Genomic DNA, 60,725 nt, shown 5'->3' with positions numbered 1-60,725 from the left:
GCCATATCTGTCTCTTGAATTAGTAAACAAACCATTTCCAAGAGATGTTTGCTAAATTAATTATTAGACCCCCCCAGAACAAACCTTCCATGAGCCATGTGTGAGTCCTGGCCCAGTCTTTGGGAATTCCTGCTATAAGGTAATTCAAAGCTCTCACTGTCATCATTGGAGGAAGGTGACTCGTGTAATAATCCTGAACTCATGTGGCGTCGGAATAATTTGGATAATGAGTTCCCAAATGGGAAAAATCATGTGAACGTTGCCTCAAGTAGGAACAGTCTGCAATGTTTGGTACACAAGTTACCGGGTTGTGATGTCATACCCACAGAACCATGGCAGGAGCAGGAGAACAGGGGCGTTGCAACATGGCAGACAAGAGACCTGCCTAAGACCAGATGATTAACCAAAGGCCCAACAAATGCCAAACAAAAGGTTTAAACACATTCTTTCAGCGTGTGCAAGTCCACATTTATGCCCCAAACTCTGAAAATGGCAACATTAATAATAATCCAGGCTCATGGATTACATTACCAGCAGACTGAATGTGTTTACTTGCTGTCAGGGACTCTCACAGCTAATAAATTCATGGGTTTATGTCAAGTTCAAAGGATTAGTTAAACATTTTAGGAAATACCCGCTCGCTTTTGTGCATGGAGACAGTAGAGGACAGAAGTAAACTGTTCCTGGCTGTGTTCAAAGGTCACAGTCACAATAGTCTTACATCTGTGGTGCTTTTCTTGACTATTTTTCCATGGAGCGAGTCGTCTCTCGACTGTAAGGTTGTGGGTTTGATTCCTGTGTGAGTGAATGAGTGAAGGGCAAAAACTGTCGCGTAAAGCGGCTTTAAATGGTCGTTTTAAACGGGCTGCTGGCACAAGTTTCATATTTAGTTTGTAGATGTGAGTCATATAATATCCCCAGCTCATCTAAAAAAGAAAGCATCAAGAAAGGGAATAAGTCAAGTGAAGCCAACAATTGTTTTAAGACTTGGAGAGCACTCATTATCTCATTATCAGAGATGGATGTGTGCGGATAAAATCCCCACGCTACTTTTCAGAACTCACACATGCACATTGTTGCTTCTTTGTTGTTGTTGTTGTTTTTTTCTTGTGACTGTGTTCATGGAAATAAAATTGAGCTGATTTCCCTGGCGTTACTTTCTGCCTGACTAAACCCCTGCTTCCCTCCCTCCTCTCTTCCCCGAGTTTGCCCTTTTTAGGCGGTTCCTTTTTTTTTCTCCTCTGAAAAGGGGGATAGTATGACAGCTTTTCCTGCTTCATGTGGATTGGAGCCGGGAGGGAGAAAACTCTGTTACTCACTCCGTCTCCAACTTTGAGAGGAAGTTACCACCTCTTCCCCAGACACTGCACACACACACTTCCACACAGTGAGGCAGACACACACTCTCTGTAGGACTTGACCACAGCAGCAACACTGAATCAACAGACACAGTCAGGACTGCTTGTAACGCTGTGTTTTTTCAAATGTGGAGGGAAAGAAGACTGAGATATTCTCTCTGTGTGGACTGAACAGTTGTAGAAGAACGCTGTTTTCTTATCACTCACCGGTGAGTTTGACAGTTCATTTCTGAGTGTGTGTGTGTGTGTGTGTGTGTGTGCGCATCCACAGCTTCTCTGTCCATCTACTCTCACAGTGGATGGCATTTTCCTGTAGTAAGGAGAGTCTAGAATGTTTACTGCATCTTATGTGAATTAAAATGTTGGCAGGCTCGTTCAGAGGGGCGTGTGTTTGGGAAAACTTCCATGTGCTGTAAAGTTTGATATCTGGTTTCCATCACGGCAGCACCAGTACGCTTTAACAACAACAGAGTTGTAGTGAGCGTTGTATTGAGAGAATCACCGACAGTAAGCCCCTTTAATATTTTTTTGTCACTGTGTTTTATTGGCATCACAGTGTTGTCCTGTTAAATGTGTGTGTTCTGCACCAGAGGAGCTGATGCTGCACTTACAGTGGAGTCAGGGCAGGAGAGCCTGGGTACGGCTTTCCTGTGCAGCTGCACATTATTGACTAACCTTGTGATGATTAATTAGTCGCTACAATATAAGCAAATATCCTGTCACTTTTCATATTTCTTTTTTTTTTTTTTATGCCAGAAAAAGCAAACGTCAGGTGACAGCCAGGCGTTGACACATGATGCATGTGGTTTTATTGCTTTCTCAGCTGTTTTTAAAACATGTCCGCTGAAAAAAACATGAATGCAACAGCAGTTAAGCGTGTGTTTCAGCTCTCGTGGTTCTCTCATGTGGACTAGCACCTCTTATCAAGGGCAGAGTGAGGTGAAGGGTGGAGGCTGGATTGGTCTGGGTTACTCTCAGGCGTCTTGTTTAATTTATCTGAAAAGGCAGGCAGCACTTATGCCGTGGCCCCTCCAGTCCATCAGATAACCTTCCACAGTGTGAATGCTCGCTGCAGTAACCCCTTCAAGGCTGCACGGCTGGGAAGAGTTGACTCCTGTGTGACCCCCTGCTGCAAGCAGACTTTCCTTTTTCCAAAACCCCACTGACTCACTTATCAGCTAAGCCTGTCTTATCTGTCCTGAGGAAGGTTGTTAACCTATTGTTTTTACCCTCAGGTCAGAGTTCAGACTCACATTTGAACGGTCTAAACTCCCTAGGTACCAATCTGTTTGCGGGGGAGATACAGGAAGATTTAGGCCACACAGTGTCAGGATGAATAAAGACGGCGTTACATTACACAGTGACAGGAAATAAACACAGTTGTTGTTTTTAATATCTTGCCCACTTCCAAATCCAGCATCTTAACATAACAGTCAATTAGACGTGTGACAAATAAATAAAACTTACTGTTACAATAATCTACATCAAGATAATTGTGTGTTGCAAATGTAAATGTAAAATAATAACCTCAAATAATTAAGTTCAAACTTTCAACATTCAAAGAGTTTTGCTTCATATATTATTATTATATTTATATTTCAAAAATAACTAATATTACTAATGTTACAACACACGACACAAACTGTTGCAATGTTACAAGAACATGTTGCTAAGGAAACGTGTTCAATAATAATTGAATACATAATGGTGGGGTCATCTGGAATGACTGCAAGCTCCCAAATGTGGCCCTTCAAAATAAATCACTAGCACTGTATGTTCTATTTTCCCCATTCGCCTTTATCCCAATAATGAAGATTTTACACAATCAACTTATTGTGAGAGCACTTTATTGCAACATACAACAATATAATGTCATTTGCACAGTTCCACTCTTCCACTCACTTATCCAGCAACTTCTTTCATTTTCAATTTCTCATTCAGGTGTGGGGAGGGCAAAACTGTGTCAATGCAATGACAGGAAATCATTAGTCTCTGTAGTGTCGCATTTTGTCAACAGCTAGTGCACACAAGGGCGTATTTGAAAAGAACACACCACATTAATGCAATTATGATTTTTAAAATGCTGTTGTGGTTGATTTCTGTTGCTCTTTTTTGTTTCACTTTTCAAATCCATTTGGTATTCTCAGGAAATGTGCATATCGAACAGAAACACATTGTGAAGAATACTTTTATTAAGACTTGAAATGTGGAGTGCATTTCATGGCGCATATTTAGGTAATGACAAACATTCATAAGTGTCAGGCAGATCAACTGATCATCAGCTGATGTCTTTGAAGACCACGACTATAAAACCCTCTTCCACCAACACAATGGTCCATTCAAACATGCAACTGTTGCTGCTGGTGATTTGTCTCCACTCTAATAAACTGGTATCTTCTTCGCTCAGTAAATGGAATATAATGCAAACTCAAATGCATGATTAATTAACTATTAGATAAGCCTTAAAACTGTTTCTCCACTTCTATTGACAATTAAAACACAGTTTTGATTGACACAGCTCAGATTATTGCATCATCAGGCAGTTGCAGTCCACACTTCTCACATTTCATGCATAATATAGAGTGTAAATAAACATTTACATCATTTTTGCGATTGACAATTGCAAACTTGATATCATGTGCCACTGTAAAAAGACCTAAAACTAATAATTGAGACAAGCTACTCCTCAGAAAAGTGTGTGCCGTCATTGGGAATCATTTCCCCATAGACGTCCATCCAGTGGCGTCGCCCCCTGGTGGCTAAGTGCTACTTTCATCCTACTTCACTTTTCAAACTGGAAACATCCAATCCATTCTTCTAGAGCTGAAGGATCGCTGTGTGCATGTACGCTACATGACATGCTGTCTTGTAATGGAGAGTCTTTCCACTTGCTGTGAGTTCACACTTCATTAGTGACCGTGCAGAGACGCGGGGTCACAGACGATACCACCTTTCACCAGGAGGAGCCATCGACTCAGCATGAAAAGACACGTGGACTGACAGTAAAGTCTAGAAGAGTAAACCCCGATCTGGCTTGCGTTTCCTCCGCTGGATGGATCTCAACACGACACAGTGTAGCCTGCCGTTCAAAGAAGACGAATATCACACACTGAACACTGTTCTACCAATTTGTTCTCTCTCTCTGTCATAATTCGCAGTGTATCTAAAACTGGCCCGTTGTGTGTTTTTCACATTCCATTCCCATTGTTGTCTGACAATTCTCTGTTGACCAATTAACAGACTGGAGTGTGTTTAGCTCCACTCTTGTGTTTGTGGGGTGCCAAAAAGTGACAATCCTTCATTCATTCATTCATTCATTCGTTCGTTGTCTACCGCTTTATCCTCCCCATCGCGGGGGAGCAGGAGCCAGTTCCAGCTGACATAGGCCGAAAGGCGGGGCTCGCACCCTGGACACGTTGCCAGTCCATCACGGGGCCACATGGAGACAAACGACCATGCACTCTCACACTCACACTTACAGTCACTTTAGGAGTGTCCAATTAACCTCTGCATGTTTGTGGACTGTGGAAGGCAACGAGAGAACCAGGAAAAAACCCATGCACACGTGAGGAGAACATGCAAACTCCATGTAGAATGACCCTTTTCGGACTGGGTTAAAAGTGTGACGGACACTGCTCATTTATTTTGGAAAATTTCCCAACTTCCTTAGTTGGAACCTTGTTGGAAAGGGAGCCTATAAACATGGTTAACGATGTGGTGAATAGCTTTTTATTGTAGCAGTGTCTTCCTCTCTCTGATGAACCCATGTCATCTTCCTGTTCCGCTTTCAGCCGGTCTCTGATTGGCTCGTGGGGGCTTGAGTTGTTGCAGACTACAATCAATCTGCCAGTATGCTGTGAATGAGATCGGGGATTATGATGCATTGGTAAGTCTTCACGGGCCACGTCTTTGAATACTTGACACTAAGCCACTGCTGATTAGGAGTGATTAGCCAAAGCCAGCCTTTCAAAACTTGGCAGCAACTGGAATACTGGCCTGGAAACCGTATAGCATGAACCTGTTTTTCCTCACTTATTTTCAAAAATGCAAAAGTATTGCTGTCATCTCACGGGGGAAAGGTACTATGGAACACTGCACCTTTAACTGGGCTTCTCCTTATCGGAGCTGATACACCAACTTACACAAACACAGTCACTGTCACAAGATCTCCAACCCCCCCAAATCTCATGGACCACATCATGCTTATGAGCAAGGTCCACCGACCCAATCATGTAAAGAGCAAACACGTGTTTTGTGTCATGGTGTAATCCGTATGGTAATTGATACAGTGTGTCGTGTTGGCGTGCATCTGGATCGTGGCCCAGATCAATGGAGAGGGTGAGATCATTGCAATACTTTTGGATTTGGGTGATCCAAAATCCACTGTGATTAAAACATAGAGGAATGTTCATGGGAATCAATTTCAACATACAGGAGCAATCACAGACGAGCAGAAACCGTCAACACGCAGACACACGGTGCACACACATGGCTCCATGTGGCTCCCTCCTTCCATGAGCTCTCGCTTGCTTTGGTGCTGTGATAACATCAGAAAGAAGATGGTACACAGGATAGCTCCTCTTCATTTACATGGTATAGCGATACTCGGACTCGGACTCACATCAGGAACACATCTGGCTGCTATTAACCACTTGCCATAACCCTTTAGCTCACTGCCATATCTCCATTACCCTCCGAATACCTGTTGCCATCGTCTTCACAGGGAAAAAGTAGAGCGGGGTGTTTTACTTTTAATGTCACAGGGACACGCGGAGAGTTTTTTTTCCAGGCAAAGTTTACACTTACCAAGCTGGTGCCATGTTGGCTGATATCTGATACTGATATTGGATATTGGTCTGATCTTAACTGGATCAGATAATAATCAAGTCAGTCTCTGGGGCTGATCTAGCCAGTTGTATTCTATGGTTAGAATATCTGTATTTGTGCTTGCGGGTCATCACGCGTCAACCAGTTGATTTGATGTACCAATCCAATGCCAGTGTCTAATTTCATTGTGTGGAGCCAATTATCCATAGACCCTGGTACTGGTACTGAGTTGCCAGTTTTGCCAATTTATTTGCCTTGAGTTATTGTCATTATTTATATTATTAATGGAAGTCCATTTTGTCCATTTCCTTTAAAACCGCTATTTACAATCCGACAAAAGTAACCCAAGTTGTTTTTGAGAGTGCAGCTCAATTCTAAATTGGGATCAAGTTCTGCTCATTTGCTGCCTGACATAAATGAGACCAGTCTGATTAAAGTTTCCTGGCAATGACTTTACCCACAAGTCTAATCAGTGTTGTCATTTTCACTGCATTCTGGTTTGATTGGATGGATAGATGGTATGACATGAGACTGTGAAGAATGTGTTTAAACCACACGGCCACCAGTCGAACCCAAACATTCTTGCTGGTTTTCATTACCGACTGGGAAACGTGACTATGCTCTTTGTTCTTACTGTTAAATGCAATGTTCTATTTTCTGTAGCATGTTTATCTCTTCAAATACTTTACAGTCTCGGCTTATTTTAAAGATGCCGTACTTCCTGGCCTGCCTTTGATTGCAGCCACTTTAACTTGTCTCTTTTGATGTGGTGCACGAGGAACAGTCAGACTCTCAGACTTTAAAAAAGCCATCTGGGGACTTTGAGGTCATCAGATCACACTGTAACAAACTGTATCTCACGGATTTGGCACAGAGTGAGCATGAAACCGTCTCGGAAAGTGTTGGTAAATCCTTTCTGACAGGTCATCCTCACCTGATGCTCCATGTCTCTGTCCTGATGGCAACCAGATTCCTATTCCGTTTCCAAATGCAGCAGGCTTCCTCACAGTTGGAAACTGGCAGCCTTTGACAGGAGGGAAGCAGCATTAACAGTTAACACAGCTTGAATCCCAAGATCTTCATGTCAAATGGAACCGGGAAAGAAATCCACGTTTACTTTCCTTTGCAACCTTTTTTGGATGCAGAGAAATTTCCCTGTGGCTTCCACGAGAAACCTGCCATCACCCCACGGAGTTTCATGAATGCTTTCACAGACTGTAAAAGGAGATCTGGACAATATTCCTGTTTACTGAGTGGAAAGTAGGGGATGCTTGGAGACTTGGCGCGCAGTCTCTCGCTTGATTACAGGTGTGTGATGAATGGCTTGTGGAGAAACCCAGCAGATATTTTTGTGATACAGTTTCAGAATCTTTGGCAGTTTGTAGGTAGAGCTTAACTTTTAATCGCTGACCGGGGGATTGGTCTTCTTGAGTGAGAGAACAACTCAGCCAAGCTCAGGATCTGCACATTTATTTAAGGGGACCACTCACTCTTTCAAAATGTGCTCACTTAATTACTCGGATTGGTTTCTGTGATGTTGTGCATCATTACTCCTGGACTTTCCGTTGTGGAATCAGTTATATTTGAATGGACCTAAACTAGAGTAAACACACCATCTAAGACGTTATGAATTCTTCTGACAGCATCTGTCACTACAAAGAAAATTCAAATGTGGCTATATGTGGCCGCCCCAGGTGAACCACAGAAACTCTGCCCATTGTGCTTGTAATTGTTGTGGCTGCAGACAAATACGAGGTATTAAGAATATTTCTGTCTCCCGCTGTGGCTCGGCGTGTGTCATGACAATGAAGAAATAACACTGACACTTGCTCCCCTTGTGTGATTTGACCTTTTTATCCGTCTGCATGTAAATCAAACGTGGCTCGACTCCCTGCATGAATTCCACTGAAGGGTAACGACTTTGAGTCCTTCATTGTGGAGGAAGTGGAGGAGGCGCTGTGGCTGTATGGTTTATAAAGCGAGTAATACTGGTGAAGTGTCTGGGGAAAACTGCTTCTATTCTGTGACAACAGACCTTTACTTTGGAGGTCTGCACCTTGTATAGACAAGCCAGATAAATCAGGAGCTGACGTCTGTGTACAGCAGACACTTGGGCTTATCTCAGACAATGGCAATGATGCGGAGGAAAGGCTTTGACCTGGATGTTGACCCCGTGGAAAGAGACAAACCCTGTGGGAAGGAAAGAGCCATTGTGGTTGTCTCCGAGTGTACGGAAACCAAAAATATCACACGACATGATAGTTTGGAGATTTTCCCTCTGCTCAGCTCCTGCACCCAAACCAAAGCAAACAACGCTAAGTTAGAAATAGCGCTTGACCTACGCTCAGGCCACAACTGCTCACCATTGCTGTGTTTATGCTGGCGTTCAGAGCACAGTGTCTTGCACAAACAGCTCATCGTTGACTGACAGATTTTAGGGGCGGGGGGTGGGGAACGGAGTTGGTCATAAGCTTGTGATGGTGTTTTTAATTTATGTTGCGTGTGAGAGACGTGCAGTACATGTTCCACATGATATAGAAACCACTTGTGGATTGTTTGATTTCTTAATCAGCGGCATGCTAAGAACTTTGTTTGACCTCACGTCCAGGAGAGAGCTTTGTACAGAGCTAAACATTAATTTTACAGGTGATAAGGTGCGGCACAAAGAAACGTGCTGCAGCAGGTTTGGCCAGATTATTGGAAAACTTAATTAATTTAGCTTTTCATCTTTTCTATCATGCATTTGATTCACAAACTCTGATTATCATCTGTGAGGCTCGAGTTCAAGTTCTTCTCCATAACTCCATTTTGGGGCATAAACGTATAATATTATGCCTTATATTGCTGTCCACACAAAGTCCAATGTTTGTTTTCATTTCTTTGCCAGTGACAAGATTTAGAGAATAAGTAGGTGAGAGGGGAAACCAAGAATGGACAAGAAGGTGGCAGAGGCAGAAGCAGCTACATTTAGTTTACGCCTTACTCTGCTGCCCCTGGGACCAGCTGACCTGTATCTGTTTTATCAGTGATGGTGGCGTCATCCATGCTGAGGAGAGATGTCAAGATGTGACCTTTCCTCTGCAAAGGTAGAGTGAAGCCTGAAAAGCAGCAGTGAAGTTAAAGAAGGCTATGTGCTGTGACTTTTTTCTGGGTGAGGCAGACAACCTTTTGGAAATACCCTTAAATAAATAATGCAAGTTGGAGGCAAAGGCCAAGACGTGACCAATGCTAACATACTGCATAGTAATTGCCTTGAAAGATTTTTTGTATAGAGGAAACACACAGCAAAACAATGGTGTTCTCTTTCTTGAGATGTTGTCACTTCTTCTTAGTTGCAAAACTTTGTTTATTTATTAGATTTATTAGATTATTCTTCCATCGTGCATAGCCTGGTGATACTTGATATTAGGCATTAGATGCTGTTGTTTGATGAAGGCTGAAGAGCAACATCTTACATTAGAGAAGCGCCTGGAGAAAATGACTGTAAGTTGAGTCATGGATAGAGCAGAGCTATGGGAAGAGACGGTCTGTTAATAATTTCTTGGGGTAAAACAAAAACACAGGACGACAACACTGCAGGATAATTAGTGTTTAGCTGGGCTTTAAACAGCTCCCCTGTTGTCGTTAACCACCGGTAACAGATGCCTGAGTCCTGATGAAGCTCAGGTTTGAAGAAGAGGCCAGTTACTGCACATACTGTAGGTGTCCATGCATCGTCTTTGACCTCGGTTTGAAGAGCAACTGCAGTCACATAATTAACCTCGAGGACAAACAAAATAGCTCATCGAGAGCTTGTGTTCTGCAGCTTTATTTGGATACTGATGAATAGATTCTGTTCTGGGGATTCTGGGGAGACTCCGTGGGAGGGAGGAGATGAACTTGTTCATAATTGAAGAGAAAGGAAGGAAACTCGACGGGAAGACACTGGCGAGGTCCATCCCTACGGTGTTGAGCAGAAACAAAAGGTCCATCGTCCGGCTCCTGTGGGGAACGGGGGTGGGGGGTGGGAGAGGGTGGAGTGAACGTTCTGTCACTTAGCCCCCCGCCCGGGCGCTCTGTCAGTCAGGCGCTGTGCAGTGTACACAGGGTCTGCCAAGAGTCAGCGAGATCAAAATCTGTCCTGAAACAGCAGAGGCTCTGCTAAACCAACTGCAGCTGGCAGAGGAACTTTGTCCTCAACATGGCAACGAGAAAAAACGACCTGGCACAGCGTTTTTCACAGACCTCATCATCAACCTGCCTGGCATGTAAAGCACTGTGTGCTTGTTTTTTTGTTTTTAATAGGACATCTGGTAGAATATTGAGGCTTTTTATTCGAGAAACATAAAGAGATTTGGGTGTAAAATGAAACACATTAAAGTAAACCCCATATTCTGCATTGTAGCGAGAGATTGCTGTTTTTTGTTACCAGGTACCAGATTTTCTTCTATGGCAGTTTACAAACTTCAGTTTTCAGGTGGAAAATACTGGTTAAAAATATGTTTTTCCTTGTGTCCCTGCTGGCAGTGGTCATTATGTTATGATAATTAGGAAAATCAAATAATAATGATGATGATAATAATACATTTTATTTGTGAAGAGCTTTAAAAGTTCCTCAGAGACGTTTTCCAGAAGTCAATAAAACACACACACACAAACCAAACAACGGACCAGTTAAAACTAACTGCATTGTAAAATAGAAAACCGTGATTTAACAATAGCAATAAATGACAATAGACACATTTAAAGGGTGTGTTTTAAGGGCAGTTTTAAAAGAGGACAATTAGAGAATAACTTTGTATTTGTTGGTGGAGAGGGAGGGGGGCAGTCCACCGACGCTGTGTCAGTTCCACACAAAAACACCTGAACTATCCCTTTAATACACCCCAGTCACTGAAAATGTTGGTTTAAATCAGGCACAAAGAATTTCCTTTTTTTAGTTAAGATTATTTATAAAGATTAATCATAAAGACAACCTAGACGTTGCTGTGATTTGCAGTTTCTGTACATGTTACCCTGTGAAGGCCCACGTTCAGCTGCTAAGCCTCTGCTGGAGAGTGTACACTGCAGCAGGCTTGTCGCTGTTTGCTTTGCAGACACCTCAGTGAGTTTGGTTCTAATGTAGCCTGACGTCTCTCCCTCTCTCTCTCTCTCTCTCTCTCTGTGTGTGTGTGTGTGTGTGTGTGTGTGTGTGTGTTTGCTCTTGTCTCAGCTTTGCCAAATGAACTGTTTAGCCTGAGGACCAAAGATCACAGGCCCTGATCCAACAGCAAAGGAGAGACAGAGACATCATTTTGCATCTGACTTCTCCTTGCACCATGAGCTGGGACTGAGGGTGAGCTCCAAAGTTTCATTTTGTGGTAAGTTTTCATTCTCTATCTGTGCCCCACTTTGTATTTACTTCTGCATTTACAGGATGTTTGTTGTGTTTTAAAGACTGTTAGCGGGCCACGCTACATGTGCTTTACATGTGTGGTTGGATTTTTATGAAAGCTAAATCAACAAATAAGCACAAACGCAACATAAATCAGTGAGGTATTTGCATCGGGATGGGGCTCAGGCACCGGGGTTATCAGTGGGTGTAATTTGGAGGTAAATGCAAACACAAACATGTGGTTTGTGCAATTTGAGGGCCTCCATATGATCAGTGTGAAGGCAGAGTGACATATGGTTCGACTTAGAGAGCATTGCACACAGGTTAGAGTTGGGTGGCTTCAGAGTTCATCGTCATCTCACATGAACAGTGTTCTGGGTTTTTAAAGGACATGTTAAAGGGGAACATTAACAGGAAAGATGAAAGGCACGCTCTTTTATTTTGAAGTGGTCTCTCCACTGATGCCATCCATGTTACCATTGTCAGCAGGAAAGAGACGACAGAGAGGAGCGAAGGCAGGTTGACAGAGAGAATACAGAGAAACCCAACAGCACTACACAACACTGTGTTTCACACAGCTAAATGTAATAAATATCCTGTTTCACATAGTAAACACATTTGTCTCCTCTGAAGACAAAAGCTACCAAGTGGGGAAATAACATGAAAGTAACATGGAGGGCTGGAAACAACAAAATCCAGACTGGAGCAGAATAAACATGAGCCGCTGTCGTATCTCATTTCGTGACTGACTCCACTGGCTTTACTTAAACAGAGATTTCCTTGGGTGCATTAAGTCACGGCTGCACACAGGAACAGTCAAAAAACACAATAGGTCTCCTCAGACTAACAGGATGCCGGGGGACAGGCGGCTTAAATGTCACGGACACGGTGTCAAAACACTACAAATAAGTGCACAACACTCTGGCCTTTTCCTCCAGGCATCACAAAATGATCTGGGAGTTCTATCAGGCAGGAGAATGTCCTTTGCGGCTACTTGGAAAATTGACTTTTGACCCCTTTTATAGAGGGCTGTTATGATCCAGAGAGAATGGCAGAGGCAGAATGCCATGTGCCAAATGCATTATGATGATCCCAGATGAAGCCGGTACTCACAGAGAACACAGAAGAGCTTTTGTTTGACACTTGGAGGCCACGTCCCACCCCGACACACAAGAAGCGCCGCGGTCAGTGGGATTGACGTCCAAGAGCTGCACAGAGTGCGACGCTGGAGCAAGGCTCGCTGATTTAAAAGCCCCTGGAAGAGCATTAATGCGGTGTCTGTTTGAATTATACGCCGTAGCAAAATTTCATGCGGCGTCCAATGTGTGCTGTTTTTCAGGTGTAAAGAGAATAAAGTGAAGATCATCATGGATGTGAAGAAGAAAGAGATGGACCTCCTGAGCAACAGCATAGCTGCTTATGCACATATCAAAGGTATGTTACGCTCTTTTTTTTTTTTTTATTGAAAACATACAGCTTTATGACTTTCTCAGTGTGTACTCTGCCTACAGTGTCAGGTTAAGTCTGTATTTTCATTTAAAAATGTGCAAATTCCGCTCTGGATTTACCTCCAGTCTACATTAACTGAGTGTTGTTTTAGTCTGAAGATACCAGCATTGACTTTTCCTGACCAGTTCTTATGGCCACAACTTATGACCGGTGTTAACAATTGTCCCGAGCGATGTGATCATCCACATACAAGTGGATCACTGAGGACGGATGTTAACATCAGGTCTGAATGAGGCCTAGCTCTCAGTTTAAAGGCCTGTACATTCTCAACAAAGAACCAGAGAATGTGTTCTCTCTCCCAGGGCTGCGAGAAAAGAATGGCGTCATTCTTTTCTTGCAGTCCTCGTTTGGGAGTTCTTGCAGCTTGTCCTTGACACGTTATGTGGACAGAACTTGTGGATAGAATGTGTGATTGGCCAGAAATGTGAAGTGGTTAATGAGGAAATAATTGTCATTCTCAATGAGGACTTCCCAGCACTTGAGTTTCTTGTGAAGTATGAAATGTCCTGGCCAGAACTAACTTTGTTCCTGACTCCAGTATACACAGGCATACACATTCCTTTTGCACCTGAAAGGTAACGTGGTATGAGTTTGTAGGTGTGTTATTATCCTGATCTGCCATCAGCCGAGGTGTTAAAACGCCTGATGGTCGTAGGACCAGACAATCTTCTGTGTTGTAGGTTTGCCTCCCACCGCAGCTGTTTCTCTGGTCAGGCAGGATGTTATAGAGAGGGTGACGATAGATGGACGGATTCAACTTTATCTCATTATCTGTTCATTTGTATCCTTTCCGTAGCAAACCCAGAAAGCTTTGGCCTTTACTTTGTGCTGGGCGTGTGTTTTGGCCTGGTGCTGACGCTCTGCCTCCTGGTCATCCGCATCTCCTGCAAGCCACGGACCAACGTGGCCCCCTCCACGCCGCCAGAGAAGAAACAGTTAAAGGACATCAGCGAGGAGGAGGAGGAGAGTGAGGACGATGAAGATGAAGAAGTGGACGATGTGGAGGCACAGGTCCCTTTGACCAGCACGGAAATCCCTGTGGGTAATCACAACAGCCACTCAGATGGGACGCTGAGTGTCAACGTGTTTACTTCGGCTGAAGAGCTGGAGCGGGCACAGCGACTGGAGGAGAGGGAGCGCATCATACGTGAGATCTGGAGGAATGGTCAACCCGATATCCTGGGGACAGGGACCGGGACGATTGGAAGAGTGCATTACTACTAAGAGGCTACAGGAGAAACACTAAATGCAATCTCTGCTCGGGATTGACAAAGACCTTTGAGTGGGCCTGGTGTCCCTGAAGCCTGCATGACTTGAGAACCTGTGTAAGACACACAATGACACAAGGAACAGAGCTTGAACAGTGACGGTGCCGCATTTGATATACTTGGCTCTGACGGAGCTGAACTTTGAGATATTGCACTTCTTTATTAAGCAATGTTATTTTTAAAACGGACTACGTGACCTTATACCAGGAGATGTCTTAACGACTGATGAAACCACATGGAAAAGAGGCAGTGTGAATGTGGGAGCTGATGGACACTTGAAGTTATCAGTCTGTTTAAATGTATGACGCTTTAAGATGTAGTTCAGGTTTTTTTTTGAAGTGTGGTTATTATGAGGTGGTGCGCTGCTAGCATGGTGCTGTCATTGCGACCCAGGCTGAAACACGGATGCTTGCCCCCTAAGAATATGTTTTCCCACATTAATTCACCTTGAATCTTTATAAACCGCTTACTCTCCCACAGCAAAGTCCATAGAGAAAATCTGCGTCTTTAGCTCAAGGGGACACAGGAGCTCCTGGATGCCAAATCCTAAAATCACATTTAAATTTACTGGTAGAGGTAACAGTGGAACAACAACTCTTGTGTGTCATGATGAAAAACTGATGATTTTCCATATGGACTTTGGTGTATTTATAGATATGAGCTTCCTTTGGTCCCCACAGACAAGCACTGTGTCTCAGACTGGTTACTTGTGATGGCAGTGTGGTAGTGGCATACACCGAAAGGTCAACACTGAGGACGTGTCAGTACATCATACAACCACCCTTGAAAAACACAGGAACTATCCCTCTAAGGACATAAATGCACAAAGGTTTTATGTAGGCTATGTAATAATTGAAAAGGACATCATACATAAAGATGAGTATATGTGTATGTTGGAATGAAGAATATGTGTTGGCAGTTAATAGCACATATCAGTGAGTTGTGGAGTCAGATGATGATGAGACTTTATTTTGAGAATTTAAAAGTATCCATCTGTGTCTTCAGGGGGTGCTTCCACCAGAGGAAATGACAGAATTAAAGTATTAAGCTGAAATAATTTGTTTCTCTCCATAATGCTTAAATGTCATCACAAACATACAACAGAGATTTTCTTTTCCATACCTTCGGGCCATGAATTTTTAAATAAAACCGTTAAAATCCAAAAGTCTATTTTTACTTCTGCCAAGGAGGTTATGTTTTTTACGTTATGTTTGCTGAGTCTGAACAACATAACTTACAACTTTAACAGCAGATTTGAATGCATTTTTTATGCTCTATTACATTTTGGTGGTGATCCAGTGGTGGATTCAAGATTTTCTTTCACAAAGATGTTTAAACTTGCAAGATAATGGGAGTTTTTGATTCAGCTTAAAATGTTGGCATTGCTTGCAAAAACCTACTTATTTAACAGTTTATTTGTCAAGGACAACGTGAAAATGTCAAATCAAAGTAGTATGAAACATATGTCTTGCATATCGGATTTCTAGCCAAGGCTTATTTGCAATCCCTGTCCTTGGTTAAACTTTTCTAAAATGTAAAACAGAACATACAGTAAATGACAATGATACACAACAGTGACAATCCTAATTACTTTATTTTTAGTTAACCTTTATTTTGCTAGGAAGTCCCTTCAGATTAAATGTCTTTTTCGAGGGAGACCTGCATGGCTGAGAGGCACATGGGTACAAGAAAAGAGCAAACGGAATGAAAACATACATATACTTAAGACGTCATAAAAACCTAAGAGTGTAAGATAGTCCCAAGAGAAGTCACTAAAAACATGAACGAGATACATTAGCTAAATATACTGTATTTACAACATTAACATTCTCAAAAATATAACTATGTAATAGTACCTCCTATTGGTCTCTATTGGTGTGTGTCAAAATCTGGATCAAGATTCAGATTTGAAGCATGAATAACATGTTAAAAATATCGGGAAGGGGTTCAGACAGCAGTCTCTGCCAAGGTTTCTGTCTCTGGATCAACCACCAAAATCTAATCATTTCTTCTATGAGGCATAACCTGCTGCACATCCACACAAAATATCATCAAATCTTTTTAAATGGTGCTGCACACAATGCAGCTAATTACTCATTTTTGAAAACTGTGTCTATTTCCAATTGAAGGAACAGCTTGAAAAAAATGTTTTATTTTCTAATAATATAATATAATAAGCATCAGTCAACCAACATTTGTGTGATTCCTTCACCAATGACTCACATAAACAGGAAGGATGAGTGTGTGACACTAGGGAACACTGAGCTGTCATCTCCAGGACTCACAAATGTGTATTTGGGGATATTTTTCTCGTCACCAAATAGATTTTCATTTAAGTTTAATTAAAGAACACATACACAAATCAAAGTTTTGATCCATTTACCAAACATATATCTCATATAGAAATGGCTGTTTTGCCAATTCAAAAATAATAAAATGTGTCACAGAAATGGCCATAAAAATGTTTGATTGCTGCTTCAGTTTACATTATGAACTGGGTTGTGATAGTTTGTAATTATTTAAAAGAAAATAAAAATATATATATTGATTAATATGAAATTAGGGTAATTCTTTGTCATTTGCTGTGTCTCTGTCTTAAATTATATCATAACTGCCCTGCTCCAATTGTAGCAGGAATGTAAATATTGTGTTTTAGTACAACAGAGATGCAGACAGACAAATAAACAAACATAATAACTTGAAAAGTGATTTCCTGAAGCAGACTTCCGGTGCTTCCGGTACCAAATCAAACGCCACCAATGTGGAAAGGCGCTCCATGTAATTAGTCCGCACCTGCTCACTTTTTTGCTGCTTCCACTCGTGTTCCTCCGCTATTTTACCTTGTTTTATCAGCCACCTTCATTCATTAGTATTAATAGTAATTAGTCTCTGGTGGTGTGTTTACGTCGCCGCTTAATTGGGATGTTGATCAACAACAACGGTCCTCAAACGCCACTTCAAGCCGGAAGTCAGCGTTTCCGCCTCCCCTGACAGCGCGAGACCACGTTACACAGGTAAGTTCTCGATGTTTCTGCGAACATGGAGCGAAAAAGATTCACCAGTTATGATAATGTGCTCTGTGCAACAATGGCTTTAGCCACATTAGCAGTGAGCTGTTGTTGGTTGTTGTTTACCGTGTTTTGTGCTTGACTGTTGTCAATCAATCAATGAAGCATGGCCTCTCCTGTTCACACAAGCACGTCTGTACAAACAATACAAAACAAGTAAACAAAGTGTAGGAATAAATGAAAATAAATATGTTAAATAAATGCACCATAACAAAATTATGATTAAAAATTAGTGACTGATAAAAAATGTTAATTCCTTTGAGTAAATCGGGCTAAAATGCAAATAAAGTGACATAAGTTCAATTGAAATCTCTAGTTTAAAAACAGGAGATTGCTTATTTGTTTGACTGATTAATACAGATGCGTGTACAGGTTGTTGAGACCTAACATTGACATCATGGTGTAGTGTGAAATCTAAACACACATTTGTAAAGGCATTCATGGTTCACAGATGAGATGATGTGTCCCAGAAAGTAAAGTTCACAAACAAGCTTTTTGTTGGATCTTCCTGAACTTTATACATCAATTGGATGAACTTTTAGTTGAATTTTTAAAACCAAAACACAGTTCATATGAAATATTAATGGGAAACATAAACTAAGACGGTGAAAATGTGATGGCTGCTTTCTTGTGCTTTCACACTGCTGATGTTTTGTTTGCTCTGGTTGAATTTGTTATTATGCTGATAATGATGTATGCGCTCGCCATTTTCTGCTCCTTTCCTGGTTGATTTGATGCTGATTGTTCATTTCTTCAGCGTTCTGTGCTGCTGATTATTTGCTCTCACGCTGCAACACTTTACTGATTTTTTTCCACTCCTTCGCTGTTCTGATGCTGGCTCCTAAATTCTGCTCTCTTTTGTTTTCTGCACTGCTGATTATTTGTGTGCTGGCTGAATTTGCTCATGTTGCAACACAAACTGTTTTCCCTGCTCTATGCTGTTGATATGATGCTGGCTGCTGATTTCTTTTCTGTGTGATGTCTTGTATTAACTCTCATGTTGCAACACTACATTTTTCTGCTCCTAATTTTTACTTTTTTGCTGATCTCTGCTGTCATTCTGCTAATGTACAGCAGGTGTCTGATTGATAGTAATTGTCCATAATTGTGACATCATGATTGTGGCTGTTTGGCATTAACAGTGTGATTGTGACATGTGATTCTCATATTTTGGATGTTGTTCATTGGGCTCAATCTGTTTATGAAGTTTCCTGATGACACACTTGTGTCTGGAGTCATTCACTGGCTTTATAAACTGTTTGAATGTTACTTATTGTAATATTGTTTTCACTGGGGAACATAAAAGCACTAAGTTGATAAGCATGAGGAGAAGATATCACGTTACAGTTATCTGACCAAGAGAATTGCAATTTTGTAAAAAATGACTCTCAAACACATTGAAATAACTTCACTAGGGCTGCAATTAATGATTATTTTCATAATCAATGATTCTGTCAATTTTCTTGATTAATCACATACTTGTTTTGTTCTGTAAAACGCCAGAAAATCTCAGTGTTCACCAAACCTTGAAATGATGATCTTCTCAAGTGTCTTGTTTTGAGCAAAGAAACCAGAGAAATTCACATTTTCGAAGCTGAAAGAGCTTGTTCATCAAACAGATGAATTGATTATCAAAATAGTTGACAATTAATTTAGTAAGTGATTGATTAATCGAATTTTCATGGATAAATGTATATATTTTCACACCACAGATAGGGTACATATTGTTATGTGAACGCCTTAAAGTGAAAAACAAGGATCTTACGTAAGATCATTATAAATCATGAGGTTTTGGGATGACTGGAAAAATGCAGGTTTCACCTTTTGTGGCACTGAAGACATAAATTACTAGGACTGTGCTTTTTATTGCAATGTCACATTGTATATCATCCCATTGCTCCACATTCATACTGTAGAGAAACACTTATTTTTTTATATTCAGTTCAATAACTGCTCGCTTTAGTGTTTTTCTTTTAAATGTGCACCGCTGCTGCTCTGGTGTTGACTCTACTGTTTCCATCTTATTTCTGTGATATTTGGCTCAGTTTGCTCATTAATGTGTTGAAGGGAAAGGTTTTGTCTTGGCCTGGCAATATAATGCCCACCCCACAGAAAGAACAGGCTCAGTAAATAATATGTTCTTTCGTTCCCTTCAGTCTCTAGAGGAGTTGCCCACACATAGTACATTCCACATAATAGTCGGTGTCAGGCCCTGTTTCTCATGTGGTTTTGAAGGAGGAGGAAACGCTGCCGTTCCGACACTGGTGCATGCTCGTGGGGAGCGACGGGGTCGGAGCATAGATGGCTAACACCAACTCTGTATTCACATTATAAATTTGTTCCAGCGAGTTCAATTACTGGAATATTGTTTGGCTGCCAATAAAGACTTTAGAGAACATTGATTAATGGCCCGAACCGGATGAATGTTTGCGGTGCACATTATCACATGTCAATCTCCAGTAGTTTGGCGATTTAAACGTTGTGAAACGATGAATTCTTGGCTTATTAATAAAAGGAAAGTGTACTAAATTCTCATCAGGGTAATGGCAAGGGTCCACATTCTTTCTGCCGGCCAACGTGAAGCAAGAAACTTTAGTCCTTTGTCCGCGTGCTGTGTGGCTGGTGTAGTGTTGCATGGCGGGACCTCTTGCTTGGAGAGGAAATGAAGCCAAAAACTTGTACAATAGTCATATTAAAGTTCACACTGTGCTGTAGGAGCAGACAGGGTTCAGGTTTGCCTTGGGGCTCACTCTGTTTTCAGTGGGAGACCACACTGAAGTCCTCTCTGCTAGTGTCTTGGAAAGGCCCCTCATGTGGTCAAAGGCCTTTCACAAATCGGTGGCGTCGATGGCGTCGACTCTTTGAAGGAGCTGTGTATAATTATATTTATATAAACCTCAAAATCATAGGACTCAAAATATGTTTTACTAGACCCATGATTGACTTTTTAGCAGGATGTAATTAGAAACATGTTTCAGAACTGTGACAATTATGAAACAATACATCCGTGCATGAGGAAAATCCACCCTGGGGCAAATCTGACCCACTTCACAGCGTGGGAAAGAGCTCCACAATGATGACAATAATAGAAAATATAAGGCTGTCATCTGTGGTGCTTTGGCTAATTCTAGAAAACAACCCTTAATAACATATAGCTGTATCCTTGCTATTTAACCATTCCTTAAAATAGATAAATTCTTTCTTTTTAATTACAATGATCAAGTTGAAGCAGTTTTGGAGTTGCAGATGCATCAGAGAGAATATAGTTATTAAAATGGAGTCACTGTGTTGCAGATTTATCACCATTTCCCCTGAGGTTGTCTTTGAATCAGTCAATCCATTTTCTTTAGACAGAGGACAACCGCTCTCTCAGTTCAGCTCCTCTTTCTAATTTTATCACAAAATGTTTGACCTCTAAACTCAGAAATTCTTTGGTTTTCAACAAACACTCTCCCAGCAGCAGTTCCCCCCCATTTGTCTTAAATGTCTCCAAAATGAATTGTGCACTGTGAGTTGTTGTCATCTCTGACCCACAGCACAAAGTTTCTTCCAGGAAAGTCCTACAATAGTTATATTATAATAACTAATAGAAATGCCCTATAGTCTCCGCCATCATCACTGAGATAAATGTAGCTTTTAAAAGTCCCTCAGTGGAAGAAATAAAACCTTCATTTGCAGGGCTTTAAGAAAAGACATTCATTGTTTTATATCTTTTATAAAAAGTCAATTCTTCCACTATCATTTGACCGTGTTTGTTTACACTCATGTAAACAAAAGGGAACGTGAATGTGTCCTTGATGACCATTCTTCAAAACAGTTTTTAAAAATAGTACGTTCCCATGGCATTTTCAGAAGCACCCGGTCACTGATGAGCTCCAGATGTTTCCCAGATGTGCGGCTACACTCCATACTACGCTAAGACAGGAACACACCACCACCACAACTACCACCACTCGGAGCCAAAATCCAAACCTATGTGCCTTTATTGTGATGACGCCGTGATCCAAATGTGGTCAAGTGAAATAGCTCTCTCTATGGTGGATGCAAATAATTCCACATTTATCTTCTCCATGTTCACACTCATCACAATGAGTCACTGTTTTCAGAGCTTTCGCAGTGACTCAGTTCTTCTGAGTGGCAGTGGATCACAGACTCTTCATGAATTCTGTGGCATTTTGAGATGTTGTCTTTAAATAAAAAGCAATGTTTACGCTCACTCTTAATGTATTTATTTCTTTTCTAAGGTAAATTTACTTCCACCAGTGCATCCCCAGTCATCCGGCATTCACCGACAACACTTCTGAACGGTCATATAGTGCCCCCCAGTGGATTAATACAGCAGTACATTCACATGTAGCGATTCACCTGCATGTCAGTCCGTTTGCTTTGACAGTTGAGGTGCTAACATTCACATAACAGTGCTCCTTTTGATGATATAAATGTATCTTTTAAATCTTTCACTTCTTTGCAAAAGACATTACACTATTTCCTCCTATTTACATTTGCATATATTACACATTCTGCTGAGTCATAATGTAAATGTTAGTAAAAAAAAAAAGGAGACAAAAACTACCTGAAGGCTGTCAGATAAAATAACACAGTGTAAAACATTAATTTGCTACTAAGCATAAACCAGTATTTGTCATTTCCAGCATTCAGATATGCTGAAAAACAGTTAAACAGTGCTGTACATCGTTTTCAAAGGCTCTCAGATTGTCCAGCCCAGTGCAAGAGGAGTCGTTTGATCTTAACTTCAACTGTACTTTGTGATGTAACCGTGGTTTGTGTGTCTGTCCACTCGTCCTCTTCCTCTCCACTCTGTGGCACAACGAATGTCTGAATCTGCAGTTTGAGGGCCTGCAGTGTCCACACAGTGTCAGACAGCCTCCTCAGTCACAGTGTGTGTGTTGATTATTGCTTCATCCTCAAACTGTGCACTTCCTCCTGGAACAGACATAAAAAAAGGAATAGTTCAGGTTTTTTTGAAGTGTGGTTGTCTGAGGTGTTGACACATAGTCAGCACTGGCTGCAGTGTGAGTTCCCCGTCTCACCCCACGCTTGTTCTCGCTAATATCTTGATTATGTTTGATGTTTTATCTCCCTATTAGACAACCTTTTCCAACAGGAAAATTAAGTTTTTGTCCCATTGTAAATCACTTATGGTCCATTGCCAGAATCCATAGAGAGAATCAGTGATTTATCATCATGGCCTACAGGAGTTGTTGATCCCCTGCTGCCTCCACCACTAAGTCCATCTGTGTTGTTTTATGACATCTGTGTTTGAAATCCTTTTTCCAGATTTACCTAAGTGACTCAAACTGACCAAATGAGACAGCAACAGCCCAGCAGCTACCATGTCCATGTGAGTTAAAATCAGTTTTTCTTTGTTTTACCACTGGCAGCCATGTTGTGTTGTATACAGGGAATTGTTTATACTGTGTGCAAGTACCTCACACAGCCATGCTTCAAACAAACTACAATCACTTAAACAACAAGAGACCTTTTTACAATCAATTCTGCTACTTAAGGGATCACCGTTAAGTGATTTGTGTATTTGACAATGGGCAGCACACACGCAGTTTGACTGCATGCAAATCTCAAGACACGCTTCACTTACCTGCAGTGCCAGTTGCTTGTTTCTCTCTCTCTGCAGTTCCTGTTTCACTTCCTGTATGTCGTGCCTGATCAAAAGAGACGGAGGCAAAAAGAGGAGACTGTAGACATGAATATGTCTAAATAGGTCAACTGCGCTTTGTGCTGGCACTTCAGTCAAATAACATAAATGGTGCAAGTGGATTTGAAAGTCATTTTTAGTAGATTTGCTGATTAAAACAAAGGACTTTGATTTCGCACATAGTCAACAACACACGGCGCGATTGTGCAGGGAATGTAATTAATTCTATTTTTAAATGCTTTACTATGTGCTTGTATCTAAGCTGTAAGAAGAACATGGTCGAATCTGTCACGATGTTGATTATAGTGTGAGAAAAGTCAGTAAAGATGATGCTTTCTGGACCAGTTGGAGCCTCCGACATCCACTTTGACAATCGCATGGTGCCGGCGCCACATTGCACTATATTAAACAATACTACATAATATAAGCATTAATGTTACGAGTCCCTGGAAAACAAAAAGATTGCCTGAACAGTCTGTTCAAAGTCTGATATGAGGCTCTGTCCTACACAGTTCAGTGCACAGTACTTTCCAAATGACGCAGATGTTATTTGCACACCCAGCACCCACATTGTGTGGGTATCAAATGCATTTGTGTTCATCTTAGAAAGAGTTGTGGTTGGGCACAGTGTTGGTGCATTGCCATCATGAGGCAGCAGAAAACCACTGCATCATTGACCAACATAAACCTGGTGGTCTAAAGTCAATGGTGGGGTTTTTGGTTGTTCAAACTCTGCTTGTTACACACCCGGACAACTCCTCCTCTTCCTCATCCTCATATGCAGGTTATATGCATGTACATCAGTACAGTACTCATATATGCTGCTGTACCTCATCATGATAAACTCTTTACTAACTCTGATTTAGCTGAGAATCGAAGCGCGTCTCAGTGTTCATCGTCTTAAATGTAAAACAACTATTTATGTCATAATGTCACATCATGTGAGTCTGTGCTAAGATATCATAAGTTATTTGGGGGTTATTTGTCATTTGCACATCTGGTTTTAGTTTCAAAAATCAAAGCCATTAAACTGTTTCACTTTCAATTCAGGTTCAGCATCACCACACTTACTGCACTCTAAATTTAAAAAAACAAAACAACTGCTTTTGTGTAAATAACACAACTATAATGGATGCAACTGATAGTATTACACTTGTATCAATAATAGTCCGAGGTTGTGGGCGTGTGGCCTCAAATAAAATTCTGCTTAAGGCCATATAAAGGCTTGGGCTGGTGCTGATTATGACTAATATTTTCAGACCCATCTCTCCCAGTGTGATATAAACAAGGCTTGCTTAACAACTGCTGTTAATTTGGGAAGAGATGCCTTTAAAATTAAAAGAATATTTGATTTGATATTTTTTTGAGACGGGGATGCTCGCTTTCTCTGAAAACACGGCTGCCAGTGGAGACACAAGGACAAACTGATTTTATTCACTTTAAGTGAGCCTTTTGTCACATGGCTAACATCACTTTATCCTTGTGTATATGTTTTGCAGCCATGTTTTTCACGTCTCAAGCTGGTTCCTTGCTGAGGGGGGGGCGCACTGGGGGGCCCCTCAAAAACCTAAATCATCTTTTAATATCGTCTCAAAACTGACACCAGCCTGACCAAATAAGAATGATCACAGGGTTAGTTGTGGTACTTTTACAGGTGTGACTTAAGTGAAGAATAGTGACAATAGTGACAATAGTGATATATGGACCTGTTGAGTCATTTCTTTAATCTACTCCAGTTAAAACATATACGCAGAGCCACACATCCTGTGTCTGTAAGTGCACACGCTCATGTTGTTTTGTTTAATACCAAAGACATTAGAAATGCTAAATGTCTCTATTAGTTCGAGGAACGGCTGGTAACCCTGTAACTGTCCAGGATACCACTTTGAGAAATGCAAGGGAACGTTGTTACTGATCGGTCACTACCTGCATGTGCTTTGTCCACAATCGTCATAACTTCATTCTTTTGACATTGCAAATGAGTTACTCACGCGTGTCGTGTCTGTAGCAGCTCCAGAGCCATTCTCAGCTCTTTGATCTCAGCCTGCAGGCTTTCCAATGTCGGCTTTTCTTTAGGGCCCACAGCGCGGCCATCCACAACGACTTTGGGTGGTGATGGTCGAGCGGGAGGCGGCGTCTTGGGTTGAGGCTCAGGCTTTGGAGGTGATGGCAGGAGATTTTCGGTACCCTGAAATGAACAATCCTAAGATAGTTTCAACTCTGAATTTGATCTCATCTCAGTTTTTTAGTCTAACATGTGTGTATTGCATATAAAAGTCAGTCAAAACCACAAACCTTTTTCAAGCCAGGTAAAATCTCTGGCTGGAACTTCTTTGAAAGTTCTGGTTCTGTCTGGTCAGTGGCAGTCTGTGGAAGTGGGTCAGATTCGGCCATAAATGTAATGACATTCAGTTCTTACAACTTTCATACGAGCTCTCCATTTCCAGTCAGGCCCAAACTTGTTGCCTTCACAGTAAAGTGGGAATATAGTCAGCTCATAAAAACGTGGGTGTGTCTAACATTTAGGTCTTTTCTCCTGCTCAAACACATCTTATGGCTGTGTTGCACTCAGATCTGTTGACATTGAAATTCTTATCTCTTTTCTTGTGTAGTTGTCAAATGGGTGTGTCAGGGAAATGTGTAGTAGTGCATATGGCATACTTTGGAAAACCTTTTCTATCATTGACTTACAAGTCACAACCAAATAAGCAACAATGTCGTCACATCTGGGCTACAGTATTCAAGTCTGTAATTTAAAAAAAACCATACTGTAGTGCAAAGAGTATAATGAGAGTTGCACACAAATGCTGTTGCACTGTTTCAGTTCAACAGAGGCAGACTAAGGATATTGGAGTTCTAAAGCAACAGTTGTCATAAAGAAATCAATAGAGTGACCATACTGTTGTGACTTGGCCTGATGGCGGTCGCCTCTGAGGGGGTTTGGCTCTGTTTGCTGTTGGATGGCTCAGCTTTTCCGTCTCCACATCCACTCCATCAAACTGTTCGCTTCCTTTCTCCTCAGCTTGTTTTGGTGAAGGAGCCGCGTCGCCATTGGTTCTACTGGAAATAAGAAATAAGTTGTGAAGTAAATAAAAAAGTGTGGGGAATATGAGGTGGAAAATAAGTGTTTTGTAATCTGAATTAAAAGTCGACTGTGGTGCACCGACTGTGTTCACTTTCAATGAGGAAAAGAAAAACTTTTAGTTTGTTCTGGTTTCCTCGGCTTTGATAGCTGCAGGTGCAAAGCATGGCAGCTGTTTGTCTTCCTGGCATGTGTTTCACTTTCACAGTATAAATGAAATGAGGGTGTGAAAAACAACTTCATTCCCAGATGCATCATGCTTCTCATTAAAAGGATTATGAATTGACGCAGAAAGCTCAGTAACCAGAAATTAAACAAAAACCAAAACACCTTCAGCCGTCTTTGTTTTTGCTAACCCCGGTTAAATGTTAGAGGACTTTCGAAATCAGCTGGTGGAGGGTCTTAAACTACTGTAGAAGCACACACACACACACACTTTTCCTGGTTTTATTCTATTTGTATTTTTACCATGGAATTTTAGCCCTTTTTTAATTTTTAAACTATCTAACTATCGTGACCCAATTCATATCAGCTAAAGCAAATTTGTGCATAATATAGTGACTCATTTACAGCCATATCAGTAACACCTTATATCATTTTTAATTGATCAAGACATAATTCCTGTAATTTTAATAAATGTTATTACAAAGATCTTAACTGAAAGGTTGGACAATTCTGTAAATTAGTTTGAGGACCTAAAATGAGTCTCGTGTAACTCATCTGTAGTGTGAGTTGAGTCTCCAGAGTTGCGTCTCAGCTTCAGTAACCTTTAAACACAGGTTTTTATCAGATATGACGCTTTTAAACGATCAGACTAAATGTTAACAACTGGGGAAAGTTTATGTAACAGTAAGAGCCGTTCTTTGAGAAGCTGGAAAATGATCCCTCCCACCCATTTTTGGAAACTATTTTTATAAAAGGTCACCCACTATTAGCAGCCCTCTTATGACAGGGCTGTTTGTGTTTTCTCAGTTGTGTCTCTGCGAGTGTAATTTTGCAAGCACATGTTTGTGTGCGTGTTTTGCTCAGGAAACAGGAAATGGGCTGCGCTTGTGTGTTTAGGCTCAATCTGACTCATCCCACAGTTTCCACTGAGCCCACTAAAGGTCGGGCATCCTGGCATTCTTCTTTTAAGGAAACCATGGCAACTGGTGGCAGCAACAAAAACCCTTTAACATCTAAAGGCTCCGCTGCTGGTGCCAGACCAAAGAGGAGAAAGTGTTCCTGACATTTCCTGCAAGTGCTTCTCTTTGCAGATGAATCACTGCTCATGGCACCGAGTAAGGAATATAATGCTAACTGTTGTGCATGAAGAGAAAATGGTGCAAGAGAGCATCACAACTGTGTGACAGCACTCACTTGGGTGAAACCTTGTTCGGTTTGTCTTTGACAGGAGGCGGACTTGGCTTGTTGAATGATGGCAGCTTGACTTTGGTTGGAGGATTGCTTCTCAGGTCCTTAACTTCTGGTTTATCATCTGTGAAGTAGATTCATCACATTCCTCCTTATTTGTTTTATTTGACTAAATATGTCCCAGTATAATGATTTGTTTATTCATTTATACCGTTCATCTTTGCTGGACCACCTTTCTCCATTGGTGTTGCCTCGGCCTTCACTGAAAAAAAACAACACATTAAAATTAAATTTACCCCAAATAGTTGCATGTTGGTATGTTCTGTGCACTTAATTGAGCAGTGACTGCACAAACTGTAAACTTTAACAGACATCATCCCTCTTTCTTTCCCCTGGCTCGGCTCAACGTCGTCTTCTGTTTTTTAAACAGAAAGTTTACAGTGCAACTACAGTGCTGGCATGTGTTCTACATTGTTTTGCGTCGTCTTTACGGGGGAACATTTTGAAAATTGCAAAGTAAAAGATCATTTATGTTCTGTGCCGTCTCCCTCCGGACATTTCCCTCCGTATTTTTTAATGTTTTCAAAGTCAAATCAGACTCTAGGACATTTCCCGGTTCTATCAAATCTGCTGTTGGCCGTCGCATCTCGTGTGTGGGTTGTTCTGTGATATCATTCAAAGTAAAGACCTTTTTATTGTAATACATTTGCATATTATTAATTATCAAACCTGTGTCCAGTCAAATTAGTCTCACTGAGTGATATTGTGGCTTTTATTTTATCAGACCAGGTATTTTTTTTGTAAAGCATTAAGCATAAGGTCATTTGCACAGATTGGGCTATTTACAAAAAAAGTACCACATCCTTAAGAGGTGAAATATAATCACGGGTACCTCACAATATGATATACATGGTCCGCAATACCAATAATATCATGATACGAATATACGATAATCAATGTATTGCAAGACATAATAGCGATACGTCACAATATCTGTTTAACTGAAGAAACAAAAAGTGCAGGATTTCTCTGTTTATTCACAACATGGAGAACAAAGTCCATAAACTCGGATGGAGCATCTCTTAACATGGATTTCTCCATCATTATCCCACTGTAAACTCCCTCTTCAGCCAGCACCTCCACGAGGAGACATGAAGTAGCGAAGAGGTCAGGTTTGGTCACGTTAATTGACATGGTAATAGTCTATTGTATTAAATAAAAAAAATAAAATAAAGAGATAATGGGTACAAAGTACAAAGGGTTCAAGTGTCTCTTTATATCCAGAGTTTGCTATTTATGACAGGATGGCTTTAATAGCCTGTGCGTTGTGTTCAACATCCTTTTACTCCCACAACAACTCATAATAAACCACCACGGTTAGATTATATGAATACTTATCAGTATTTACAGTTCATCAAGAGTTGATAAAGAAGAACTCATGGTCCGTAAGTGTAAGAATGAAAGTTTATTGCACTCGTAAGTGCTGGTGGTAACTCTTAAGGTGTGACTTGTATCTGTGTGTGTGGTCATGGGGCTCCTAATTACCGCTCTGCAAACTACCTGTAGCCACCTCAGGCCCACTGTTAAGAATTAAAGTAATATTAACTGAATGGCACTGAATTATTATCAATTATTCACAATGTTTGTGTTGCATTTGATAATGCGTTCTATCTCTTCTGGTCTTACATATATTGTAAGCTGCAGTTGCATGGAATGGCAGATATCATTGCAAACTACATGAGAGGAATTTAATACAACAGTAGTAACATCTCCTGATTGGTCGCTCGGGGCCAGACACCCACAGTAATACAGCCACTGTGTCAGTTTGTTCAGTGATTTTTAAATCACCCAAACACTGCGAATGTGAAAGTGAGAGTGCCTGTTTGCAATCAAAAATCTAAATACCTGACACCAGATAGCATCTGTAAGGAAACCTTGGTATTGTATTTCAAATAAAATCTAAGAAGAAGAAGAAGTGAAATAGAGCACAACGCTTTGCATAAAACTCCTCAGACTCTGACAATAACAGAGCAGATGACAACACAAGAAGCCTACCTTGACTTTTCAAAGCATTGTGTAACATTCCCTCAATCACAACACACAATCCACTCAGCACTTGTGGCTCAACCGCTGCTTCTTGTGCTGGTTGTAAAAATCTGTGCGACACAGCTCTCCTCTCCTCAACTACACCCAAGACTGTTAAACTGTGCCACATGACCAGTCTAACCATCCCCCCCATTTCACTATAGTCTGAGACTTCCTGTGAGAATTCTTATGAGAGATACTGTGCTCAAGAACATGCTGTACAGAGCGGTGGTGATGTAGAAAACGTGAGAGTGCTGATATTTAGTTAGTTTACATTAACATTTCTGAAGTTTTTAGCACATTATGTACAAGTGTTTATCCACCAATGTGTTAACGGGTATGCATTATAATTCCAACCGAGTGTGAGGAGGAAGAGAATTGTGGAGAGAGACATTATTTGGTAAAATGTTTTTGCAAAATTTGCATCTTGCACCACTGAGAGCGTTCCTAAGCTGAAACCTAACCGTAAGCCACATCCTGCTTTCTGCATCGTGCAGGCTTTGTTTCCACATCTTTTTGTTTCAAATGCTGTTAATGGGCTTTTTCAGGTTTTTTTTAGGGCTACTCCACTAAAATAAATGTAAATTTATTTTTGTGGCCCACTTACTACATAATATACGGTTCATATAAGCCTATTTTTTTTAATAATTCAAGTCTAATGTCTCAAATTTGGAACCTAGCAATAGCTGTAATCTCTATATGTAAACACTATCAAAATACACTATATAAATAAATGAAATGAAAACTAAATTTAAAAAACACCTTTTTTTAAATGATGCATTTCTTTAAGTGAGGAGAAAATATTATAAAATAATATATTCGGTGAAAATAGTCAGTGGTTCTCAAACTTTTTATACCAAGAACCACCTGAGGAAACTAGGTTAAAATACAGTGGTGTAAATAAAGCAAAGTTAGCTACCGACTTTTCACAGGAGGCCGATTCATTCCCAATAAGATCATTTGCTCTCTCATTGTCCTCCTATACTTCACACTGGTATAGTGAAATTACATCAAGATGGAGGGAGAGATAAGGTGCCTGTAAATATGGTTATATTATTATATATTTATTTATTTATTTATTTATTTAATTAACATGTTCTATCATTTTGTTTAATTTTCCATGCACACTGGTCAGAATTCCTCAGCTCCACTCTGATCACATACCCTGGTGTGTGTATATATAGTCGAACAATATTTCGGATTTTCTTCCGAGTACCACCAGAGGACACTTGCGTACCACTGGTGGTACACATACTACAGTTTGAGAACCATGGTTTTATGTAATTATGAAATGTTAAAACATAAATACAATTATAATGCCAGAAAATGTGTAATTTTAGTTGACAATCATTACTTTGTATGGTGGCGTGAAAACATCAAAGTTTTTTTTTTTTTTTTAAAAAAAGGTTTTTAATTTGAAACAAATTGAAATGATGCATAAAGTTATCTTGAAGTATAGTGTGTTAATATGTGGAGGCTTACTAAAGGAGGTCCTACAGGGGCACACTGAAATAATGGCATTGACCAGGGCACCATTGTGTCTGCTTTTATACCACATGCCAAAAAAGCACCCAGCCCTGTAATGTTGCCAATTTCTCCATCTGCTGAAACGGCACACGGTCGGGCCGAACACCACTGCAGCCAGAACTCACGAGTCAAACGAGAACCTCTAAAACACGAAAGCCCAACCCAGCTTATGTCCCCCGCGCTACTGGATACACTGTTCTCCTACCTGAGAGTCTCTTGTTGATGTTGCGTGCAGGCGGTTGGCTCGTGGTCCCAGACTAAAAAGAAGAGAGATGGAAAACTCAACATGCTGGCTAGTATTTCCCCTCGTGCATTAAAGACATCTCTATTCTGCGCACTCTTTCCACTGGGGGAATTTTCAGTGAGTAATTCCCAAACAGAGGATGTTAAAGAGAAGGCTGAGTCACTGCAGTGGCTGCAGTCTACAGCCTGCTGAAGATAAACGCACAGCTCAAAATAATAAAAGAAAAAAATAAATGTAAAGAAAAAGTATAGCCAATATTAGTTACTATAAAGTGTGTCCACTGAGACTGTGAGTTAGGTTCACTCACTTGTAGACTGTCCACTGGCGGTATCACCATGACGAAGTTATCAGGAAAGAGGCCACAGCGTCCGTTCAGCTCGCCCTCATACCAGCCTTCATCTTCTGTTTCCTTCAGATGGAGATTAAAGAGTCACATTAGAAGCTCAAACTGGGTTAGGGATGTGAAATGACTGCATGAGAGGTCACCAAATGGTCAGGCGAAATATGGCTGCTTTGTTTTTCTATTTATCATGGATGCCATCTCCATAATGTTTCTTTATCATAGGACTTCATGAGTGAAGTGAGTTGTTAGCTTGATGCTAATTCTGTCACACAAGGAAACAAATATTGTCTGTGTAAATAGTAGAGTACTAATACCTTGAGTAAATATTGACCTCAACACACGTTCTGTGTGTGTTTGTTATCAAGCCTTTGTTTTGGCCAGTCCAGCAGTTGCATTTGAGTACAACAGGATATCCCAAATATGCTGCGTTCAAATAGCATTGTTTACCGTCTTCACCAGATGAGCCCATTTGAACATTCACCTCTTCACATTTATGACCCGTTAACTCGATGTCTCTGGGAAAATGTCAACTTCAGGATGTCCTGCGTATGTTGTGATTACATGTTTACCACGTCAGCTTGAACACAGCAACAGACACTGCGAGTCAAGCTGCTCTGAAGAAACCGAAAGTCGTTGAACGTGTCTGACTTTAGGGTCAACATTAGGGTCAATACTGATCTGGCGTTTCTGTGATGGAGAACCAAAGTGGTCCAGATCGTCACAGATATAGCTGGTCTTCCCTGGACTTGTATGTAACTTGATGTAGACATTATTAGGCTAGAATATACTAAGCTATGGCATTAACTCTCACAATTGCTTTTGCTTTTGTCTAAGATGCTCAAGTCATACGTGCTCAAGTATTACATCAGCACCTTTTTGAACACGTGTGCATCATCTTGTGCTCTGTGACACATGGTTTCCTTGAGAAGTGACACAACCAGTTGGGCGGGATAGATAATACGACTACTTAGTTAGAAAAGGAACCGGCACCTGGTGGAGTTTGTCTGTCAAACGCGTGACATCATGAGCAAAAACAAAATATTCTCGGTCCATAACAACAACAGCATGGGCTCACACCTTCCTCAGTATCACAACAATGTCTCCCTTTTTCAGCTCCAGCTCGTCCTCCGCTTTAGCCTTGTAGTCAAACATGACTTGGCAATACTCCACCGCTGAGGAGACACAATGAGAACTTTGTTAAGAGTGTTGTAGACCCTGTGTGTGTGTGTATGGGAGTGAGAGGTGTCAACAGTAATGACTAATCTTAACAGCCCAGTCATGACTAACTGCAGATAAAAGCTGTGAACCTCTGATCCCTGATGGGAGTTCCACACACCTGTTCACTGATTATTTAAAATGTGTTACTGTGAGTTTTGAAATGTGACTCCACCTATGAACCATTCTGGTAAAAGAATGTAAAATCTCACGTGTATCGCGTTGCTGGTATGTCGTGAAATAAACCTGTTTGTTTGCTATTCAAATGCTGTCCAAAATTAGATCCGTGTGACGTGAGAATGTCCTTGAGGTGTGACTTTGCAAACACTTAAGCTACAACAAAAAAAAACAACCAATACTGACTTTTAGACAGAAGAATGACAAACTGACCTTTCTTGTCTTTTTTCCTCAGACTTGCTTTTTGAGACATCTTCATCGAGACAAAAACAAAATGAATTGAATGAATGAAAATGGCTCTGTGTGTGTGTGTTCCAGAGAAGGTGTTTCCTCTTGTACGTACCTCCTTACAGAACACTGCGTCTGTCAGCTTGGGTCTTGTCTTGCCCTCGCTGTGCTTGCCGTCTGTAAAGGGAGTATGAACAATCATGACTTGAGCAGTTTTAGAGTTTAAATGTGAAACTCTGACTGACCTTTGGGAGAAACAAAGATTTCTTTGACAAAATTTGAAGGAAATGCTCCGACTTTGCCGTTTTTCACTCCCATCCACCATCCATCTTCAATCTGATCAGGAGAGATTGTGTGTAGCAAGAAATCACACCGAGAGAAGAGCGACAGTTTTTTAAGGACGTAATAAGCAATGTGTGAGTTGACACTTTATCTTCTTGTACTGAGCTAGAGATCACAATCCCCAAGCTCTGATTTTACATGAATTCAATTATGTAACACTGTAACACTATGTCAGAGTGTAGACTAACACTTATGACACCAATCAGTTTCAAGATAAAATCCTCTTGAGAACAATGGCAGTCATGATATTTCACCAAAACTTGAGTCCAACGCACACTTTGCTTAGGGCACCTCAACAGTCGCCTGCTACAACTTGTTTGCGGAGCGTGTTAAGTCAATGATACTTGTGTTCGTATGAGAGTGTTTGAGCGGCGCTGAAAAAGAGACTTTACCTCTTTGATGATCTCAAGAGTTTCACCGACAACAAGCTCCAGCTCATCATCATTTAGAGCGTGGTAGGCGAAGAGTACCTCACATCTTCTCGTCTGTTTTATCCTCTTTGCTGAAGACACAATGAAAGAATCGTCAACCCCATCAGCAGAGCTCATAACCCACTGCTAATAATGTGGACAAAGTCAACTTCTAAAGGGATACAAAGCAAATGACTGGGTGCTGGTTCACGTTTCTGTCGTGTCTGATCTCTAAATGACTCTTGTCTGTCTTTATGTGCCTTATTTTCATACGTTATAATTAGGCTTTGTGTGGTGAGGATGTGGTAAACGTACATTTACTGTCAGCTTGCTCGCTACAGCGTCTCGCTGAGCACATGCACCACACCGACCACAACTTGAAACAACTTGTGATTTTAGGCTGTAACAGTTACGACAGATAAACCAACCAGATTTGAATAGCATTGTCAAATAATCTCATGGTCTATTTTTAAGTCAACTCTATAATAGATGCTGAGACCAGGACGTCATGTTACAGTAGGTGCAGACACAAGGAAATTAAATGTATTAAAATCATCTGTCACTGACTGGCACTGATCTAATCCACCAGGTGCCGTCATGCTGGGAGACAGTTAAATCTTGATTTTGCATGTTTCAACAGATTTAATGGATAGTTAATGGAAGGTTTCATTCCAAATGGCAACATGAAAATCCACCTGAAAACAAAAGACTACAATATCCACTGTGGTTTCATAATATATAAGGAAAATAGATACAATTCTTTAAACCTTTTATTTTATTAACGGTGAAATAATCACGTTTTGCTTACATACTTTTTCTAATGCTTCGCGGTTCCCTCTTGCTGTCACCCATCAAATAGACTGGCACTTCCTGTAACAAAAACAAAACAAAACAGAAGGAGGCATACTGTAACACCTCACCCACACATTGCACACATTGCAGTGAATGGTGTGGTGTAAAAAAAAATTACCTTCACAAAGTTTGCAGGGAAGATGCCTCTCTTTCCTCGCAGCTCCCCCTCCAGCCAGCCCTCCTCGCCAGCCTTGGTTACTTTCTTGACCACATCTCCTGCCCTTATTGTGATCTCGTCTCCCATGGTGCCCTCGAAGTCGATCAGCACCAGCACCTCTGCAGTGGGAACCGTAAATGGGGCAGAAAATTAGATTCTGTGTGCACCAAGGCTGGTGAGGAAAGTATAGCAGCCTTTGCAGAAAGTTGATGTGTCCTGACATTTCAAAAAGCACTAAAACGTAGTGAGGGATAAAAGCAGCGAGTGGAATGTGGATTACTACAGATAAACCCCAACGTTTTCTTTATTTAGTAATCATTCCTAACAAGTAGTGAACAGTTTTCCCCCTGCAACATTAAAAGAACTCTAGATATCAGACTACGTGCAGTTACGTTGGTTTGTTTTCTAACGTGCACTGACATGCATACAAAAGTGTTTACCCTCTACACACAGCTGCATATAATTAGTCTGGACCAAAGAGCTGTTCAGTGGGAATCGTGCCACTTCTTCTCATTTGCATTTCAATTTAATCTGGTCAAATGTACAGCCTTTGTGCTGAAGTCCTCCGAGTCCAGTAGACAAGGAGCCATGAGATGAAAAATAATAGAGATTCTGTTTATTTATCCGAAAGAAGAAGCAATACTGCAGACTCACCCATTGTGTGTTTCTTTCTTCCTTCCTTCCTCTGATTTGAAACTAATTCCTTCACAAAGCAACAGACAAACTCATGAATAGAAGGAGAACTGAGAGAGTCTGGCTGTGCTCTGTTCTCTTAAGACGCAGATACAGAGCAGTCGAGGCCCTTCTTCTTCCTACTTGTCAAACATTAACATTGAGCAACTTTTCCTGAGGCTAGTCATGACAAGTCAACAGCAAGGAAGGAGTAGGACGGGTCATACAGTCGAGACAGAGAGAGAGAGAGAGAGCAAGGGAGAGAGAGAAACAGGCAGGACAGGTTTGTGTGTGCAACTTAAAATGCAGCGTAACAATAAAGTTTATCTGCAGTAGCAAACAAGAGAAAAGAATTGGAGCATAAAAGGCCACATAAAGCAAAACAATTACACTTTACTAATACAAACAATCTTCTCTTTTTACTATAGCATAAAAAACATTGATCAAAAAGGATTGTATTTGTCGTATTTTGTCTGCTGCCATTTATAGAAAGCAGAACCAAGGTATTTTCCAATCAAATGCACCCATTTGTTACATAAAGACTGCCGTTGTTGCATTTCAAGTCGTCCCATTAATGTTGGTCATCATTTACGGAGGCTGACTCCATTCAAGTACTTCCTCATTTTTGCTTCTGTTGACAAATTTAGTCGTGTCAGGAAAGACTTAGTGGTTGTCAACCGGCCTCTTTTGTCCTGGCCTGCATGCAGTCGTATACAAACTGCCACACATGGCGCTAAGATGGACATATGATTATGACTGATTGTGATTATATAATCATCATGACTCTGACTAAGGAGCAATAAATCACAGAAGAAAACTACCACTTTATGGTGTGTTTTGACAATAAAAGTATCATTACAGAACACTGGCTACAGGTAGTAGTTATGAAATGAAACAGTGTTAAGATCTTGTGTTTCCCAGTGACATTAGCATGCTGCTCACAGGAAGTAGTTCTATGTTGAGACAACGGCAACACTGTTCTAGTAAAGCGAGATGGAGGCACACAGGTTGGAGTGTGACTGAAAACACAAAGCACCCACAAAAACTTTAACTTTCACAAGAAAATTCTACCTGGCCTTTTGTCCCTGCCCACATCTGTGCTGCCGCTGTATACGCACAAATGCTCCCTCAGTCAGGTCTGATAGTATTGCTGGACAGAGTCCAGAATCAGTACTGTTCCTTTTGAATGAGGCTCAAACTATGTTCAGGTTCCATCTGATGCTCCTTGTAAATTAATCCAATGACCAATTTATATGTTTTAATATAATTAATTAATTAATTAAACTAATAACTGAAAACAAGCTCTCTGATTTTGTGTATTTTCTAGTTTATTTGCTTCATATAACAAATAATTGAAACGGAATCATTTTGGTTTGTGGACAAAACAAGACATTTGAAAACATTATTTTTTAGGATTTTTTGAGAATTTATTGACCAAACAACAGATTCATTGATAAAATCGTCAAATCGTGGGGTGACGGTAGCTCGGTGGTAGAGCGAGTCGTCTTTCACTTCAAAGGTTGTGGGTTTGATTCCTGGCTCCGTAAGTCTACATGTTTGTGTCCTTGTGCAAGACACTTTGTGTTGAGTGTGAATGGGTATGAAAAAGTGGTTGAATGTAAAAAGCAGCTTTGAGTGGTCCAGTGTAGAAAAGTGTTATATACAGAGCGTTTAACATGGTCTCTGGTCATAGTGACTCTCTTCCTGCTCACAGTCACGGCTGCATGGAGAGTCAGCTTGAGCTGGTGATAGATTATGTAACATTATTTGAAGAGGAAAAAAAACCTTTTCTTTAGAAACCTTTGCCAGATTAATCTGTAGAGCCAGTGATCTTGGCCCAGAGTAGAGCATATTAATCTTATTCTGATCACATGAGGCATCCTTACTGGTGATCCACAATTAGAGGTCCTGTAGGTGCCAGGAACAGGAACTTGCTGAGGGTGTGTCTGTGTTGGAATGGGCTGTAAAATGTAGTACGAGGTAGTGACTGTGCATAATGATCAATAAAGCTGGTTAGTTCCCAACAGTAGTTGGGGGATGACTCGGCATTCCCAGCAAACAAGGATAATAATAGGTCCACAGATTGTTCTGGATTCTTCTGGTACCTTTTGTGCAAGGTGAAGAAAGGATCGTTGAGTTTTGGTCTGTGGTTTGAGTCCATGAAGTTGTCTCGACTAATGTGTTGAGTCAGAAAGCAAATGAAACCAACAGTGTGTCTTATTGATAAACAGGTTTACCCTTTTTTTTTTTTTGTTGTTAAATTCAGGTTCAGATTGAGGTTAACTGATCTTTGAAACTGGACGTGCTGTAGATATCTGTGCAAACTGATGCAGGTCTGTTCATGTTCATACATCAAGCATTGTTATTTTTATAAATGGCTATTTAAACATTTGCTATTACTTTAGAGAAGAAAAATGGACACATCAAGGTGAGCATCAAATAAATCTTTAATTTACAGTCTCTAAGAAAAAAAAAAAAGATGGAAGCAACACCTCTATAAAAAAGAAAAACCCAAGGCAGGCAACCTTTACACAGCTGAACATGAATTTCAACCTGTGGGCCTGTATTGTACAAATAAGACCGAAACACCCACAGTAAGGCACAAACTGCAACAGCGGTGAGCCAAACACAAATCAACAATCATTAATCCTAGGCATAGAAAATGTTTTACACACAATCAATCCTATTCTCAATCTACGCTCGCACAATTCTGCACACACGTTACATGTTTGACGAAACATCACTGGTTGAAGAGAACACAGATCACAAAATCTTTCAACAATACGACATACAACTAACGACAACACGAACCGCCTTCGCACTCACGAGTCACAATGCTCTCTAGTCAGGTACAAAAACTACAATGATTGTCTCTGGAGCGGGGAAAATGAAGATCAACATTCTTATGTGGTACCAACGATTAGACACAATACGACTGTAAAGACAGTGTTTCATGAACATGTTCAATGTGCATGCGGTTTGCCTAAAAATTAAAGTATACATTGCTGGCAGCTGGTTTTATAGACCTGCTGGATGTTTGACTGCAGAGGTTGACAACAATGACCCGCGCAGTTTGGTCCCACCGTCCGATCGGGGTCGTACTAAGTTGGTGAAACAGTGATGCTTTTATGTCAGCATGAACTACAGTGTATTTATTGCTATTGAAGCTAGCTCTTTTTCCACATTCATTGTTCATTGAAGTCATTTTGGCTGGGCCGCCACAGTGTGTGACGGCTGCTACGCTACATCTGCAGCATCTTGCACTCCTCTGTTGTTCACACAGGAAGCATATAAGGTTTGACTTTAAAATGACTGTTTAAACTGAAGATGCATCTGTACTCAACTGAACGCCTGGTATCAACGGGTTCAGGAAACTGAAATTCTACCGTGCTTTTACTTTGAAATGGGTACAGGTGTGTATGTGTTTGTGACAGCTGTGACTGGAGGAGTGTCTCACATGGCTACAGTGTGGCTGCTCTAATCAGCAAGTGTTATTCTGCTCACACATACATTGTGGACCCATCCTTAGATTTCCTTGCAATTACCGATGCCAGTTATTACTAAAGCAGCATTTATATCAAATTCTACTCAGGAAACATTTCTTCCGTGTCACAGATGACTTAAGTCGATTTGAGCTACAATGCAAAACTTTTGTTTCATATAAAGAAATGTGAGTTTTCATCAAATACATTTAGTCTAGCTCTAGGAAGTGGTTGTATCCAGGTAAAGTAATGATCCTATTGTGAAATTAAATCTTTAATGGCAAAAGCGGAGTCAAAAAAAACCATCTCTTTTCTACATTTATTGATCCATTGAGTTGGATAATTTTGCTGAGCAAGATCCCGCAGCGACACACAAAGACAGTTAAGATTTTCAGCAGACTCCTTCACAGCTCAGTGATCGTCTCCGTCTGTTTTCCCCTCGTTATGGTCCTGTGCTCTCTCGGCCTCCTGTGAACCACCTTGTTCCCCATTGGCCTGGAACTTGTCATGGGCCCACCTGGGGCCATTGGTGGCGGAGCCTGCTATGGCTTTGCGGATGATGAAACGTGCCCTTCCGTGCGAGACGCTTCCCCGCCCTCGTCCTCTATTATGGTCTGCCTCCCCTTCTCTGTTGTCGTGCTGAGAACAAGGAAAAGTATGCAGGACTGTCAAGACAAGGACGAGCTTGAGCTAGATGAGTCTAAATGACATGATGTGATCAATCTGAGCATGAATGAATGAATGAGACCCTACCAAATAGTACTGTTTGCTCTTGGGCGTGTACTCTGGTTCCCATCCTTCACCTTTTTTTTGGTGCTCTGCCATTTTTACGGGGTTAATGTGTGAACTGTTCCCCTGACAGTTGCCTCTGTTCCAGCCCCTTCCACGGATTCGTACTTGCTGTAATTAGAGAAAAAGAAAAGGACGTAAGATCACTGACGGAAGACACCGCGAAAGTCAAATGTTACAGTAGTAGCTCCTACGAGAGAGTGATGCCTATTTAAAGGTCCAGGGTAGGGATGGCCCGATACAACTTTTTCACTTCCAATACGATACCGATATTGATCCGATACGATATCAGCACGAATCATACATACTTTAATTACATATTTTGTAGTGTGGAATGTTAGAATAGGCTTGATCAAGTAATATTACTTATACAGAGAACACTATTCAGCAACAGTAGGTAAAAGAAAAACTGACCCATTTATTATTAACCAATGGGTTACATCAATTTTAACCTTCAACATAAGAATATTGGATTTTTTCCATATTCATTTCATGCAGTCTATGGTTAATTTCATCAGGAGGTAGTACCACGTGCTAATGGGGGTGTTTTCAGAGACCCGTGCTTCACAGGTAACAGCGTGTCTTCAGAGAACACCCCCCTTGTTTTCACTATTTTGGATTAGCCCAAACTCAGAGTTACCTGCAGTCAAGAATTAGTGACCCCTAATGGTGAGACTGAAGCATGTCAGGGTAGTATGGAGGCCTATGCATACCAGTAAGGATAATCTCTCTCTTTCACAACTCTCAAGGCTATTCAGGCTGCTGCAGAAAAATATGAGGATGATGGTGGCCTCCATTAAAGCAAGGCCCTCGCATAACGTCTATACAGACAGTTTATTTTAAGATTAAGAAAGCAATTACACAAATCCTAAATCTCCATTAAGTATGAAATGTAATATTTATGAATAAACCCTTCTAACTGTTACAAACAGCTTTTGTTCAACTTACAAATCCTCCAAGTGTTCTTCCTCTTTCAGGCCCTGGTGATCCCCCCTGACCCAGTCGAGTCTTATTAAAGCCTTCATCTTTGGCATCAGACTTGTTTGCGGTCAAATCTTCTACTTGTTGGGATGTTCTTGATGAGGAAGACGAGGATGAACTTGAGCGAGAGCGCTTCTTATTGCTTTTTCTAAAAACAGATATGGTATATGTAATAAGTCTTTCATGACCATCTGTTTATATTCCAGGATAGATATATATATATATATATATAAATAAAAGTATTAATGAAAGAATGGAGGGAAACTGTACATACTCTGATCTTTTGTGGCATTTGGAGAACTTTTCCATCGATCGCTCTCTGCTAGAATTTGGGGACTCTCGTCCCTGATCCTGTTTATGATCACTTTCATGGGTGGAATATTTTTTACGGCGCTCAATATCCAAACGGAGGTCCATCGTGTCACCCTTTATTTTTTCCCCGCCGTCCTGAGCAAAGCAAAGCAGAGCACAACGTAGTGGACAGACTTTAAATTAGCATGAAGAGGCTTTCAGTCTGATCTCAGCCAAGCTGGTTTGCAAGCCTAAGTTATTCTATATTAATTACATGTCAAGGAGAAATGGAGACGAACCTGTGTAACAGCCAGCTGGCATGAATAAAAGCAAGTCATAGAGAAGTGAATGTTCCTGTTCAATTAATGGACCTGTAGTTTTGCATGTTTTTAGTCGGACCTAAAAATCTGAATCTTCCTTGCAGAGCATATGTTTGTTTGTTTTGTTCCTTCAATCAGGCTATTACAAACCTAAAATTTAATTTATGAAAATCAATTTTCTTTTTAATAGGCAATTATCAGAGTCGGCTGTATTTTAAATCAGTGTTATGTTATTGTTTTGAAAGGAGAAAACCTCTTCACTTGTACATTCACTTGCTTTTTGAGACATTCCAAGAACTAAAGAGTCCAACAACTAGTGTTCTTGCATATTCATCATGTTTACAGTCACATCCAGCAGCTGATTCACAAACATGTCATTGTTTGTGACTTCAGAACCACTCACTGTGACTTGTCTTTTCATGTTGTTTACCATACAGGCGTGGTACATTCATCAATGAATTGGTTTAGGTGTTTTTTAATGTTAAAGTGGTTAAGACTGTCTTTGGTTTTGAAAAACTGAAAAATCTTTGGTTTATTGACAAACAATATATATATTTTTTTACATTTTATGGACCAAACAACTAATTAAATACTTAACTGCAGCCCAATATCATATCTCTTGGATATCCTGTACTGATACCATTAGTTTTGATATACTCCTAAATCTGTGATGTAAATGGCTGGTATTTATCTGTACATGAAAAACCAATAGTACCAATAAACGAATGATTAAGAACATGAAGATACTATTTTTCATGCTAGTTTGACTTTTAAGTGTAACTGTTCTTTTGAGGGGAGGGGAGCATTTTTACACTTGTTTAAAAGTGGTAAACCATTATAGTAAATACAGAAGCATGTAAATGTAAGCTCAAGTGCACATAGTACTTGCTGAAGGTAATTTCCGTTGCTAATTTTTTTTAAAAGAATACTTACGAAGACAATTGTTTAGTCCTTTGTACAGCTTTGGCACAGTGGCTTCCATTTCTGACTCTTTTTTGATTCTTTAGCCTTGGTCAGGCTTGTGCCCACAATACAATCAATTCACCATATGTGAAGGTGACATAATCAAACAACAAAGTCAAAGTGCCTTGCTTTTTTATTTGCATTTCTTAGACTTTGAGCGTCTCCCGTCAAGGAAAGCCACAGGCTTTAGGAGAGCGCAGTCAAAAGGCATCTGTCTCGCTCACTGTGTTGTTGTTTGGTTTTCCAACAAACGTCATACTGCAAAATGGTGAGTCACCTTGTAAGTGCCATCCTCTGAGCATTTCACCGCCTCAAAAAGCTGCGAGTGTTTCTTAAATGCACTTGTTGAAACGTCAATTATCCTGCGGGAAAGAAACAACCGTTAAAGCGAGACAATTAAACGCACATCGTATAGAGACACTGTACAACACGGATGCCAAAAACAACAAACTCCAAGCAGCGTTGAACCACGAAGCCAAAACAAAAAAGCAAAAAAAACAAAAAAAACAAGAAACACTGGTGAGAAAATAAAACTGACCTCCACCGAGCATGAGAACAAATAAGCGAAGATTTTCAGGTAGGAAAGGTGAAAGAAATACCTGAAAGCTTTTAAAAGAGGAGGTGAAGCCACAGCACACTGAAGGTGAGAGGGTCACTCAATAGGCGACTCTACCTGTGTATCTCTGGGCTTTTTCTGGGCTTCATCATTTCCTTCTCGGCAGCTCGTCGTTGGTACATGGTGAATCGCTGGTTTAGAGTCATGCCAGAAGATGGAAAGTGCTGAGCTGTGAGACAGAGAGAATGGCTGTATGTGGATTTATTTGAGACCACTGTGAATTACGTTGCCAGTGACAATTATTATTATTTATTTTGTCTTCTAAATTAAGTGTTCTAGTTTTTTCCATGGATGAACCAAAACCAGACCTACCTGTGTAGTCACTGTGTCCGTTAACATTTTTACAACAGATTTTTCCAGAACATTTTACTTCCGTATTGCCCACCCCTAATGTTCTGTTTTACATCTTTCAAAACAAAACGCTGCTTTTTTTTTCAGAAACAAAATGCATTTGTGACGATTTGAAAGTAAACTTGAGCCTATCACGAGTGGGCAAAACAAATGCAATATGGCTTGTGATTCTGAAAAATAGATGCTTCACTTCATTATTGAAACACTTGCTTAGCATTCATGCTGTGGAGAGCATGTCAAGGGAGGGGGGTGGTGCTCACCTTTGATGTGGTGCAGGATGGTGACTATGTGATGAGCAAAGAGCTCAGACGGACTCCTGTGGAACTGAGCAGCCTGAACGTGTTGAAAGATGGAGCGGAACTCCTGATCCTTTTTTGAGGACTGCACAAGATCCTGAGACAACTGTCGCTCCTCGGCTAAAATGTCAGACGAGCTGAAAATGACCCAAGAAAAGACATGTTTGTTTTGTCTGTAGCAGCGAAAACAAGTACTGCAGTACAGAGAGGCATGATATTGACCGTCCTAACATCAAAAACGCAGGTGACTGACCTGATGGTTGTGTAACTCAACATCCCACACAACTTGAGTGATTGCTACACAGCTCATATTTTTTATTTTAGATGTTTTATATGCTGAGGTTTTGTTATGGTGATGTTTTAATACTAGGATATACCTTGAAGTCAGTTATCAGCCTACAAGTTCTAGAAGTTCAGTGAGGAAACATCAAACGACTTTTAGATGCTCACCTTATTAAGCCATCTGCAAGAAAGTCCATTCTGACATTAACTTTTGGTTCCTTTTGTCTTGAGGACACGGGAGACGAGTCCGTTCCCCTGACCATAAACGTCTCTCTGTCAGAGTTCCTCCGTGGTGTTGGAGGAGACTGTGCCATCTTCCTGGCTTTACAACTCATGTCCGAGGACATTCCTTCAAGTTTTCCCGCCAACTCCCTCTTTGCGAGGGCAGCAGCGAGAGCCGCTGATTCCTCCGGCTTTCGGCCGCGATACGTCTCCTCTGCCGTGCCGTCAAGGTCACTGTTCGCGACCTGAGAATACGTCGCTTTCTTCCATTTGCCGAAGCATTCCTCAAAGAGTTCACTGGCTGAGTAAGTGACCTTGCTGTTTAGCTTAGAGGACTCGCCTCCATTGTGCCAGTCCTTGTGAAGTGATTTAGAATGAGGCACGATGACCATTTCCTCCTCGTCTCCGCTTTCAACATGCAGGAAAGGAGACGTTTTCAAGAAGCTTTTCAGAGACATTTCTCTGTCAATGTCCCCTTTGTACTTCTTGGACATTGAGTCAGCGTGAAGTGCTGATGCTTTGCCATTTACTTTCCTCTGCTCCACATCCACATCATTGGCCTCGGAGTTAGTGCATTTTTTATTTTGCTCCTCCAGAAACCTAAACAATGACAAAGAGATGAAGAGCTGCATCTAACTTAGGCATTTAGACAATTTAGGCTGACAGTTTGTAATATTTAGGAAAAATCTTCATATAAAAATCAGTCGGATCTATGACAACCACACCCCAACCTTGCAACGCCAAGGAATTGCTAAGATAAAAGTGTTTTTGTGATCTACAAACACACATGAAAGCATTTAAGAACCAAACAGTAATTCATAACGTCGACAAAGCTCGCATAGTTTGATGAAGGCTATGTCAGAACTGATTTGAGAGAAGAAAAGTAAAATCAGCCTTACTTTCTGAAGGCGATGGAGATTGCCGTTTTATCTCCATCCAGGTATTCTTCACTGGAGAAGAAGTCGTAGCTGGGAAGCATTGGATTCAGATTTTCATGGGAGACTTTTTTGTGGGAGGGTGAACTACATATCGCCTTCCATGAGGGGGCACCATTGTTGGTGTCGTTTGTGTGTTTAGGGGAGGGACCAGACTGGTTTGTAGTTTGGCTGCTCTGACCAACAGTAAGAGCAGAACTGGGTCTCTTTGGACTGCTGCTGCAGTTTTCCAGACTCTGCCACTTGCCCTCACTTTTCCCGTTGCCTGTGCTGTCTTTGGCGTCTCCGTTGGCATCGAGATCCGCTTGCTCCCCATCGCTCCCTCCTTCCTTCTGTGCGTCCTTTAAGGCCGAGGTGTCATCTTTCACGTCTTTGGACTTCTGATTAGCCACAAACACGGCTGGCCTGCATTTGGGAGAGGACGAGTGCGAGGATGAAGAAGAATGACGAGATTGCCTGGATAACGGTGAGGAGGATCTGTCCGAGTGGTGCGAGGGACCACCGGGGGGACTTCCTGAGCGTTTTTGGAGGTTGTTGTATGATTGCCTGCGCGAATTGTTTTGCTGCTGCTGCTGCTGCTGCTGCTGTTGTTGTTGCTTTTGTGGGTACTGCTTGTAATTCTTCCAGTTGGGACGGAAGTTGTTGTTGTTGTTGTTGTAGCCCCCACCACCGCCACGCTGGTAGCGTCCGCGTGGAAAGAAGCCCCTCCCTCGGCCCCTGAAGTTGTATGGCCTCCGGAAGCCGCGGTGGTAGCCTCGGAACTCCCGGTTGTTCTGGTAACCTCTCGGGTATTTCTTCTCCCGGTTATAAGATGGAGAATGTGATCTTGACCGTGACCGAGACCTAGAGCTGTAAAAAGAAGAAGGCACATTATTCATTCCTCTAAAAAGATGACAATTGTAATGGTTTTTGGGCCCAAACATGGAAATCTCTGCCTTCTATTATCCCTGCTGATGTATTTTATTAATACACTGCCAATAGCTCTTTTTACTTTGTATAAATATTGTCTTTGCATACATTTAAACACATTGACTGTGACCAGGTCATGGTTGAATTTGTTTTAACACTCCAACACTGACAGGTTCACTCACAGTAAATGAAGCCTTTAAATGTGATGGACCCAGATCTCCTCTACTGTGAACCTGTGATTCCCTTGTCGTGACATCAGAATGTGAGGACACAAGCAAGTAGCAACGAAAGTCAGACCTTTATGAACCAAAACATGGTCACATGGTCTCTTGACTTAATCACTAAGGATGAAGTAAAGCAAGTTGGATCAAACTTTCTGAGCAATGTTTAAAATCACAATTGTTTTCAGCTGCCAAAGGGGTCCAGTGTGTTGGCTAAATTCTAATAAAATTCATTTGTTGTACGCTTTAATATCACAGTCAACATAACAACTGGGGGAAAAGTGAGTCTGAATGCAGCATTTGTACACACAGTGTGGTACAAACATCTGAAACCACAAAAATTCACAATAGACGGAAGTGCAGCTATATCCAGCGGCAGCCATACATCAGTCTGACTTGGATGTTAGCATTAAACATGTGGGCCTCCGTGCTGATGGGAGCCCACAAAGGGGAAAAAGCACAGATGTCAGTGTGACTGAGGAAGGCTGCAGCTCCAGGCTTGTCCACATGGTGTCTCTGTCGAGCTTCTGATGATAATGAATGTGCCTTGAGACGTATTCATGCAACAACCTTTTAACGTACGTACTCCTCAGAGTAACCTCCATGCAGTACAGCGCGTTCTTTATGTCAGATCGGCGATTTTGACTTCTGTCTTTTGAGTTTTACTACATGTTTAAAACAATATCCACATCTTTTGTCTGCCCTCTGAATTTACACGGTTGACACCATAACAACAATACATCTCTCGTCCTCTTCAACCTTTCTACAACTGTCAAATAAAACTAATAGTAGTCCGTTATTGATTAGAATCTGTGTAGAAATCGAGTAGAAAAAGTGGAGAATGTACACTTTTACATGCAAAACTTTCAGTAAACTACAGAATTATAAGCTGAACTGGGAGAGCAAAGCAACGCCACACTGAAATGCCCAGACACATTTTAAAGCCATGCATAAAAGGCTGATAAAGCACCACAACTCACCCAGTGTGTTTTTTCATTGGAATACAGAATGTTTAAAGAAGGCAGCGCACTGAGCAGCACTGCATACTCACAGTGCGAGCCACAGACACTGCATCTCCTCTGACCAGCTCTGGTAAAGTGGGGGAGTCACATGGACCATATGACGGGGAGGGAAAAAAAAAAAAAATCTACTTGAATTGCTTTGACTCTATGATTGCCAGTTACCAGAGCTGTTCATGCAGTTCACTAAACGCTTTAGAGCTTTAAATTCATTAGATGCTTTTATTTAAGTGATCTTAACGTCATACGCAAGCAAGATACACTAAAGTTTCTTTTACTAATCATGTGCTAAGTCACTGTGGCAACACGCATTGCTCCCTTTTTAATTACTGTGTAAAAAGTAAGGTATGAAGAACACAGTGAGAGGTAGAAAATGCTTCTGTTTTTCATTATTAGACATGTTTTACCAAGGAGTTGTACTAAGGGAATGAATACTTTCTGTCTGTGTTGCGTTTCTTGGCTGTTTATTAGTCAGCAGTTGTACAAAAAAACGCAATGCAAATTTGTGCTTTCATGCTTTTGCGATTCCACAAACCCATCTACACATGTGCAAGGTGGTTTCAGGAAGAGAAGTTTATTAGATTCTTTCCATGTCTCTTCTTTATCCTAATTTTAATACGAGCTGCAGCGTTGCCAGGAAATGAGCTGCCCTGCCAGTTTCACTGCCATGCCACAGTCAATCTGCCAGAAACAGCAGAGGCTTCGGAGCCAGAGGATCACCCTACAACCGGGGCTTGTTTTTCCATCAGCAAAGCAACAAACACCAAATGCTGCTTTGATTTGCTTGATAAAATACTTCAGTGTGCTACTGACTTTAAAGGACATGCAAATATTTTCCCATGCAGTGCAATTTAAACTATATTTAACGACATTCGCACACACTCCAGTTTTGTTCACTAAGCGACAGCTGAAATCTTTCTCAAACAACAATTTCCTCTGGACCCAGGAGCTGACTCCAGACTTTGGGTCGGACCCAAATCCATTTAAAATGCTGCACCAGCTTTGTTCATTCAAAACTCTTCACAAAATCCAGGACAGGACCAGGTCTGACAGGAAATGAACAGAATTATTGCAGACGAGAAACTAACATCAAAAATAAATTAGCATCAACATTTAAGACAAATTAAATGTATGGAATTAGTGTTTGAATCATCCTTTTCTGCTGCACCTGCTCCCAGTTTCTCTTTTGTTCATGACTGCCAACTTTTATGGGTCACCATTACTTCTGAGAATTAGGCGGATCAGTGTTTTCACCATATCTAGTATCTCAAGTATCAGGTAAGACTCGAGACTGAAATATCAAACCTTTTAATAAGGAACAGCCAAAGAAAACAAAGCTGCTCGTAAACCACAAAGAACACGAGGAAGCGGATCGTAAAACGGACTCTTACCTGTAACGGCGCTTCCTGGAACGAGACCTGGAGCGACTTCTGGAGCGGGAGGTGGAGCGGGATCTTGACCGGGATCTAGAGCGGCTCCGGGACCTAGAGGCAGATTTTGTGGATCTGGACATCACTGCAGCCAGTCTACCTCAAACTGTCACACACACAAAAAAAAGAGTTGTACGTCCAAGTTAGGATTTGGAAAATGTTAGAAGGCAAATCTGACAAAAACAAAAATGCCTGTCACCTTTTTTAAAACACGGAGTGTTAATCATCTGCATGAACAGCTGAAGGAGCATTTAGCCTCGCCAACAAAAATGAACTAATCAAAAGCCCAGAGTCCAAGAAATCCATGAAATCGAATATCCAGCACAGATTAACCGTCGCAGATAGACTTCAAAAACAGTCCGTGAAGACAGAGCAGCTGTGAAAAAGGGAGGCAGCAGTGTGTCATAGTGTAGGGCATCCAAACACAACCTGTTTTATTTAGACACTCATCATTTGCATAAAGGGGAGTCTCGCGTCAGTCGTCCGACTACTCAACTGTTGGGGCAACTAATAAATACCAACACAATCAGTAAGATCCAACAAATATGGTTCTCCTCAACAGCAGAGGGAAAATAAACCATGAAAATACAACAGCTTTTGTGTTTACTATTCTTATGCTGGACTCCGGTTAGCACTGCATTTGATCCTTAATCCTAATCTGACACCCTGTTTAATGTATATAATATTTATTTAATACGTTATTCCTAATTAAAATATTGTTAGTGCACTGTAGTGCAGACACAATGTTGTTAAACAACTCTGTGTATCATTTATTATTTTTTAAAAGTTGTCATCCGTTGACTGCGCTGATTTCCAGCCACAGCAAAACAAAGCAAGTTCAACATCAAGTTCTATATCAACACGTCAGCTTCGTGATCGGGAATCGATTAAACGCAAGGGAAACTACTTTACAAACTTGACTTTTAGATTGATTGATTTTAAATCAAAGCAAGTGCAATAAGCCTGAGAAAACACAGTGTCTACTTCAATGAACCAGGCTACAGTGTTGATGTATGTAAACAGTCTGAGTGATTTAGAGAAGAATGATTCCTCTCACTAAGTTATTAATCCCCGGTCTTTTTCCTGTTGCTTTTTGTTCCAGTTTTTTTTTTTTGTGGTGCACATGCTACATGATGATCAGCTGTCTTTAAAACAGCTGAGCGAGCAGCTCCGACGAGAAACTGCACACAATTCATGACCGCTGATCACATTAACATCAATAGCCCTAATAGTAATACAACAAGTAACGTAACGTATTACTTTTGATCCTAAATAATAAAGAAAGTAATTTAGTTACTTGTTGAAGTCATAAAATGTAATAAGTAAGACTTGGCCAGCACTGATCATACCAAAGGGAAAGTAGTAAATTACAACAGTTGCTGCTTCACCTCATCACATTTGCCTGTGGTTGAGCATCTGTTGCCCAGAGATATGATGACTTTTAACTGTGTGCTCAGTAAACGCAGACCACCATATTTGTGTAGCATCGAAAGATGTCTTTTTCACTCCCCCGGGGACTTCACTTGTGCGCGCCTGTTATTTTTTATTGATTTCCTGTTCTTTCAGGACCTACACAGAGTTCTCTGTGGCTCATGATCCTCTGAATTCGGTGAATGCCACAGATCAAACATAAATGATCTTTCATTATTATTATTATTATTATTATTATCAGAGTCATCTTCCGGGACAGTGGAAAGAGGAAATTGACGGCTACACACGAGAGGGATTTCACAAATGGTGCGTGCGATCACTTGGACGTCTCAGTGTATATCCCCCAGCTACTATTTTGGAGAGGATTGAAATGGATCCGTGTCACCCCAGCACCACCTCCTCGTGCTCTGTGAACTTCCCACTCCCCTCAGTCCTTGTTGTCTTTGGCTTTCAGAGGATCATTTCCTGAAGGTCCAGCCTCAGCATACCCGTCAGTACAGCTTACTGTGCACATTTGAAGTAGGGCATTCACATGTGCCCCCTCTTTATCAAAAACCTCTCCATTTTCACAAGGACAACTACAACTTTCAACTTTAAGCAGCTTATCGAGAGCACGTCTATTGCTTTGAAGCTGTATGAACGTTTTAAAGGCCAACACATTTTCATTTGGCTGAAATTGGTTGATTTATGAGCGTTTAACACACAGACTAAATTTAGCCATGTACAGTACGTGTGAATACATGGATGCCTTGGCCTCCTGACCTCGGTAGGAAAATTAAACGGGACCGTACAGCAGAATCGGTTTCAATAGCTCCGCTCTGAAACCTCGATTGATAACCAGCTGCAGCTGTTGCTCCTCCACAGTGTGTGGTCCGCGGCGTAATCACTGACATTTTCAGTTTCTCAAACACACTCGTTTGATGTCCTGCTACTAGAATGCAGTGCACACACAGTTACCAACACACATGAATTCAGACAGACATGCACTTGAAGGGCTCTTCAGCTGATGTTTCCCCTGTAACACACGACCTAAACCTGAGAAACAAGCGCCAGCATCAACGTCTGACTCATACTTGGGCTGTAATAACGTTGTGATCATTAATACCATTCCACCACATCTTATTGTGGTGCAGTCACACACAACCGCACAGCACATCCTTCCTAGTTTACACCATAACTTCAGGCAGCTTTATCACTGTAGGTGAACTTGTTATTGAATTACTTAAGTAAGGAAAACTATCCATAAGTTAAGTCTGACAGTAGATGTAAAGCAGTGTTTCCCATTGTTTTAATATTGGGAACCTATAGTTTTAACAAATTATGGCAAACAAGAGGCTAATGGTACTTTTCTATTATACAGTTGAAGCACTACTCGACTCGGTTTGTGTATCAGGCACGTCATTTTCCATTACTACATTGTATGGCTGTGACACAAACGCCACCAAACACAGGAACATCTGCATTGACGGTTGATGGACCGGCAGTCTGTTGGCGTCACATTTTAATATCGGCTCAGCTCACTTGGAATCTCTGCAGAGCAGGTAGCAACAAAGCACCAGGTACTATCTCTAATGGAAAAGCAAAAAAAAAAACAGTACAGTGCCATTATTGCAAGTAGAGTTTAAAACGGGTACTGCAATCCATACTAAAACTATTGGAGAGCACTGTCTCCCCTCTAGCCTGGGTGAATCCGGCCGATTCTGCACACAATTTGGTTTCCCTCTGCAGATCCGTCGGGAAAGGCCACTGTTTTGGCCAACTACAGAAAAAAATAAGGGGACCAATCACAAATAGGTTTTCCCCCGTTGCATTAGAGGCAGGCTTCAACAAGAAGGCCCCCGAAGACGAGCTGTCTTTCGATTATTCTGTTTATTCCATTTTAAGCGATTAGCTCCATGGAGTTCCTCAAGCAAAAGTTGTTTGGCGTCATTACTAGATAGCCCTCGCTAGAAAACTACAACCTCTTGGAAGTGGCTATCATGTCCAGTGATGAGGTCTGTCACTCGCCATCTCCCGTCCCCTCTTTCCTCGAGACCTGAGGTTGGCAGGTAGTTTGATGAACTAATCCTGCGTAAGCTGTGATGGATCTATGAGGAGCCACATGCACGTACACCCAACGTGTTTGTTGAGCCAGGCGCAAATCTTTACAATTCAGTGCAGTATTGAAATTATACATGTGATAAAAATTGGCAAATCTACTGCCTCTCTGGTCAAACACTTTCTTAGTCCACACTTGTTGTCCAAGACTCCTCCCCCTTTTATAAATGCCCTAGCTGACTTTCTCTCGCCACTGCTTGAAGCACAGTGTAAAGCCGTGTTTCTATCATGGTACAGTTCGGTTCGGTACATTACGGCACCGTTTGGAACAGTAAAGCCCTCGGTCGGGCTCGTGTTTCAACTGAGAACAGTACCTTTACTTCCATGGCCGAGAGATAAGTGGCGTGAAGTTGTGCCGGAGCTCTGACAAACACACGACATTGAACGCGACACAACAGACAACGTTCTCTGTTTATGGCTGTTTCAACAGCTTTGGATGAGAATAGACTGCCGCCATTGAGGAAACAACAGTCGCAAGGGAGTCACCCAATCAGCTGACGGTCGTGGGTCTAGCTCCGCCCATACCCTACCATTCCTCTGGTATCCCAAGGGGAGAACTGAACGATTGGGGCCAGTTATTTTGGTTAGTTACTGAGCCAAACATGCTATAAGAGACAGAGAGGCTTTGTGTAAACTATGTGTACCATTGTTATCAGTGAAACCAGGAGCTAACATGTTTCCTCTACCTCTGATGACATACCATAGACATTTTCTGACTTAATGCAAATACATTTCTTACATACAGCTCGCTTTAGTTTAAGATCTGGAAACAATTCTGCAAATATACTGACAGCGCTGAATAAAAATCACCTGCAAACCATCTGTAGGACCCGCCCTCGTCTTTGGAAAATGACGAGTGTAAAGAATTTAGATAATGTGTTGACGTGACAAGATTGAAAGTGTCGTAGGAATATGAAAGCATATCAATAGCGATATGGCTGAATTGAATTGATAGAGGGTCTCACGTGCACAGTTACATGCACCATTTACATCCTCCCCTCCTCCCCCCTCCTCCCTGGACTAAGCAGCGACAGCTGTACAATCCTCATCAGCTGTGTATTTCATGTAAGAGCAAAAGTAGCTCTGATCAACAAGGACCCGGGCAACCTGATACATGGCTCAAAGCACACGACAACCCCATTCAATCATGCTGCTCATCCTTAAGACCGGGATGCCGCGGTGGCAGCTGGAATCACATTTGTTATCTATATACGCCCCTGCAGACGCCCCGCTCGCTATTTCAGAAAAACCACAGCAACTGTCACTGGCACGATATTTCATTTACATTATTGAAATGCAGCGAGACACTTCGCACGCCGGCGCGGTTAATGGATAGTGACGCCCACTGACAACACTTGCTCGCACAAGATAAACCTCACAGCTTCCTCCGCTGGTCATTTAATGAAACAGAAATAACTTGTTCCAAACGACCCGCCTCATTCGGTTATGGGCTGAATATAGACTTGTTTGTCCTGCGGGAACCTCTGTTACTGTGAGACACACAGTTGACCTTGTGCTGAGATTTCATGTAACATTATTCTCTGCCTTTCACCTACAATGACAGATGAGAACACAGTTCGGCTTGGCATTGACTGTGGCGTCAAGTTTAACACTAACATTATCCCAGTAACTGAGGCAGGTCTATATCGTATTTACTGGCTGCGGGCTAATCTGTTTTTGTGATGTTTTTCCATGGTATAGAAAGATGCACGCACGTAAAAATGTAATAATAATACTTTACAGCACTAGGTGCTGGAGAGAGGAGACAACAATGAGACATTTGCACACATCAGCTGAAGCTCTTTTTGCAAACCTCACCTCCGAGGTAACATTTAAGGCACCAGTTCTTCTTCACAGGTCCGAACAGTTACCAAGGAGCAGTGTTTAAGTACACAAGTCCAGGACCAGGACTTCAGCCTAAAGTGAGGACTCTGGACTTGACCTAGAGCACTGATGACTTAAACTTGGACTCGAGAATTGACATTGACATTTGAAATTAGACAAAATGGAGGTGAAGGCTCTGACTTTTTCATTGACAAAGAAGATTTTCTTTTTAAATACATACAATTTGGCCGAAACTATTGCTTGTTATGCAAATACTGTAACATTATTCAATTTCCTGCAAGGTTCGGTAAGTGTGTGTGTGCTTACGAGTGCGTTTGTTTGGCAGTTGTGGCCCAAAATTCCTTATGAAATGATGACAGTTGTATCCTTGCCTGTCAGTGATTATTATCTGTGCCAGAGCGGAGCACAAGATTCAACCTTGATGACTCAGACCCAAATAATGTACTTGAGATTCGTCTACAACACCGCACGTGAGCAAATTACTATAATATGGCTGCAATAAGTGGATGAATAAATACTTAAGTGTGCAATTTAAGTTTTTCTGCTTTGGGTTTGCTGCTGACATGAGAAGAGCCAGACAGTGAATAGTCTGTGCATTATTTCCACTCCAACGATGTGGTTTTATTAAATAAAAGACAAAAAACCTAAAACATAATCCCTTCATAAATATATTTTCTTTAACTTGTGACAAGAGCAAGTTTGTGCATAACATAGTGACTCATTTATGGCCACATTGTTGCACCTCAATATCACTTGTAAATGAATCCTTTCCAAGTGGTGTTTGGTAAATGAATTAAAAACGTCATGTTATTTAAAACATATGCACATAAATTACTAAAATATGGGGGGGAATTTAGCAATTGTGTTTGGGGACCACAAAAAAAAATCTCCCACGACCCATTTGTGGGTCCCATCCCAGGCTTTGGGAGTCACTGCTCTTAACCAAAACATCCTTTTACTACCTGTATTGTTGAGAAACATACATACAAATTCATATAATGATAAATGATTTAAATCCAACTGCAATGTCTCTCCATGCACGTGTCTAACTAATTCTGGTCTCATGTAGTTTGGGTACATGAGGGTGTTGCAGAATGAGAGGGGATTAAAGTCGAGTGTGGTAGGCTGCCATATTGGGAGAAAATTCTATTATTATTGTTGTAATAATAATAATAATAATAATAATGATGTGAGTTCTTGGCCAAACAACCCAAGGAACAGTCCACATGTACTGCAGTCCAGCTCACATCACTTTCTGATGTGTCTCTGCATTATACTGTGCATTGATCATATCTTTTTACCATGAAATTCTTTTTGCATATCCATCACCGCTGTGAGTAGCAGCTAAAAACACCCGCTGCGTGGTGTCTGGTCCGTACACGAGGCCACCTTTGCCCGCAAAATGGCTTACAGCAGGGGTGTCACCGAGGCATCCTCACACTGACACGCTCAGCTTCTCAGCTGTCTGTCATCACCCTGTTTGTGGAACTCGCTCGCATACGAGAGAAGTCGGCGGTTAAAGCTGTGTGTTTTTGTTCTGGCGGGAGCTCACACTAAATAGCGATGTTATACAAGTGAAGCTGATGTTTAGCTGTGTTTGCATGGTCTGGACGCACAGTTGGCATCTCTGTTGTGGTAGTCATGAGTGGCATGTTGTACAACCAGAATGCTTTCATTTCTGCTGTGGATGCAGTGCCCACATGGCACCAATAAGCCTGCACACATTTCATGTTCCTAATGTTCCCTTTCAGGGAAGATGGACACATGTGAGCACCACCAACAGTTTGTGACACATGCAAAGTGAATTGATCACTAAATAGTCACAAAGAAAGTCTGCAGTGTCTGTACTGATGCACTGTGAAAACACGGTGCCTCCCTTCACTTTCACAAGTCATTTTCTACTTTCATGTGCATATATGTGGACATTCAACACCTAGATATTAAAAGATAAGCATCATCTCCACTAACGGATGGTTCATTTTACTCGTCTGTTCAGTTTTAAGGCCAAAAAAGGAAAAGGTGAAACCAATACAATGAATCTGATGTGTAAAGTGAGAAAAGTCATGTGGATTCACTGCGACGTGGAGGCAACATGCAATTAATTGTACAGATAAGGAAAACATCGAAGTAGAATCTATTTATTTATTCATTGAATTAGCCTTTGTTTAACCAGTTTAGTCCAAATGAGTTAAACGTACATATAGACTGGGTTACTAGGTTTTGAATTTGAAGATCAGACTTGCTTATAAACAACAACAGCCGAGTGACTTAAAATGACAAACCTTCTGCACCGAAACAACACGTATCGTTCCCTTGTGTTTTCAAGACAGCAGGTGCACTTTGGTCTGACCGAGCAGTGCCAGTCTACATAAGAGGGAACACCTTTTCCTTCAGTGTGTACCTTTTATGCACCTGGTGTTTGTTAAAGAGGATTGACCTCCACCCGGATCCGGTAGCCCAGCAGGAAACTGCATGCTAATGTTTTCAAACTTTTATTCTTTGCATCACTGGAGCAGAGAGTGCGCGGGTGTCATGTTACACCACAAACACCAGCTAGATGAGCATTTACAGGAAAGTCTACAGGACCATTCCAGTTTCCAGATTGCAGCTGTTTACTGTAGGTGGGGACGTTTGAGTGTAACCTGCAATCACAACAGTCATTCTGTCGTTGGGCTGACCACTAAAAACAACAGTTCCTACTGTAAATGAAATAACTCACTTCCACGAGATCTCTCTCAAATACGATGGTGGTCCAAAGATCCATTAAATAATAACCAATCGATACACCTTCTTGATATTATTACCACAATCAAGTCCTTGTTGTTGTTTTCCAAATAATGACAACACATCTATTGGTGTTTTTCTCAAACCTCAAAATGCCAACATCCTCACATGTGATGATTTCATTATTAAGCTCAATATAAACAAGTGTTTGTTGTTTTGTTGGTACTGAGGGGCAAAGAAACTGCAAAAATATTCACATTTCAGAAGCTGAACTGTGACAAAACGTGTTCAAACGGATTCGTCAATGATGCAAATACTTGGCCATTCATTTTGTAATAAATAGTTGCAGCCCTGGTCTAAATGCCTGTCATTTACCAGGTGACTTCCAGTGTGTGCGTTGTACACACATGAGGCAGCTTGCAAAATAAATAAAACAACTCATCTATGACGATGATAAATGAACATGACGTCACAAAATATGATAATAAAAGTCATATATTTAGTTTTATTGACCAACATGTGTTATTTTATATTAGTCAGACATATACAAGAGCTTTATATTATAATATTAATATTATTTTTGGTTCATAGGCTATTTATATCGGAGATTAATATTTTTCTTTGTGTGTGTCATGTGCTGCGTAACTGCAGCCACTGAGCCTCGTTTTCCTCGTCCCTGACGCGGAAAATTCATTATTTCATTTAAAAAATAATAATTTTCCATCCCAAAATGAAAAGTATACGAAAATAATGAAACCAATCAACCTACCGTGTTGTTGCTGCTGCTGCTGCTGCTGTTGTTGTGGTCGCTGACTATCACTGCGTCACATTCAGAAACCGGTGCGTAAAAAAACCAACAAATGCGTAAAAGCCAGTTTGTCGCTGCTCTTCTGTTTGTCTGCGTTCTCGTGCCCAACTCGTTTGAAGTGTGTCGGAGTGTGTGTCGCTGTGTCAGAGTGAGCGGCGCATGGTCAGCCAGGGAAAGGGGGTGTGACTCCTCTGTGACACGCGCAGCTTCATATTTCCTTCCGCCTTGTGTCTGAGCGGCTTCTCCGCGTCGATCTGAAAGCACAGGAGTTTTGAACGAGACACCAACATCACTCTGTCTGCACGTGAATAGTCCGTGAATCATGGGAGGAGCATCTACTGTGTTCAGCTGCAGTCAAACGGTCCTGTCTGTTTGTATCCAGTTAAATGTATTTAATCCAGAGGTTAAACAGGTCTTTCACCAGTGGAAATTTCAATTTCAATTTCAAATTTCAATTTCAAAGTGTTTCTTGTCATATGCACAGTAAAGAAAACACGTTTCCCTGTACAATGAAAGTCTTACTTTGCTGTCCACTCAAAAACACCAGCATAAAGTAGAAAAGAGATGCTTTTGAAAAAAAGAAAAGTATAAATATACATAAGAAAAATATAAATATTACAAAGAAAGTAAAATAACATATATGCATAAAATAAGTGTAAATGACTTTAATTGACATCCACTACCAGATTTAATGACTTGGTTGTGGGTTCAATTCCCGGCTGTGCTTGTCTACATGTCAATGTGTCTTTGGACACCTAACCCTGATGCCTGTGCAGGCAGCGTGTGAATGTGTGATGGCAAACAGTGCACAGATGCACTGTGTGAATAAATCAATGAATGGGTGAATGTGTGAATGGCAAAACTGGGGTGTAAAGCAGCTTTACGTGGTCATCAAGTTGGCGATCCTCACGTTTTAGCACTAGAGCTGAAACAATTACTCGATTAATCGGTTATTAAACGATTACTAAATTAATGTCAACTGTTTTGATAATCGATTAATCAGTTAGAAGCTTTTTTCATGATTAAAACTAGATTTCTGATTGTTTCAGTATTATTCAGTATTTCAATATTATTATAGAACAAAGAAATCATTAAAAACTGAATCTTTTTGGTTTGTGAACAAAACAAGACGTTCGGGAACGTCATCATTTCCAGGTTTGACGGACACTGATCAACATTATTTAACGTTTTCTGACATTTTATGGACCGAACAGTTACTTGATTAATCATGAAAATAATCAACAGATTAATTGATGATGAAAATAATTGTTAGTTGCAGCTCTAGACAGCACTCGGTATCATTTCTTTATGAACTGTCAAATCAGGGCTCTCACACTCAAATGACCCGAGTGTCTAGTCATTGAAATAATGATATTTCACATCATTTAAAAATAAAAGTGTTTGTTTTCATGTGGACTGATTAATAGTTCACAATATAAATGTATTTATGACGCAAAAGTAATCTATTAATAAAAAAAAAACATAAAGAAATAATGTCATGGACATACGTAATCTGCTGTTTTAGGGATTATATGTCTTTGTCTGCCCCGTCTTGAAAAGCATTTAACTAACAATCTCAGTAATGATCATATGATGGATCTTTTTGACCGATCACTGTAGGAATAAATAAATCAGATACATAATAATAATAATAATGACTTAGATTTATAAAGGACACATGCCTGTTAGTTCTGCACTGTGCTCACGTTAATTTTGACTGCGTCCGTTGAAGTCAAGTCTCATAGAAACGGGCGACTGTGATCTGAGCGACACTGCTAAAGTCGTATTCATTATGCTAAGCCTCTATGAACGCCACTCAGTCAGCACTGTAAATACTTACAGTCGCATGTTGTCCACTATTTTTAACAGTCTTAGGAGTTGATTGGCTTTTATTCATGTGCCTGCACATAAAAAGCTTAGGTGGATTAAATGAGATATTAATATGTGGTCGGGTTAATCTCATGAGTCTCTCAGCCCATGTCACTGTTCTTCACTTCTTATTTAAGCTTATGATAAATACTGCACTTTTCACCACTGGTCTTTATTATTATCATTATTTTATTACCATTGTTTTAGTTTTCAAAGTCAAATGAAGACCTCCAACATGCAATATCGTATATTTTGTTTATAGCTCGCTTTATCTAAAAAAGTGTTTATCAAACTTTTACATGAGGAAACACTTTTTTAAATTAAACTTTATCAGTGCTACCATTTCTGTCATAACTTTAGCTCCTTAGCTGGAGCTTTTGTTGCTGCTGAATCGTGGATTATTCGAGCAGAAATCGTGACTGTGGTGGAAAACAAACAAGCTCCCTCTTGTGGTTCAGAGTTGCCGACTCTGAACTACAGTTTATTCCAGTATTTGATCATATTAATCATTATAATTAATATTCAGTCTAAATGAATTTGATACAGGTTTCCAGATCCATATGATTTCAGTTCAGTGCTCCATTCATTTTCATGTTTTTGTACTGGCACGGGTTAAACTTGGTCAGTGTAGAGGCTTTTCCTTCCTGACATTTTATTTTTCTTCTGGTGGGAAAATGCAAATTCTGAAAAACTCACTGACATTTGAACACTATTCAAATGTGCAGGTACTTATCCTCGATATTTAAATGAAAATGAGATGATTGAGTTACTGTCGTTGTGTGAAGGTTTACACAGAAGGGGGACGTTCCACACATCTTTCTTGTGCAGTGTTTCAAAGAGACAGTGAATATGTCTGTTGTCTGTTTCAGTTTTCTGTCAGCTGGGAGTCATACAAGGCACCGTCCTGGCATCTCTTTATCTTCTGCTTTTTCTGGCTTTGTTTGCAAAATCGGTGCATTCCTCGCCCAGAACAGTCCCGAGGATAAGACTTAATTGGTTTTGCTTTTTTTTTCTCCGCCCCCTTCTTTGGGAATGTCTAACAGAAACGTGCTTTTATTATTTTTACATCTGCAGTCCGTCGCCAAGTAAAGCAACTGCTG

At 40.9% G+C, this 60,725-nt stretch overlaps 3 protein-coding genes across 6 annotated transcripts; 1 reads left to right on the top strand and 2 right to left on the bottom strand.

The window, feature by feature from the left end:
* Positions 1 to 1,302: 1,302 nt before the first annotated feature.
* On the top strand, positions 1,303 to 16,729 carry eva1ba (eva-1 homolog Ba (C. elegans)). Its single transcript, XM_044034842.1, has 4 exons — positions 1,303 to 1,567; positions 11,377 to 11,524; positions 12,878 to 12,972; positions 13,844 to 16,729. The coding sequence occupies exons 3-4, from the start codon at positions 12,906 to 12,908 to the stop codon at positions 14,269 to 14,271; spliced, it is 495 nt and encodes a 164-aa protein (XP_043890777.1). The 5' UTR covers positions 1,303 to 1,567; positions 11,377 to 11,524; positions 12,878 to 12,905; the 3' UTR covers positions 14,272 to 16,729.
* Positions 16,730 to 21,348: 4,619 nt separating this feature from the next.
* On the bottom strand, positions 21,349 to 35,947 carry sh3d21 (SH3 domain containing 21). 2 transcript variants are annotated; one of them, XM_044034840.1, is made up of 17 exons: positions 35,727 to 35,947; positions 35,034 to 35,191; positions 34,876 to 34,933; positions 34,046 to 34,155; positions 33,557 to 33,647; positions 33,427 to 33,488; positions 33,297 to 33,336; positions 32,769 to 32,863; positions 31,656 to 31,757; positions 31,310 to 31,361; positions 27,704 to 27,754; positions 27,499 to 27,616; positions 25,958 to 26,117; positions 25,353 to 25,424; positions 25,049 to 25,245; positions 23,001 to 23,064; positions 21,349 to 22,327 (listed from the first exon to the last, which is right to left on the bottom strand). In XM_044034840.1, exons 1-17 carry the CDS (start codon positions 35,728 to 35,730, stop codon positions 22,295 to 22,297), a joined length of 1,467 nt encoding a protein of 488 aa, XP_043890775.1. In that variant the 5' UTR covers positions 35,731 to 35,947; the 3' UTR covers positions 21,349 to 22,294. The 2 variants fall into 2 exon arrangements, with proteins under 2 accessions (XP_043890775.1, XP_043890776.1); XM_044034841.1 differs by having other exon boundaries at positions 25,958 to 26,114.
* A 2,226-nt stretch (positions 35,948 to 38,173) lies between these two features.
* On the bottom strand, positions 38,174 to 58,004 carry thrap3a (thyroid hormone receptor associated protein 3a). 3 transcript variants are annotated; one of them, XM_044034837.1, is made up of 11 exons: positions 57,718 to 58,004; positions 48,813 to 48,957; positions 45,237 to 46,121; positions 44,284 to 44,937; positions 43,798 to 43,970; positions 43,244 to 43,355; positions 42,848 to 42,932; positions 41,271 to 41,443; positions 40,964 to 41,144; positions 39,980 to 40,126; positions 38,174 to 39,865 (listed from the first exon to the last, which is right to left on the bottom strand). In XM_044034837.1, exons 2-11 carry the CDS (start codon positions 48,932 to 48,934, stop codon positions 39,638 to 39,640), a joined length of 2,760 nt encoding a protein of 919 aa, XP_043890772.1. In that variant the 5' UTR covers positions 48,935 to 48,957; positions 57,718 to 58,004; the 3' UTR covers positions 38,174 to 39,637. The 3 variants fall into 3 exon arrangements, with proteins under 3 accessions (XP_043890772.1, XP_043890773.1, XP_043890774.1); XM_044034838.1 differs by lacking the exon at positions 57,718 to 58,004 and adding an exon at positions 49,051 to 49,260; XM_044034839.1 differs by lacking the exons at positions 48,813 to 48,957; positions 57,718 to 58,004 and adding an exon at positions 47,383 to 47,485.
* Between the last annotated feature and the right edge of the window lie 2,721 nt (positions 58,005 to 60,725).

The sequence above is a fragment of the Solea senegalensis genome, linkage group LG9 (genome assembly GCF_019176455.1).
Source record: "Solea senegalensis isolate Sse05_10M linkage group LG9, IFAPA_SoseM_1, whole genome shotgun sequence".
In the NCBI taxonomy this organism is placed as follows: Eukaryota; Metazoa; Chordata; class Actinopteri; order Pleuronectiformes; family Soleidae; genus Solea; species Solea senegalensis.
This window is presented reverse-complemented; position numbering and strand designations above follow the sequence as displayed.

Excerpts from the sequence above, each read along its gene's own strand:
- thrap3a (XM_044034837.1), bottom strand. The coding sequence starts at position 48,934 with ATGTCCAGATCCACAAAATCTGCCTCTAGGTCCCGGAGCCGCTCTAGA. Across the intron at positions 44,938-45,236 it reads ATCTCCATCGCCTTCAGAAA|GTTTCTGGAGGAGCAAAATA; the intron begins GTAAGGCTGATT and ends GTCATTGTTTAG. Across the intron at positions 43,971-44,283 it reads CTTGCAGATGGCTTAATAAG|CTCGTCTGACATTTTAGCCG; the intron begins GTGAGCATCTAA and ends GGTCATTTTCAG.
- sh3d21 (XM_044034840.1), bottom strand. Across the intron at positions 27,617-27,703 it reads TGGTCCAGCAAAGATGAACG|ATGATAAACCAGAAGTTAAG; the intron begins GTATAAATGAAT and ends TCTACTTCACAG. Across the intron at positions 25,246-25,352 it reads TTTTACCTGGCTTGAAAAAG|GGTACCGAAAATCTCCTGCC; the intron begins GTTTGTGGTTTT and ends TGTTCATTTCAG.
- eva1ba (XM_044034842.1), top strand. The coding sequence starts at position 12,906 with ATGGATGTGAAGAAGAAAGAGATGGACCTCCTGAGCAACAGCATAGCT. Across the intron at positions 12,973-13,843 it reads TGCTTATGCACATATCAAAG|CAAACCCAGAAAGCTTTGGC; the intron begins GTATGTTACGCT and ends TCCTTTCCGTAG.